At 31.7% G+C, this 72,089-nt stretch overlaps 2 protein-coding genes and 2 pseudogenes across 9 annotated transcripts; 3 read left to right on the forward strand and 1 right to left on the reverse strand.

The window, feature by feature from the left end:
• Positions 1-7,913: 7,913 nt before the first annotated feature.
• On the forward strand, positions 7,914-19,810 carry LOC149883709 (uncharacterized). Of its 6 annotated transcripts, none has more exons than XR_016455599.1 (4): positions 14,419-14,687; positions 15,473-15,513; positions 17,285-17,379; positions 18,526-19,810. XR_016455599.1 is itself a non-coding variant. In XM_090097658.1 (4 exons), the coding sequence occupies exon 4, from the start codon at positions 18,070-18,072 to the stop codon at positions 18,382-18,384; it is 315 nt and encodes a 104-aa protein (XP_089953784.1). In that variant the 5' UTR covers positions 14,419-14,687; positions 15,473-15,513; positions 17,285-17,379; positions 17,712-18,069; the 3' UTR covers positions 18,385-18,513. The 6 variants fall into 6 exon arrangements, 2 of the variants coding, with proteins under 2 accessions (XP_089953784.1, XP_089953785.1); XM_090097658.1 differs by lacking the exon at positions 18,526-19,810 and adding an exon at positions 17,712-18,513; XR_016455602.1 differs by lacking the exons at positions 14,419-14,687; positions 15,473-15,513 and adding an exon at positions 7,914-8,372.
• Positions 8,905-11,916, forward strand: LOC149883710 (52 kDa repressor of the inhibitor of the protein kinase-like; annotated as a pseudogene).
• A 13,292-nt stretch (positions 19,811-33,102) lies between the features above and the next one.
• LOC149883711 (uncharacterized) lies at positions 33,103-38,511 on the reverse strand. Of its 3 annotated transcripts, none has more exons than XR_016456062.1 (4): positions 38,243-38,511; positions 37,417-37,457; positions 35,534-35,628; positions 33,103-34,387 (listed from the first exon to the last, which is right to left on the reverse strand). XR_016456062.1 is itself a non-coding variant. In XM_090099213.1 (4 exons), exon 4 carries the CDS (start codon positions 34,841-34,843, stop codon positions 34,529-34,531), a length of 315 nt encoding a protein of 104 aa, XP_089955339.1. In that variant the 5' UTR covers positions 34,844-35,201; positions 35,534-35,628; positions 37,417-37,457; positions 38,243-38,511; the 3' UTR covers positions 34,400-34,528. The 3 variants fall into 3 exon arrangements, 2 of the variants coding, with proteins under 2 accessions (XP_089955339.1, XP_089955340.1); XM_090099213.1 differs by lacking the exon at positions 33,103-34,387 and adding an exon at positions 34,400-35,201; XM_090099214.1 differs by lacking the exons at positions 33,103-34,387; positions 37,417-37,457 and adding an exon at positions 34,400-35,201.
• A 16,081-nt stretch (positions 38,512-54,592) lies between these two features.
• On the forward strand, positions 54,593-54,715 carry LOC149883712 (U2 spliceosomal RNA; annotated as a pseudogene).
• Positions 54,716-72,089: the final 17,374 nt, after the last annotated feature.

Here is a 72,089-nt window from a genome sequence, read left to right on the forward strand (position 1 = left end):
ATTTTCTCAGTTGTCAAACTCCAGTCATCTACAAACAGTTGTGCAATCTTGCAAGCCAACAAGAGACTCCTTTGACAGTCAACCATCTTTCGTATGATCAAATTGCTCAATTCATGAAAGAACAATACAATCCAACCAAATTTCTTGTTCGTGAAAGATTCAAATTTTGGTCAAGCATTGGTCAAAATCAAGGTGAATCTATTCCACAACTGGTTGCTCGAATTCGACAATTGGCTGCAACATGCGACTTTGCTAACATCACAAATCCACTGGATGAAGCTCTTCGAACACATTTTATCTGCTCTATTAAAAATGAAGCAGTGCTCAAAGCTCTTTTCAAGTGCAAAAATGAAGATCTAACTTTCGCCAAGGCGGTAGAAATAGCAACGGAAACCGAGGAGGCCGCCAAGGTAGCCAAGGAAACTGCCGTTGGTCCCTCAAAGTCTCCGATGTCTCTCCCAATCAATAAGTTGGGGCAACATAAATCGAAATCCAAATCCTCAGCTCCTCGACAAAACAAATCTCAGACTGAGTCAACCGCTTGTAGAAGTTGTGGCAAATCGACCCATGAACGCAAAAATTGCCGTTTCAAGGACGCCGAATGTAATTTTTGTGGTAAAAATGGTCACATTGAAGCAGTTTGTTTCAAGAAAAAAGCTGAATCCCGAAAGACGGTCAAGCCTTTATTCATTTATGGACAGACTAAAGCACTTCACCAAGTCAACCAAATCAATGTTGATGATGAAATTACACAAAATCTCCAAATCAATGGGCATTCGATAAGATTCGAACTCGATACTGGAGCTCCCGCCAATTTCATCACCCATACTTTATGACAAAGTTTGGGTAAACCACATCTTCAATCGTCGGATTTACAATTCGAGTCAGCAAGCAAGCATCAACTTCCGATACTAGGGAAAGTTGAATTATCAGTTAAAGCTCCAACAACCTGTTGCAAGATCTGGTTCCAAGTAACTTCTGTTCCTGGACTAAATCTTATTGGCCGATCGGGTATTCGACTACTTGATCTTTCAGTTGATGAAAAGATTAAGAAATCATCCAAGAGTACTGTTGCTAAGGTCTTTGAGCATCTCAAACCTGACACAGATCTCCAACAAAGGTGCAGAATTCTATGTTCTGAGTTTCCAGACCTGTTTAAACCAGAATTGGGTTGTTTGAAAGACTTTGAACTTGAAATAAAATTCAAGCCTGACTACAAGCCTATCTTCTGCCGTCCAAGACCTGTACCTTTCGCTATTCAAGAAGATCTGGTTGACGCTTACGAAGCTGGTATCAAGCATGGTGTTTGGAAACGTACTCAATTCAACGACGAAGGTACACCTGTGGTTCCTATTCAAAAGACCGCGCTTCCGGGACAAACAAAACGAAAGATTCGAATTTGTGGCGACTATTCAGTCTCCATTAATACTCAGCTAGAACCTCATCGCTACCCAATGCCGTTGCCAGAAGACCTGTTGCGTAAACTGCGTGGCGGTTATGGATACACAAAAATTGACCTGGCTGAAGCTTATAATCAAATTCGTTTGGGTCCAATTTCTCAGAGACGACTGGCTCTCAGTACACATACTGGTGTACTTCTTCAGCTACGTTTTCCATTTGGAATCACTTCAGCACCGGGGTACTTTCAAGAGACAATGGATAAATTAACAAGTGATCAACCTGGTGTAGCTGTCTATCTCGATGATATTCTCGTCAGTGGCAACAACGCAGCCGATCACATTTCCAACTTCCGTGGTCTTCTACAACGACTAAGCAAAAACGGACTACGCTGTCGTCTAGAAAAATGTATTTTCGCTAGTCCTTCGATCGAATATCTTGGTCATATAATATCTTCGGAAGGTATTGCTAAAGGTAACAAAGTTGATGCTGTTTTGGCTATGCCAGTTCCTAAGGACGTTAATACGCTGCGATCTTTTCTTGGTCAAGTACAGTTTTACGGCAAATTTCTTCCTCCAAATTTGTCTATGACATTAGACCCACTCTATCGTCTAATTAAGAAAGATGTGCCATGGCAGTGGACATCCGAACAACAGTCAGCTTTTGAAGCTGTGAAACAGTTGTTATCATCTGATTCAGTTCTTACTCACTTCGATCCTTCGAAACCGTTAGGAATGGCAACAGACGCTTCAGAAGTTGGTATTGGTGCCATATTGTTTCATCGATTAGCAGATGGCTCTGAACGTCCAATTGCAAATGTATCGAAGATTTTGACTGATTGTCAACGTCGCTACAGTCAAATTCACAAAGAAGCATTGGCAATAATTTTTGGCTTAAAAAAGTTTCATCAATTTCTTTTTGGTCGTCGTTTTACCATCGTCACTGATCATAAACCACTACTGCCTCTATTTGGTCCAACAAAGGCTACTCCAGCTATGGCAGCAAATAGACTGGCTCGATGGGCTTTAATTCTTAGCCAATACAATTATGAAATCGAGTTTCGTAAGACAGCTGAACACGGCAACGCTGACGCGCTCAGTCGATTACCGGTTGACCATGATCGCATTTTCGATGGGGAGGAAAGTAGTGAAGAAAATTTTATGATTTGTGCGGTGAAAACCGTTAGTCGTCAAATCAATATGCATGATCCGAATATCTTGGTCCGCGAGTTGAGCAAAGATCCTGTCATCGCTGCAGTTATTCGCAATGTTCAAGATGGTTGGGTCGAATCCGACAATAATGACGAGATACGGGAATTCCAAAAACTTTCCGAAGCTCTCTCAGTTTCAGGCAAATGCTTGTTCTATGGTCCACGTGTTGTCGTCCCCAAAACTCTTCAAGATCAAGTCTTGAAGATACTGCACCTAGGTCATTTCGGCATTCAACGAATGAAACAACTCGCACGATCTGCCGTATATTGGCCAGGCATTGATTCAGCTATCACTAATCTAGCACACCAGTGTACTAGCTGTGCGGAAAATCAGAACCTTCCATCAAAACCAGCAGTCCATCCATGGATGCTACCAGAACGCCCTTGGAGTCGTCTACATCTTGATCATGCAATCAATTTCATGGGTACTAATTGGCTTATCATGATTGATGCTCTATCTAAATATCCATGTATTCATCCTACGTCTTCTATTAGTGCCAAATCTACCATTGATTTACTGGAAGAAGATTTTGCACACTTCGGTTATCCACATGCTCTAGTTACCGATAACTATTCCTCATTCACTTCTCAGGAATTTCTAGAATGGTGTAATAGTCGAGGTATTGTCCTGCTCAAAGGTGCTCCATATCACCCCGCCACAAATGGTGCTGCCGAACGACTAGTTCAAACTTTCAAAAAAGCCATGAAGAAATCAAACCTACCTCCTAAGAATGCTCTTCAGGAATTTCTCATGGTCTACCGCCGAACTCCTTTAGCAAATGGATCGTCCCCTAGCGAATTACTCAATGGCAGACAAATTCGGGCGAAAATCGATCTGCTTTTGCCATCCCCTGTTCATTTACAACAATCAAAGCAATCTATGAACTCTTCCAAAGTTGTAAAATATTCAGTGGGAGACTTGGTTTATGCCAGATATTTTAGCTCAAGTAATGATTACAACTCAAAATGGATTACGGCTATTGTCACTGAAGTATGCGGTCCTCGATCTGTCATAGTGAAGACAGAGCCTGATGGTCTAGTCTGGCATCGTCATATTGAACAACTCAGGCATCGCTACAACTCCGGGGAGGTGGAGGAGTCAATAATAGTGCAGCCCGATTTGTTGTCGTGTGAGCCGACTGGTCAAGATAAAAAACAAGTCAAAACAAGACGATCTAGTAGATGCCTATCAAAGAATAATCAAAACGCTTGCTCTCCGTAAAACCAAGCTGGCGAGGAGATGTTACGGTCCATTCTAGAACTTTCAAGATACAACAGAACATTCGAGAATCTTCCATAGAACCCTCTAGATATATAATAACGTTCCAGAATGTTCTGTATCTTTCTAGGAACTTTCTATTTTACTATAAATATTAAGTTTGTGATATTATTGTATTGTATTGGTATTACTGAATCAAAAATAAAAGCTTTACTGAAATCGAACTTTTCTTTGGATCTGTTAAGAAACATAACAAGCCGAAAACAAGAGAAACGTGAAAAAGTCAAAATATCGTGTAATTATCTCAGAGTAATTTTACAAACTTGTTTTTACAACAATTTTACAAACTTGTTACAAATGTAATATATTGTATTTAATGTATATAAATGTGAGTTTAATGTTCTCTTTTATGAAAAGGCATTCCTAAAATGTATTATAACTTCAAGCTTGGTGTTACTTTTATTGTTAATGGTCTATAAAAACGTTGAAGCAAGGGTGTTATATATATAAATACCTATGTAAACTAAAAAGACCTAACCAGAGCTAGCGCAAACAGATAGTAAATTAGGGTGTGGGGTAGTGACTAAAAATATTAAATTCTTTTAAATATTTGAAAAAAACACATCAATAGCTAAAAACTTTAAATTGATTTCCCAAAATGATTATAGCTCCAAATTGAATAATTTTTCCGGATTTATGTTTATATTTAAGGCTTACATAAATCCCAAAGTGAGCCAATATGATTTGGAAAAAAAAGTATGTTTAGACAGTGGCTTAATGGCCACATAGTTTGAAGTCCAACTGATTTATAAGAAAATGTATCTAACATTTACTAAAGATCTTTTAGAATTTTTGGGATTAAATATGGAAATACTAAGTTATTGAAAGGAATTTGAAACATTTTGTAAGACTCGCGTAACAATTTTTTGTCTAGCGACTTATTGAAGTTCGTTGGCCCAAGGACGTATTAATAGATGGAAGTTCAACGCATTGTTATAGATCAAAGGTGCCGCCAATTAGCCAAAAACTATGGGTGTTACCGTCAACTTTCTAAATTCATGATACAGATACTCCGACTTCTACCCGTCAAATTTCCGTCAAAAAACATCCCTCAGTAAACCCATTATAATTATGCATTTACTGAAGCTTATGGTTATAAAAGATAAAAAAATTAATCAAGAATAGTTCACAAATCTGAAAAAGGTTGATTTGAGCTATGAATTTTGCTTAATAAAAATTTAGCTATGTTTAAACTTTGACGTCTAAAACTAGGCTTTTGCAAAAAGGCTATGTTTGGTTTACTAGAAAGGATAGAGTAAAGTGAAACAAATTTTCCTTATTAAATTGAAGCTGCTATGATATAGTTTAAAGGTCGAAAAAGATATTATTAGTGTTCTTTTCACCCCACTCTCAGATTATGCTTCCCACTTTAAGGTTCAAATCAGAGAGTATTTCTTATTTTTGTCGGAAATGTCAAACTTATTTGCCTCGCTTTTTTTTTTCTCTTGAATTTGTGATTTATTTTTTTCGTGAACGACCTAGTTAAAAAATTTCTTACTTTCGATACCTAAACTGCATTTTGTCTAAACTATAAGCATTTTGACTAAAGTTCATAAAATACTATTCGTTTCAGGAGTTGGAAAGATATATAAAGTATGCATTTTTAAACTGTCATGCTACTTTAAGTTATAATGATCTTATTTTTTTAAATTATTGCTGTTGTTACTAATAGTAACAACAGAAATAATAAAAATGATAAGACCATACTTTTAGTTGCATATTCTTGAGCCTTCTACAAGTGATGTATAGCCTTATTTTTAACCTTTCCTAAATATTATACCAAAAGAAGTAATCTTATATTCATATTTATTATCTCATTACAGGATAAATAATGAGTCTTCATGAGGAATATTTAAAACACTTATGTAGAAAGTGTGGCTGCATAATAAAGCAGGATAGTCACTATCAAATAAAACCTATTGTTATCTATAAACAAGCAATTCTTAGCTTTTACAAGCTGGATACAACCTCAGACTTGTTAAAGTTTTGTATTCACTCATGATGAAGGAAATAAAAGACGATATTAATGTTTACAAATATTATTAAAGTATACATAAGACATAGCCTCGCGGAAGAAGGCTGAAAAGAACATTAACAATATACGGCACATAAAATACGGTGCCAATATAATTTCATATAAGATGGTGTCATAAAAACTCAACAAGACTATCAAAAAGTTCATCCTGAATATTTATGCAAATCATGTTATATGGTCTTATACAGGTTAGATTTAAAATCAAAAAAAGGCTTTGAAGTTGAGTGGAACTATAAATTCTTCACTTTTTCTGAACACACAAAAACCTGTTATGTATGTAACACACTCACAAGAGTTGGAAGAAATAAAAAAGTACATGCGATAAGTATTCATCAACAGTTAAAAACATTTGCATTAAAACATGGTTTTGACTGTTACAATGAAAATAACCAAAATTATTTTATAATAGTTAAAATCAATAGTTATCGCCAATCAAATGGCATGTGGAGACTAATTGTTTTAAATCGTGAAGTGCCATTATCCATTAATATTAACAAATCTCTTCCAGATCAACTAAATCTTCAATCTGCTAATATTATATTCTCCAACATTTCATGCAATAAACATCTGTAAATGTGATAATGACTTCCACTATTTTTTTTTGTAATCAGAAATAAATTTTCTGATTTTAAAAATTTCCGAAGCACATCAAATGAGGATGTTGGATTAATTAAAACGAGAGAAGGCAATAAAGTTGAAAACGTTAAAGTTATTAGACATAAAGGTTGTTCATTAATATGTTTAGAAGTTTGTTGTGATTTTAGTACCATCTACCATACTAACTTGGGTGTAATGGAACCCAGGTTAAAGAGAAATGTCAATCATCTATTACCTTTAACTAGCCATTTTTTAACTGTGTACATTTCCTTACACCAGTATATGTAAAAAAAATGTAATAAAGACAACTTGCATTCTTCTATATGGAAGTTCAATAGTACATAACAACAATTTACAGTTTTGAATAATTTCTAAAATCAAAATTAAGAGTTATTACAATATTTTCATAATCTGGGAGTATTTGCAAATATAAATTAGCACCCGTTTAGGCATTAACAATGTAACATTTCTTTTCATGCTTTTTAAAATTCGATTCTCTAAGATATTTATTGTAACATTTCAGACAGGTAAGTTATTAAGCGTTCTTCTGTTTTTTTCAGCATTTAGGTTTCTTCTGCAATCAGCTTCTCTGAAGGAATTGCTGGTCGTATGAGCTCCAATTCAAAATCCTCTGATAACAAATCCGCTAACTCTTCAAGATCTCAATAAAATCATCCACAACTAATTCAATTTGGTTATCAATACTTTCAAGCAAAAAAGAATAATCTTGATTAATAGCAAAGTTTTCTGTCATACTCATTTTATGTTCGATGCTCAGTAAAATACTTTTAAAAATATTTTTATTGGATAGTCGAGACCATCTTTTTCTGACGTCGAAAAAAATAAAAATACTCCCCGGTTTCGCAATTATCACCTATTGTTTCGCTTTTGTTATTTAAACAATGGCGTAACACGCATATCTTTTTTATGAAACAATGCGTTGAACGTCTATCTATTAATACGTCCTTGGTTGGCCAAATAGCTTAAATTTAACGGCAGCCAAGTTAGTTTTGGGTTTTTGCGCTTAAGGAATATCTCTAAAAATTTTAATTTGTCTGCCATAATTTACGGATTTTGGCTAGAGAGATTCGTGCACTAGCCCACTGATCTCTATAATGACTGGATAGCGCAACTCCGAGCAAAACTTCTTATTTTTTGACGCCAAAATCGCCATATTAGAAAGCCCCAAAAATTTTAATCCCGTAAACTTTAAGTTCTGTTTTTCGGCTTATCGCTTTATCGCTTTATCGCACATATCAGATTTCATTGTTCTGGGGCTTTCCAATATGGCGATTTTGGCGTCAATTTTGATATTAGAGATGCGCTATCCAGTTATTATAGAGATCAGTGGCCATAGTCACAACAGATCTTATTATACGTAACCGACATTTTATTTAATCAATAAATGCTGTGAAACAGTGTTAAAATATTGATCTTTTATCGAAATTTCAACCGTGAAAATAAAACTTGGCCACATAGTTGGTTTTAACGTGTCCGATTTTAAAAAATATGCTGTTAAATTGGAGCTAACAAAATCAGGGTATTATTCGCTACCGTGAAATTAACATTAATTTTTCTTTCTTAATTTCTTCTTCAGAAACAAACTTGGCTTTTGTCATTTGATTTTTTATATATAATAAAATATGAATCCATATATAACCGAAGAATTAGTTGCTTGTGTGCTAGAATCAAAACATTGGTCTAATGTATTAAATTACAAAACTCGACTCATTAAAGAGCTCTCTGAGATAAATTTAATGTTTCCAAAAAAAACCTGATACTTACCAATTCCATACAGAGATGATGGATTTTGTACCCTTAGTTAAAAGAAATCTTGGTTATACAGCATTAAGGTAATTTTTTTTTCTTTAGAACTTTTTATTATTATTTTTAATTCAAATAGTATCACAAAATAGACCCAAAATTCCGGATGTTGGAAATATGAACAGTTTAGACCCTCATTGCATTATTTTCTTCCATTTCTTTTCTTTGAGAATTCAATCCATTTTTAATAGACTTTTATTTATTTTTAGCTATTTAACCAGTTATTGGAACATCTTATTGTTAAACAAACAAGTCACTAAAATTATTTATGTGACTAGTTTGTTTAGTAATAACCAAATCACTTGCATAATATGTAAATGATTTGGTTGTTTAATAAAAAGTTATGGTGTATACTAAAATTACACTAATTTTTTTATTATTAATATTACTTTTCAGTAAATATTGTTTTTTTGTGTCAGAACTGCTGAAGATGAAAATTGTCTTTACAGCTCAGTCTCTTTGATTTTAAATGACAGTAAGCATACTTCAAAAATTCTAAGATTGCTAACGTCAATTGAGATATTTGAAAACATAAACTTTTAGACAAGGTATAATTATTTTTTGAGTTATTTTAATCAACATAGATCAGAATCTTCTCATCTTGCTAATTTGTTTTTTATAGCTGTTTCATTTAAATGGTCTGATAGTTTTTCAACACTTAATGATAGTATGATTTCAGAACTTCTTTTAAAAGAAGCATATTTAAATTGCTTTGATAAAACATTTTCATTGTTTATTTGCCTAATAGCATTATCTAGTGTTATAAAGCAACCTATTGAATCTGTCTATCCTGAAATTGGTTTTAAAAAGTATCATCGCTTTTTTAACATTGTTATAAAGCCTCGTATCCAAAAATTAAATAGTCCAATAAAAATTTTGTGGTGCAATTTAGATAAAACAAAAAATAAAAGTGTTTTATGTTTTAACCCAAACCCATTTTGTAACACTGATTAAAGATCTTCCAAACAAACAACCAGCTTTTTTAATCAGTGATACAACTTACCTGTCAAAAGAAAACAAATTTCAGAGACAAGTTTTTCAGCAACAGAGAATAAAATACAAAAAACAATTCAGTGTAAATTATCTTTTCCTACTGTTTCCAGGAACACTTCAGATTTAGATAAATTGGCTAATTGTAATAAAACAGTTAAAACTGCAGTAATTGTTTCAAAAGACAACAACAACAGTGATAAAAACACTATTGACAAATATGCATTACGTAAGTTGTTCAAAGAACCATTCAATACCTGGCGTAATGCTGTAAAAGTTTTCAATGATCATGAGAAAACTGTTGACGGATTACACATCAAGTCCATGCATTGTTATAATATGCTTTTATCCAGAGCTAAAAATAACACTTTGCCTATTGAAATTTCTCTGAACTTGCATCAATTGTTAAAACAATAATGTTTTTGGGTCGAAATGATATGTCTTTACGAGGTCATAGAGATGATAGAAAATATCAAGGTGAAATTGGAGAACCTTCAAAAATTACAGGGTTGGGTTCTTTTATTGAGCATTTAAATTTTAGAGTTGATGCAGGTGATTTAATTCTAAAGGAGCATCTTCTCTCTGCCCCAAAAAACTCCACATATATTTCAAAGACCACTCAAAATGAGTTGATTGAGTGTTGTGGAAATGCAATTGAAGAGATTCTAATAAATGATATTAAAAAAGTAAGTACTTCTCTATTATAGCAGATGAGGCGTCAGACTTTGCATTGTTAGAACAACTTTCTATTGTCATATGTTATGTTGACTTGAACAATAGTATTAAGGAAGTTTTTTTACGCTTTTTAGAATGCAAAACAGGAACAACTGGTTTAAATATAGCTACCAACATTCTTGAAACTTTGAAAGAAATCGGTTTAGATATAAAAAAATTGCAGAGGCCAGTCTTATGATGGAGCTGCTTCAATATCAGGTGAATACAAAGGTGTTTCATCTCTTATAAAAAAAATCAATCCAATGGCATTATTTGTCCACTGTGCCTCACATAAACTTAGCTTAATTGTTGGCAAGAGTTGCCAAATCCAACAAGTAAAAAATTTGCTTGAGCAAGTTAAAGACATGTCTTATTTTTTTAACTTGTCTCCTAAAAGAAGTAATTGTTTAAAAAAGTACCTTCTTCCTGGTCAGGCAAAACTTATTGACACATGTCGAACTCGGTGGGTACAAAAGTTTTGTGGACTTGATGTGCTTTTTTGATAATTATTCAGCAGTTTTTTCTGCTTTTGAAGAAATGGAAGACAATGATTTAAAAGAATTTAATAAAGAAACATCTTCAAAAGCATCTTCTTTTATGAAGTTGTTGACAAATTTTTCTTTTATTGTTTCTTTGGTTTTAACTAAACAGCTTCTGGATTACTTTTTCGGAATTTCCATCACCCTTAAAACTAAATCTTTTGATATTTCCCAGCAAGTAGATGAAATTCAAAATTTGACTAAACATTTTAAAGAAATACAGAGAAATGTTGATGCTTACCATGACAAATGGTATAAAATTGCTCTTGCATTAGCAAAAACATTTGATGCTGATGAAAAAAAACCTAGAACATGTGGTGTTCAGAAACATAGAGATAATCAAATATGTGATACTATATCTGGTTATTTTAAAGTTTTTATTACATTGCCTCTTGAGAATCATCTTCTCAATGAACTTGAAAACAGGTTTGATGTTGAGAGCATGATTGTTTATAATGGTCTATGTGCTATTCCTGCTTATTTAGTAAAGCTATATTTTAGATCTTGCCCATGGAAAGAAAAGTTCTTAATGTTTTTGAATTTTTATAAATCAGATCCTCCTCACTTCTCATCAATTCATGCTGAATTAGAGTTATGGGAGGAATTTTGGAAAGAAAAGACAGAATTACCATCTACTATTTTTGATGCATTAAAGTTCATGGATATCAGAGGCTTTCGAAACATTTTAGAGGCTTTTCATATACTTACTACAATATCAATCACAACTTGTGAGTGTGAAAGGTCAATATCTACTCTTAGGAGAATAAAAACTTACACCAGGAGTACTATGTCAGATAATAGATTGAATGGACTTGCATTAATGTCTATTCATCAGGAAATAGTTCCAGATATTAGCAGAGTGATTGAAATTTTTGCATCCAAAGGAGACAAAAAATTAGAGTTAATATTCAAATGATGAGTAAATTTAGAATTGATGAGTAAATAGTAGTTTTAAGTGTCTTACATAAACTTCTATTCAATGTTTTAAACTTGTAAACTGTGAAAATCATTTTTCATAAGCAAATTAGTTCTATTCATTCTTGATGTTGAAAGTGTTTTCACGTTATATCAGTTTTAACTTTTTTAGTTATTACTTTACTTGTTGTATTATATTTTGTCTTTATATATTTATATATTAAAAATAAAAAAAAAAAGAAAAAAGAAATTATAAAAAGATATTAAAAAAATTAGGCATAGCTGCCTATCAAGAAAAAGAAAAAATCCAAAAACAGCCTTAGGAAACATTACTAATACTTTACTTAAACTGCCTATCAAGAAAAGGAAAGAATCCAGAAATGGAGAGCTTACCTTAGGCAACACGACAGTTTACAGATGGAGTGCAAAGTCCTATGGCTTACCTTCTCGTTGGTGCACTTCGTTAAATAAGTTAGACAAGTATTACATGTCTAATTTATGAACTCATGGCCTACTATAAATACACGGCCGGGATTGTTGGTTTTTACTAAGGGTCTGCGTCTCGGAATCGTTTTCTCTGAAATGAACCGGAACAAGCATAACGAGACGAGTAATGTCCCGGAAAAAATTGACGAATAAACTGTCCCGGAATAAAGTTAAAAACCGGGACAATAAATTTTCTTTCGGATTTTAAAAATTGTATCCCGGATATCATTGTCTCGTCTCGTCTCGAATAAAAAAAATAACGAGACGCAGATGCTTAGTTTTTACGGAAAAAATTAGGAGGCCAGTTTTTTTTTTTTTTGTAATTATTGAGTTTTCATAGAAAATGCTTGAATAATAAAAATATAAATTATTAAAACAAATAAACAACTGTTTAAAATTCTTTTTTATTTAAAGTAATATAAACATTCATAAAATCACAATAAAGTTTAAAATACTGTGAAATTAACAACAAGAAATAGATTAATCATTATGCTTTCTTTTTGTTCTCTTTGATTTAAAAGCAACAATCTCGTCTTTTCTTTTTCCACCATTGATACTTATTTGCTTGTTGTTAAAGTATATGTTTATAATTATATTATTAATAAATATTATAGCATTATTAAAATGCTGAGGACACATGAAGATCCCTCCTCTTCCAAGATTCAGGAGCTTTCTTGCAGCATATCTGATATTATCAGCATTTAAAAATAAATTTTCTTGAGCTAAATCTAGTTTAGCAAAGCAATGGGATATATATGATGCAAGATGTTTCCCAGGTAATTGAAGCCCCCCTCTAGAGAGCAAATTTGTATACTCAACACAAATGGTGACCTTCTCATGATTTAATAACGCTTCACATTCAGAACGAACAAATTTTTTAGAGATTTTTTTCATAATAAATTCTGCAATGTAGGTTGCCACCTCCTTGCTGTCATCGTCTAAATCAATCTCTTCAAAATCATTTTCAAAATCGATTTCACATGAAAGATCTGGACTTGTCTCTGGTTTAAGATTTAAATCCCAGTATTTTATATCTTCTTTCATTAGAGATTTAATTTGAAGTATTTTCTCAGAAGATTCAACTTCATGTAAACCAACAAGAAAATGACCTCCACTCATTTGTCTATATTTTGAAAATCGACGTTCTAGAGGGTCACTTTGGAAACAACTTGTTAAAATGTAAGCATAACCTTCATTGAGTAAATCATCACACAAATCAGCAGAACTTTTTAATGTTTTTATCATAGCATTTGCTGTTTGCTTGCTAAGAGTAAACTTTCCATACTCCTTTAACTGTTTTATTTGCCATTCATTAATCCACTTCGAAAAACAACTTAAGAATTCAGGTTTTTTATCTTCCCTCACAACCGCATAACCAATATAGTTATTTGAATATTTTGACTTTGAATTCGATATTAACCACCAACTATTAATAAGGCGTAAAAATTCAGCTGCAAATAAATCTTGTGGAAAATAACTTTTAATGGCAGCTGACGTTGTTTCATGAAAAACATTCAAAGCAAGAGGAACACTTTGCTTTTCATTTCCTGGATGTAAAGTTTGAAATGTGAGTTTATGTGCCTTACGTAAATTAGCACTAAGTTTTTCATCTTTTTCGTAAGTTTTATGGAGAAGATGCCAAGATATTTCACCAGCAGTAACTGAAATAGGATCATAAAGTCCATTGAAATGAAAAACAGGGAATATAAATTGCTTAGAATTAAGTAGATTATTTCGAATATTTTTTAAGAGATGAACACTATCATACATAAGGTAAATTTTTTTTTCTTCATACACAATAAAATGATCTTCTTCAGAATTACCAGTTCCGAAGCATTTAATCAACTGTCCTAATCCTGATACATTTGTCGAATGATTGTCTGCAACTATTGAACGTACATTAAATCCTGCTAATTTCAAAACAGACAAACTTTCTATAATTTCAAGGAAAACTGTATCTCCATTTATTTTTGTTTGTGGACAAGACTTTATGACATAAGGGATAGATTTTTTTAAACTCACAACCATAAAAACAAGGATAGTTTTGAAAAAGTTACCATTTTTATCCAAACCAACATATTTACCGCTACTATACTCACTACATTTCTGTAAATACATTTCATCCAACATTAAAATACAGTCTGGGTCTACTTTTCCTTCCTCCAAAAGTAACTTAATAGCTTTTAAGGGTTCAATTCCTCCAAAAAAAAAATATTAAAATATCTATTTTTTAACGTATCTTCAACCGTGAAAATAAAATTTGGCCACACAGTTACAAATTCTTGGATCCGCGCCTGATATATATATATATATATATATATATATATATATATATATATATATATATATATATATATATATATATATATATATATATATATATATATATATATATATATATATGCGTACGTTCCGTTTCAGTTACGTTTGCAAACGCATTTATACGCGTAAGTTGAGTTTGAGTTACGTTTTTAAACGCATTTTATATGTGTAAGTTGCGTATTAAATGCGTGCGTAACGTAATTATTTGCGTAAATTGCGTTTACGTTTACGTCAGTAAACGCAATAAATTGCTTCAAATGCGTTTGAGTTTGCGTGTGAGTTTTTATTTCGGAACGCAAACGCAGAATTTAATTTGGTCGATACTTGGATTGTGCTGGGAAAACAATGTATTCATGATCATTTTGTATAGTGGTAAAGGTAAACCAGAAGCAGTAATTTTATTTTGGCTAATTTTATTAAAGAAGCGAAAGAACTTTTGGCTGGTTTTTGATGTTTTTTCGATTAATGTTAAAAATCATACTTTTAGTATATCATCACTTATATGTGATGCACCAGGATGTTCTTTTATAAATGTGTTGTTGATCACACTTTAAAATATGGCTGTGAGAGATGCACAATTGTTGGGACATTATTCTTAGCAGATTGTGTTTGAAAGCAAAGAGCCACATGTCTTGCGTGATGAAAGTACTTTTAGGAACATTGGATACCCTAAAATCAAAAGAAACCCCCTTCCTTGTGTGAATTGGATATTCCGATTGTTTCAACGTTCATTCTAGACTATATGCATGTAATCTGCCTTGGTGTTACAAAAAAATTTTCATTTTTTCTAACTTCAGGTCCATTGGAGTGTAGATTTTCTTATCCCTTAAGGGAGGAGCTATCTAATACAATAGCCTCATATTATGGAACATTGCCATCTGAATTTGCATGCCAACCTCATTCACTAAAAGAACAAAAATGCTGGAAAGCAACAGAATTCTATATGTTTCTTTTATAGATTGGTCCAATTGTACTAAAAAGAGTATTGTTTCATCAGTCATGTTTGTGCATTTTTTATGTCTTCATGTTGCTATGTCTATTTTATTACAAACAGATAATCAAATTAGGAACACATATCTTGACTTTGCTTCTAAATTGTTTTTTTTCCTAAAAAGTTTTTTTTGCAAAACAATCATCTAATTTTTATGCACCCTTATTTTTAGTGTACAATATTCACAGTTTAACTCATTTACATGAAGATGCAGTAAGTATGCAGTGTTCTTTAAAAAGCATATCAACTTTCCCATTTGAAAAATATTTGCAACCACAGTCAATAAAAAATTTAAGAAACCCAGTTGCTCAAGCTGCACATAGAAAACAATAGTTTGAGTTATCTCATCCAAAAAATATTTAAAAACATAAGAAGTATAAGTATTCAACACAACCATTAGCTAGTTGCTTTTTGATGAAAAACAAAAAAATTTGTTTTTTAAAAGAAATGGTTGATGAGAAAACATGTAAGTGTACAATACTTAAAATTACAAAAATGCAAAGTTTGTAATACAAACCAATAGATTCAAAGGGTTTGAGCATTACGTTTATCCCTGATATGGTAATAAATTAAAAAACTGAGAAGATTGTGTCAACAGCAGATTTGATTTGTAAAGTTTTGATTTTGCCGCATAAAACTGTTTATGCCCTCTTTTCCTTATTACATGAACTTGACAGGCATCTGTAATTTTATTTATTTATATAATATATATATATATATATATATATATATATATATATATATATATATATATATATATATATATATATATATATATATATTTATTTATATAAATTTATATATATATATATATATATATATATATATATATATATATATATATATATATATATATATATATATAAGTATATGTACGCATTTTGTGTACATTTTTGCAAGTAAATATTAAAAGACCTAAAGACTTGTACAATAAAAGAATCTGCAAGTAACATATTCAAATAAAATGAAGTTCTCATGAAAAAAGATGATAATTATTTAAATGATTGTAATAATAATAATAATAATAATAATAATAATAATAATAATAATAATAATAATAATAATAATAATAATAATAATAATAATAATATTAATAATATTAATAATAATAATAATAATAATAATAATAATAATAATAATAATAATAATAATAATAATAATAATAATAATAATAATAATAATAAAAGTAATAATAATAATGATAATAATAATAATAATAATGATAATAATAATAATCATAATAATAATAATAATGATAATGATAGTAACAATAATAATAATAATGATAATGGTAATAATAATAACAATATTAATAGTAGCAGTAATAGTAATAATAACAATAATAGTAGTATAATAATAATAATAGTAATGATAATAACAATAGTAAAAACAATAGTAGTAATTATGATTTAAAAAAATAATTTTGATTGGTAATAGGAAAAAGATTTCTTGTTATCAATATTCATTTGTTTTATTGTAGCACTCTAATGATTGTGAAAACCTGAATTTAATTTTTGGTCGATATAAACAGAGCATTCATCTAAATGAACTATTTCTCTAAGAAAAGTTTTACACTCTAAGTATTTTAATACTTTTGTTATTGTAACAGAAAGTCAATGTGTCTGACCTCCACTCCCTATGAATAAGTCCAATGCTAAAAGTATAACACAAAACCTAGGTAATTGTAATATGATTTTGTTTGAATGGATTATTCACTGAAAAAGGTGTTCATGCTTTGAGTTCTTGTTTACTTTATAGCTCTCTTTATATCTTAATAAAATGCTTTTTTTATTGGGGTCTTATACTTTATTTTATATTGTTAAATTGGGTTCATATAAAATTGAAAATTTTCTTAAATTGATATTATTGACAAAATTTTATCCTGTTGAATATACCTGTGATTAATCAATTTGTTATTAAAAGCAAAATTGAATGTGTGATTCTTTGTCTTACTTCACTAATAATAATTATCTCTTTTCAATAGAAATATTAACAGATTCAGAGACAGAAGAGGCAGTTTCTCCATTTTATTTTATTGTTGAGCATAATAAATCAAAACGATGATCTTCAAGATTCATTGTGAGTAGTTTTAGCATTTGACCAGGTTTAAGTATTTCATAAATAGTTAAACAAATCTCTTTGATATCCAAACTTTTTAAAAGAGGAAAGATCAAGGAGTGCTCTTGAGCCAAGCCCTAAAAAAAGAAGAGGAACTAATCAGTAATGGTTTATCATGAAGCAGAATAATATATGACTTTTTAGTAGTTTATCTGACAATGTTAGCTTTTCTATAGCACCTGAATGTTTATTTTCGTTCTAGCGTGTTTAACTGATAATTTGCATGTATTGAGTTTTTTTGTAAATAGAATATTGCAAAGTAGTTTATTTACAGTCAAGACTATTTTTCTTAGGATTCCAGTCTGCCTCTTTCGCTGGTGTCTGATTCCACCCAAGAGATTATTGCTTATATAAAAAGTAAACTTTCAAAAATATTAAGGCAACTACTGGGAAAAAAAAAGCAAATTATTATTTTTTTTAGGGATTGTATATTGAATGCATTTTAGATATCTTTTTGCAGACTAAGTTAAAAAGTCTTTAAAAAGTTGCACAAGTAAAGAAACAAGCTTTTCTGTTTTTTCCTATTTATTAACCTCTTCATCTTCAAATATCTGAAGAAGATATAATATATAATAAAAGTAATAATAATAGTATTATAATAGTATAAGAGTAATAATAGTAAAAATAATAGTTATAGTAATAAAAATAACAATGATGGTAATGATAATAATAATAATAATGATAGTTATTGGTAATAATAAAAATCATAACAATAATAACAATAGTAATAATAATCATAATGATAATAGTAATAATAAAAATTATAACAATAATAATGATGATGAGGAGGAGGAAGATGATGATGATGATGATGATGATGATGATGATGATGATGATGATGATGATGATGATGATGATGATGATGATGATGATGATGATGATGATGATGATGATGATGATGATGATGATGATGATGAGGGACCTAAGAAATTACTAAAACATGGTCAGATTTCAATGGTTGTGTAAAGTGAAGTTTCAATAGTTAAAATTTATTACCTGGGTCATTTGTATTTTGGTTACTTGTTTTCTAAAGGTATTGGTTATCTTACTAATGCGTTATTTATATGGTTTTTTAATAGAATCTTTGCTCATTTTTTATCACTTTAGAAGTACTCAGTAGCTTCATTAGTTGCAATCACAAGTGGAAGAGACAGGAAAATAACCTAAAAATAAAAAAAGTTTTGCAGAAATACTATCTGAGAACAGTTATTTAGCAAATGTCGCGCACCAACAATGAGGCTAGACAGGAGAAGTACTCTGCTCAACTATCATAAAAAATAAAACATATCTGTGAAGTTCTCATAAATATTTATTGGAATGAATAAATATTAATTTTTTTAAAAAAAAAAAAGCACTTTATTAAAAATTCAGTTAGTGCTAAATTGGTAAATAGAAAGTCAATAGGAAGCACTCTAGATTAGTTCCTAAAGAAATATTTTATGTATCCCATTTATTTGAAAATACGTGGTTTAACTTCCAGTACGTCTAAGTATATCTTTGAATAAATGATTGAATCCGTATGGTAGGCATATCAACTTCATTTCTAATCAGAGATAGCTCGGCATTGCTAGCTAAGAGGAGGCTAACCCCAGAAGAGGAATTTCTCCTGCCTTGCCCTGCTTGCTGAGCATGGTGTAGGTGTAGGGGTTATTGGCAGAAGACTCTCGCGTTCAGGACGCGAGGGTGATGGAGAGTCTGCCACTTCGGTTTGCAGTGCCATAAGATAGAGCTGACAAAGCTTAAAGAAGCTACCAATAGTTAGTAAATCTTAACTCAATGCTAACTCTATCTCAGGCACTCGGTATGTAATGGTGGTTGGTTATGCCATTTCAAACTCTCAACAAAGATACTTGTGGCGCAAGTTAAGAACGTTGCATTTCAACAAAAAATGTAATCGAAATGTTGTGTATTGGTTTCGCGCGCTTACGTAAGAATTCAACTTTTTAAGAAGCAGGTAATGCCTGGAAATCAATGATACGATAATGAGAAAAGACGAATAAGTTGGACGAGAAAAAAGAATTAATCCCATGAATATAGTCAACAAGGCAGAAAGCTGGAATTTTATTAACTAAAGTAGATTATAATCTAGCGTTTTGCCTAGAAAGCTTATGGTAATTATAATAGTTAACTATTTAAGCAACTATCATAAGTTACTGCGAGGAAACTTATAATAATTATACTTAGCTTCCTAACATTATCTCCGTAATTAATGATTTGTATTTTGTAGCTTCCTTATTTATAAGTATTATAAAATTGTAAATGGGCTATAAATTTGTAAGTGGAAGATTTTTTGTCATATGTTTACATAGTAGCCGAGAGAAATTTAGGGCCCTGGGGAATTTTTCTTAAGGGGCCCTTATTATGATCAATTATATACCCAGGACCAAAAGAAGGATGCTCTGGTCATTGAAAATTAAAAATAAAAGTTAATAAAATTTTTTAAAAGTCAAAACTGTTTAAATCTTTTAAAAATTACTTTGAAAAATTGTTTGTAAACACACGGAGCCCCGGGAATCTTCCCCGTCCAACCCCCCTCCCCCCCCCACCTTCTCTCTCGGCGGCCATGTATGTTTACATATATATAAACAAGTATGTATTGAAAATTATTTAAAAACTTATCATGGAATAAGCAAACAAGGGTAAAGACCTATAAAAAAATTGAAAGTTATCATGATCACGATGATACATCAATAAAAGATCACTCACCTACATACAGCCTCATTGATATAACTGATTTAAGTTAAGAGTTTAATTCTGATACTGACAAAGATAGAATTATAGAAACTGAGCTTGATTTTTTAAACAATATTGATCTCCTTAAAAGCAACAAAAGCCTGCAGAGTGAGTTTGCTAGTTGATGTGTACATACTAGCATTTATCTGTGATGTACTAGCTTGGTTTAAAATGTATAAAGAGCTATACTGGCTGCATTTCTTGTGAGAGATGTCAAGCAGTATGTAGAGGCAGCTTTTTAGTCGACTAAATTTAGTTATACTAAGAAGTTAGTCGATTAAATTTAGTTAGACTAAGAAGTTGGTCGACTAATTTTAGTTACGGTTTTTTTAGTTAAGTTAATAACAACTTTTAGTTTTGGTCACAACACTAGTTTCAGTATTCTACCAAACCTGGATTGTTAAAGACCTCATTGTAGGCATTGCACCATTTCAGGACTTACTAGCCATTGATGATATAATTCAGTACATAGAATCTCTTATTCTGTTAGGGCATGCTTTAATTCAATGCAGAATCGTTTCTGGCATCTGACTGAGGGATTTGTGGTTGTATGTCTCATTAGTGATGACTTATTGGAAGATGTTCGACTTGGAGTTGTATTTCAGTTATACAAAACTCCTAGGTCAGAGATACCATATCCATACAAACTAGGTAAAGCAATATTGCTGTATTCATACAAAATAGGTAATGCGACATAAGGTGGTAGGTGGCGATACTGATCCTCTTTCTGACCTTCTAGGACCAGAGAGTTGTTTTTTTATTTGATAAACTGAAACTTTTTATACTTGAAATGATTCAATGTAAATCCTTTAAAATGGGAGCTCTTTCCTAGGTTTCTTAAATGTAAATTATTTGTACTATCATTAAAAAGGGAATTAATTTTGCCTAAGGATTTTTAAAAGACCTTTGGGCCTGAAAGTAATAAGCACACAAATCTTGCCGTTGTTGCAAGCTAACGACAAAAACTCTAAAATCAAGTTTTAAGGATCTTATATTATTCCATGTTTTTTTATTTCAAAAGATATATTTGACGAGTTGCGATATTTTAAACCCAATAAAATACTTTATGATTTTTATTACTTTCAGAATAGAGGAATAATAAAATTGCTTATAATGTTTTAATATTACACGGCCTATAGTTTTTTGTAAGTTGTAAGAAATTTCTGTTAAGTAACATTAAATAATTAGTAAAAATTTATTGAAAAACCGTCTTGAGGAAAATTCTTTTTTTTTTACATGGGATTGGTTTAAGTCGAAAGCCGAAAGTGGAGGGTTAAAAAAACTTCCTATGAGTTTTGAAGCTGTCGTCAAAGAAATCCTTTAATGGAATTTAAAAATAAATTTAAGTGTTCATAAGCAAAAGAAGTTTTTATTTTCTTAAGGCGCCAAAAAAAATGTCACTGAAATATGGTTTTTTACTCGCTTTTTGTAAAATCTTTATGCAACCATATTTTTAAATGCTCACCTTTTTATAAATACGTCGCTCTGAAAATGACAAACTACCAATATTATGATTTCAACAAATGGTGTGAACTTATTAATAGCATATTGATTAATAAAGATTAATTACCAAGAAAAATTTAAAATAGTTCTTAAGATATGATATGTATAACTAAACTGTATATTAATCGTCTATCGTTATCGAAATATCTATCAACTAACCGATATTTGGTTTCGATAAAGAGTTTCGATATGGTTCGAAACATTTCGATTTAAAATCAATAAGATGTCGTTTGGGTTTCGATATTAGAGATATCATTGCTGTATTTTATCGTTATTAATTTAAAACGATATATTATTTTTCACTTTAAAAGTACATGACGATATTTGTCGAGACTTTTCAATTTTTTACAACATTTTGCGTTAGATATAACTAAGGGTTAAGATAAATCATTATTTTTACTTATTTTGCAAATTATTTTCTAGTTCTATTGACTAAAATGTTGATAAAAGTTAAAAACCCCCTATTTTTCAATGCCATTTTTAAGATTAAATTGTAAAAAGCAGTTTTGCTGATTAGTTGGACAATTCAACTGTTTGTTTACTTTTTAAAATAGAAACAAATATTATTCATTTTTTAAAAAACGTTTTTTTTTTTTAAATAAATTTAACAACTATGGTTAATTCAATTAAAATTAAGGTAAGACCAGTTTTTAATTTGCAATAAATACTTGTTATGTAGTTAAAATACCGTCTATTTAAATACCACCGCTAATTTTATTAAAAACGTTTTTATAAACTTTCTGGAAAATGAGAAAATTTTTTTTTTTGAAAAAACATATCAAAATTTTGTTTTAAATTAGTATTAAAATTTAAGTTAAACAAGATTTTGAAGGATACCAAGGCCAAGGACCGAAATTTCGAATCACTCTGAGGAAGAAGTTAGTACTGCACCTGATGGAGAGCGAGTTGTTAATACAAAATGCAAGTATTGTTCTGCAATTTGCATGTTGGCAGACAGCAACACCTCAGGCATGAAATTACATTTGACCAGAAAGCATCCTGTTCAGAGAGCCCTGGAGAAAGAGCACCATGAAAGAAAGAGCTGATGTTGCTTTTGATGAGTTAGAACAGGTACAATAATGTTTTGAAACGTTTTTACTTTTTTAATATTAACTATTAACTGTTATTTGCGTAAGTGTTATTTTTACTATTATAGACTTTAAATAACGATAAGTTTGAGAGAACAGCAAATATGTTGCTGCAGAACAAACTGCGTTGACTCTGAAGTTAATGACTCCGCTAAAATAGGAGTGAGACTCATTTAGAACTACAACTCATTGCTGACAAAAAATCATGAACGCAAACATAACTTACTTAAAGTTGTTCGGGAACATCGCCAAAACTTTTCAAATTCAAAGAACTTTGCTGTCAAAATATTCCTAGGCCAATCGAGTTCATAATTTTACACACTTTAACAAATACGTAACAAAACATCTACTAATGAGCGGACTTTCTATTGTACTAATTTTATAAGTGCTATCGTACAGCTACATATGTCCACTTATGCTTATATTAGCCATATGCGGGTTAGGTTAGTTTAATCTATTGATTTTTCCATATGCAATAAAATCACAAAAATTGAATAATATTTTCGAATCCTAAACATGTCTTCAAATTACTTCTACGTCCCTCTCAATCAAATTTTTTTTTTAAGCTAATGGATAAAAATAGGAGATTCCTGAAGGCAATTTAAAAAAAAAAAAAAAATTGTTTAGAGCATGTAAATGTATTTATACATTAGAGTCCGTTAAAGAAAAAAAGAAACGAAAATCATGTTTGAACATGCTATGATTTCTTTTATTGTAAATTTAGGCGTTAGAATGATCCCTGGAAACTTTTAGATAACTGAGCCCTGTACTTTTGGCTTGTAAGTCGCTTTTTTAGATAAAATATTGTTCCGTGATAATTAAGGGATTAAAAAATAAGCCCATAGTTACCACGGAATAATTTTGGTGCAAGCAAGACAAATGGAAAATTTCAGACTCAAAAGTATACTGTTAAACCTCCGCTTTGGTCTTAAAGAAAACCCATAAATAAGCTGCTAATTTTCCTCAGAACTGTTTTTTGTATTTGTAAGAGCTGAAGTGTTGTGCTAAATAGGGTATGTGTTTAGTATGGTTATCATTTTTAGAATTTGTTAATTTTAAAAATGTCTAGAAGCAAAATGTGAATACTAGTTCTCTCGGCAACAGATTCAACAGTTCCCTCGGCAACAGATTTAGAAGGGAACCATTTAGGTTTATAAGATTATTTGTTTAAAACAATTAGAGTGGCTTTAGAAGCTGAAAAAAAAAATTTGAAAAGATCTAAGCGTCACATTCATAATAAAACATTTACAAAGAAGAATGAGTTCATAAAGAAGCTAGTTTATTTATTTAATACTGTTCGTAAGACTGAGATGAATTCGTCAGACTGTGAGAAGAAAAATTTGAAAGATAGTAGCAAGAACCTGAAAGGACAAAAAGAAGATCGAGGCTTTCTGCAAGATCGAAAAAGTCCAAGAGTGCAAACATTTTCTTGTAAATCACTATGTTTAAAGCAAGAAATAAGCTTCAAAAGAGAAAGGAAATAGAAGAAGGAAAGAGGAATGACGAAGCCAGAAAAAAGAGAGAATGGAGAAAATAAGCTGCTTTAATGCTAATATCGGTTTTGAACATGTTGACCTAAATGAGAAAACAGATCTTTTTTTTTTAAATCACTTTCACTGGATGGTGCTCTAAATTTTTATGCTTCGAAGACAGACGATCAGAGAAAATACAAACTTTATTTGCTTGTTTCCACAGGATGACAAAAATGTAGATCATATTTATAGAGATCATGTTTCTAGCGATATGAAAAAAGAAGAGTTTAAAAAGTTTTTGAGTTTAATTTTTCATTACATTATAAAAAGATGAGCAGCGAGCCACAGCGTGTGAAAAAAAAAGATTCATTTTGATAGATCATGTGGATCCAAAGGATCTAGTAAATGGAATGAATCGATCTTTTTTTTTTTAATAAAAATTTAGAGCACCATCCAGTGAAAGTGAATTGCAGATACGAAATATTCGCACAAAGCGACATTAAACTAATCGCCTAGCTCATCAGATAATAACTTTTATGTTTGGAATTAACCTTGAAAGTGGATTAGCATCGGTAAATTTGAGGGAAAGTATAAAATCCAAACTGGATTGTTTCAATCACAACCTGGTGATTTCAGAGTCAGTTAATAATGTCATCATGGAAATTCACAATAACAGCAAGTCAGACGTGATTATTAAAAAAGGAGAAAGTTTATGCTTTATGAATTTCATTATTTTCCAACAATTATTCCCCGTATACTTTTTGGCAATAACTTGTTATTATTCTTTTTGCTCTTACCAAAATTCCATGACAAATCAATATCGTCCATTTTTTTATTATCTTGAACAAAATGTACTGCGTCAAACTCAAAAAAAGAAACAGACGCGACTGGAGCAAACCCGTTGACAAGGTGGATAACGCCGCTTACCATCACGACCTTGCCTACAAATATTATACTTTTCAGCTAATAACACTAAAAAAACATTGACGTTTTAGATGAAATGGTAAACAACTACAACAACACAAAACATTCTTCCATGAAAATGACTCCAGTTGAAGCTAGCGATAAAAAGAATAAGAATATGGCCTGGCTAAACCTGAATGGAAAGTTGCAAGCAGAAAGACCTGAACCAAAATTTTCCATGGGTGATAAAATTAGGATTACTAAAAAAAATCTAATTTTGAAAAAGGATACACGCCGAGATGGACTGAAGATATTTTCACTGTATCCAGATTCATTCAACTCATGGGTTGATAATAAAGAACTGATTAGTTTGCGGTAATGCTTAGGTCTTTCAAACCCATATGAAATCAGCGCACAAACGCATGATAACGAACTTGCGATTAGTTTTATTCAATTTTTTTTCATACAATCGCACGATGATGATCATGCGATTGTATGAAAAAAAATTGAATAAAACTAAAAAAAAAAATCACATGAAAAAAAATTAAAATGACTTAAACAAATTTTCTTTTCTTATAAAAACGATGGAATTAACATCAGATGATTTTTATGACATTTTAATGGAAAGCGTTATCGAAGTTATGGATATATTTAAATTGAATGAAGATGCAATAAATTTTAGAAATAAAGAAATTCTTGAAATATTAGATGTGAAGTTTTTTGTAAATTGAGTAATTTAAATAAGGATTGTTAAAATAGACGCTTTTGTTATTTGTACCCACAGAAAATCCTGCACGACATGAAAAAAATTGAATCAAACTGAAAAAAAATCAAACTGAAAACGACGACGCGAAAAATTAAAAATATAAATTTTTTTAATTTCAGCCGCGTGCGAAACGGGGAAACAAAAAAATACTGCACGATGTGAAAATAAAATCATACACGGGGAAAAAAAAATTTATGGCTGGCTTACGGTTCATAAACGGAATAAATAATTTGTGGTTCGTTTCTGGTCGATGAGCCAGAATCGGCGATCCCAAGTAGTCGCCAATAGTTGAAACAATAATAGACAGGAAATCACATCTCTCGTCTCCAAGTTGTTAAAATTTAAACTAATATACCTCCAGTTTTGTTGAAGTAATTACTCTTGTCGCGAATAATGAACTTTATCTACTCTTGGTGCTCGGCATGGTCAAGGTCGCTACCCCCTGAGGAGAGATACTCCCGCCTACCCATTTCAGCCAAAATTCAATCCCGATAAGACACACTCATGCGCAGAATAAGTGAGTCGATAGGTGACGCAAGATCACCCGCCAGGGGCCGACCAAGATTGATTCTCAGCTAGGAAACCTTTAGTCTGATCAGGACTTTCAGTTTCGCTTAACTTATACATGTTACGAACATAATCACTTTAAATTAATAAAATAGATATTGTGGGTCAAGTTAAAAATATTGCAATTTGGCAAAAAATATTTCAATTTGGCAAAAAACATCAGCATCAAGCTAAGAATTGGTTTCTCACCTTATATTAGAATCAAATTTTTTATAAACGAGGTGTTTGCAAGAAAATGAATGATATGATGTGGAAAAAAGACAAATAAATTGTATGAAAAAAACATTTACTCCATGACGTTAGTCAACAATTCAGAAAACCTTTATTTTTTTTAATTTTATGTAGTTTTACTTTTCCTCAGCTAAAATGCCTGAGCGAAGGGTGGGATGTTCGACGCCTGCCTAAATCACCCCGTTTAACGTCTTGTTGACAGATGAAATCGTCAGTTCCGACAGATCTGCCGTAAGAAATTCTAGGATATCGAAAAAAACGAGCTAATGAAGGCAGAAAAAACGACAACAAATAAAAATCCAGATCCTCTTCCATACTTTAGCAGCTAAATGATGAGTTTCACGATACTACACTTGATCTGGGCCATTAGGACGAAAAGCGAAAACTTGGAATTTTAATATTTATTAATTCCTCCTCTATTCCAATACCAAGTCAATGAGCGGAATTAATAGGAATTTTATTAAACTAGATCTTAAGCTAATCTTTACCTCGCAAGCTTATGTTATAGCTATATGTTTATTATAGTTATATATAGCTTATGGCATACTTATACAAGATATGACATTACTTACATAATAATCATAGGGAAGTGCTTAGAAACCTATGATAATTACACTATAAATACAATTAGCTTCCAAGCATATCTCCATATAATTAACGCTTTGTATTTTTTAGTGTATTTACTTATAAGTATTATAAAATTCTAAATGGGCAAAAAAAGTTCAATTGTCAATACTCCTTTATTTTTTTAAACATAATTGATAAGCATTATAGCCAGTACGGAACTTAATACTTTTTAAATAAGATGGAGCCAGTGCATCTCAAATAAATGCTAGCAAGGATACAGAAAATATCTTAACAATTTAGCAAGTGTTATCTGACTTTAACTTTGTGATTTAGAAATAAAACCTTCTAAAAACTCATTAAAAAAATAAGGTTTGCCTCTTCCATAAAGCAAACTTACCACAGTAGGGTTATACTTTTTAATACAGCTAAAATTGACTAGAGTTTGTCAGGTAATGATTGTTTTTTAATGATAATACATCAATTTTAAAGTATATCAACATATTGAGCTATCTGCATGTTCTCTGTTACATTGGCTGTATATACACCAACTTACTAACTCAGTCTGCAGTCTTTTATTGTTTTAAAGCTTAATTTTTCGTAATAAATAAAGGTCTGTATGTGTAAATATCTGAATTAACCTCAAAACCTAAATCAGTTATATCAATAAGGCTCAATGCAGGTGAGTGATCTTAAACAGCGTTGATGGTTCGTCGCTAAAAAACAAAGCTGTAAATTCATTTTTGAACATTTTTAGATTTTACCGATGCAACCAATATAAAACATTTTTGCAAAGTTTCTAATGACACTTGTACAACGTTTTAAAAAGATCATTTTGCCGCCTGAGCTTTTTCATGATGAGGGTAAACTTATAAAGTTATGTTTGTATCGATAAATTTAAAAATCCTTTTTCAATAGTATATATCAAAACGTTTTTTCCCCTAGGATCATTTTATGTTTTAACATTAATAAACTAGTAAAAACTTCGTCATTTTGTAAATTTATGCAGTTCCAATGTGATACATCTATAGAACTTGAAGTATAAAGCATAATCGGATTAACTTGCTAAGCTTTCATATAAAAATGGAAAACTGATGAAAAGGTTTCCCGATGACTCAGTGGAATAAACAATATAGATGATAAATACAAAAAAGGTAATAACATACATAAGTAGGCTTATAAGTTATTTTTAAATTCCATTGACGGGATTCTTAGATAAAATTTTCAGGACTTTTTGGTACCCTGCTTAACCCTCTTTAGGTCTTTATGTAATCCCATTTAAAAAAAAAAACCAACTTTCCTCAAAACGGTTTTTTAACTCGAACTTTCAAATTGCAAAATGTCAGTTAGCAGAAATTTCTTAAAACTTACAGCAAACTAAAAAAGCCTTCTTATATCTCTATTTTGATAACAATAAAAATCTTTAAGTATTTTATTGGGATCAAAATGTCGCGATTAACAAAATGACTTCCATATGCCTCCTTTTTTCTACTGGAATTACTAGAAGTTTTAAATCACAACACCCTTTTTTCTAGAATAAACTAAATTTTCATCTGCTTTCTCATTTAAGTCAACATATTCAAAGTTGTTATTATTATTAATGCAGCTTATTTTCTCCATTCTCTCTTTTTACTGGCTTCCTCTTTCCTCTTTTCTTCTTCTATTTCCTTTCTCTTTTGAAGCTTTTTCTAGAAAGTTCAAAATAAATCAAAGAAATTTCTTGCTTTAAACATAGTGATTTACAAGAAAACGTTTGCACTCTTGGACTTTTTTAATCTTGCAGAAACCCTAGATCTTCTTTCCGTCCTTTCAGGTTCTTGCTGCTATCTTCAGATTTTTCTTCTCACAGTCTTACGAATTCATCTCAGCCTTACGAACAGTATTAAACAACTAAACTAGCTTCTTTATAAACTCATCCTTCTTTGTAAATGTTTTATTATGAATGTGACGCTTAGATCTTTCCAAATTCTTTTTTTCAGCGTCTAAAGCAACTAAAATTGTTTTAAACAAATAATCTTTTAAGTCTAAATAGTTCCGTTCAAGCTAAAATTAACAAATGATAACCATATTAAACACATGCCTTATGGGCTTATTTTTTAATCCCTTAATTATCACGGAACAATATTTTATCTAAAAAAGCGACTTACAAGCCAAAAGTACAGGGCTCAGTTATCTAAAAGTTTCCAGGGATCATTCTAACGCCTAAATTTACAATAAAAGAAATCATAGCATGTTCAAACATGATTTTCGTTTCTTTTTTTCTTTAACGGACTCTAATGTATAAATACATTTACATGCTCTAAACAATTTTTTTTTTTTTTTTAAATTGCCTTCAGGAATCTCCTATTTTTATCCATTAGCTTAAAAAAAAAATTTGATTGAGAGGGACGTAGAAGTAATTTGAAGACATGTTTAGGATTCGAAAATATTATTCAATTTTTGTGATTTTATTGCATATGGAAAAATCAATAGATTAAACTAACCTAACCCGCATATGGCTAATATAAGCATAAGTGGACATATGTAGCTGTACGATAGCACTTATAAAATTAGTACAATAGAAAGTCCGCTCATTAGTAGATGTTTTGTTACGTATTTGTTAAAGTGTGTAAAATTATGAACTCGATTGGCCTAGGAATATTTTGACAGCAAAGTTCTTTGAATTTGAAAAGTTTTGGCGATGTTCCCGAACAACTTTAAGTAAGTTATGTTTGCGTTCATGATTTTTTGTCAGCAATGAGTTGTAGTTCTAAATGAGTCTCACTCCTATTTTAGCGGAGTCATTAACTTCAGAGTCAACGCAGTTTGTTCTGCAGCAACATATTTGCTGTTCTCTCAAACTTATCGTTATTTAAAGTCTATAATAGTAAAAATAACACTTACGCAAATAACAGTTAATAGTTAATATTAAAAAAGTAAAAACGTTTCAAAACATTATTGTACCTGTTCTAACTCATCAAAAGCAACATCAGCTCTTTCTTTCATGGTGCTCTTTCTCCAGGGCTCTCTGAACAGGATGCTTTCTGGTCAAATGTAATTTCATGCCTGAGGTGTTGCTGTCTGCCAACATGCAAATTGCAGAACAATACTTGCATTTTGTATTAACAACTCGCTCTCCATCAGGTGCAGTACTAACTTCTTCCTCAGAGTGATTCGAAATTTCGGTCCTTGGCCTTGGTATCCTTCAAAATCTTGTTTAACTTAAATTTTAATACTAATTTAAAACAAAATTTTGATATGTTTTTTCAAAAAAAAAAATTTTCTCATTTTCCAGAAAGTTTATAAAAACGTTTTTAATAAAATTAGCGGTGGTATTTAAATAGACGGTATTTTAACTACATAACAAGTATTTATTGCAAATTAAAAACTGGTCTTACCTTAATTTTAATTGAATTAACCATAGTTGTTAAATTTATTTAAAAAAAAAAAACGTTTTTTAAAAAATGAATAATATTTGTTTCTATTTTAAAAAGTAAACAAACAGTTGAATTGTCCAACTAATCAGCAAAACTGCTTTTTACAATTTAATCTTAAAAATGGCATTGAAAAATAGGGGGTTTTTAACTTTTATCAACATTTTAGTCAATAGAACTAGAAAATAATTTGCAAAATAAGTAAAAATAATGATTTATCTTAACCCTTAGTTATATCTAACGCAAAATGTTGTAAAAAATTGAAAAGTCTCGACAAATATCGTCATGTACTTTTAAAGTGAAAAATAATATATCGTTTTAAATTAATAACGATAAAATACAGCAATGATATCTCTAATATCGAAACCCAAACGACATCTTATTGATTTTAAATCGAAATGTTTCGAACCATATCGAAACTCTTTATCGAAACCAAATATCGGTTAGTTGATAGATATTTCGATAACGATAGACGATTAATATACAGTTTAGTTATACATATCATATCTTAAGAACTATTTTAAATTTTTCTTGGTAATTAATCTTTATTAATCAATATGCTATTAATAAGTTCACACCATTTGTTGAAATCATAATATTGGTAGTTTGTCATTTTCAGAGCGACGTATTTATAAAAAGGTGAGCATTTAAAAATATGGTTGCATAAAGATTTTACAAAAAGCGAGTAAAAAACCATATTTCAGTGACATTTTTTTTGGCGCCTTAAGAAAATAAAAACTTCTTTTGCTTATGAACACTTAAATTTATTTTTAAATTCCATTAAAGGATTTCTTTGACGACAGCTTCAAAACTCATAGGAAGTTTTTTTAACCCTCCACTTTCGGCTTTCGACTTAAACCAATCCCATGTAAAAAAAAAAGAATTTTCCTCAAGACGGTTTTTCAATAAATTTTTACTAATTATTTAATGTTACTTAACAGAAATTTCTTACAACTTACAAAAAACTATAGGCCGTGTAATATTAAAACATTATAAGCAATTTTATTATTCCTCTATTCTGAAAGTAATAAAAATCATAAAGTATTTTATTGGGTTTAAAATATCGCAACTCGTCAAATATATCTTTTGAAATAAAAAAACATGGAATAATATAAGATCCTTAAAACTTGATTTTAGAGTTTTTGTCGTTAGCTTGCAACAACGGCAAGATTTGTGTGCTTATTACTTTCAGGCCCAAAGGTCTTTTAAAAATCCTTAGGCAAAATTAATTCCCTTTTTAATGATAGTACAAATAATTTACATTTAAGAAACCTAGGAAAGAGCTCCCATTTTAAAGGATTTACATTGAATCATTTCAAGTATAAAAAGTTTCAGTTTATCAAATAAAAAAACAACTCTCTGGTCCTAGAAGGTCAGAAAGAGGATCAGTATCGCCACCTACCACCTTATGTCGCATTACCTATTTTGTATGAATACAGCAATATTGCTTTACCTAGTTTGTATGGATATGGTATCTCTGACCTAGGAGTTTTGTATAACTGAAATACAACTCCAAGTCGAACATCTTCCAATAAGTCATCACTAATGAGACATACAACCACAAATCCCTCAGTCAGATGCCAGAAACGATTCTGCATTGAATTAAAGCATGCCCTAACAGAATAAGAGATTCTATGTACTGAATTATATCATCAATGGCTAGTAAGTCCTGAAATGGTGCAATGCCTACAATGAGGTCTTTAACAATCCAGGTTTGGTAGAATACTGAAACTAGTGTTGTGACCAAAACTAAAAGTTGTTATTAACTTAACTAAAAAAACCGTAACTAAAATTAGTCGACCAACTTCTTAGTCTAACTAAATTTAATCGACTAACTTCTTAGTATAACTAAATTTAGTCGACTAAAAAGCTGCCTCTACATACTGCTTGACATCTCTCACAAGAAATGCAGCCAGTATAGCTCTTTATACATTTTAAACCAAGCTAGTACATCACAGATAAATGCTAGTATGTACACATCAACTAGCAAACTCACTCTGCAGGCTTTTGTTGCTTTTAAGGAGATCAATATTGTTTAAAAAATCAAGCTCAGTTTCTATAATTCTATCTTTGTCAGTATCAGAATTAAACTCTTAACTTAAATCAGTTATATCAATGAGGCTGTATGTAGGTGAGTGATCTTTTATTGATGTATCATCGTGATCATGATAACTTTCAATTTTTTTATAGGTCTTTACCCTTGTTTGCTTATTCCATGATAAGTTTTTAAATAATTTTCAATACATACTTGTTTATATATATGTAAACATACATGGCCGCCGAGAGAGAAGGTGGGGGGGGAGGGGGGTTGGACGGGGAAGATTCCCGGGGCTCCGTGTGTTTACAAACAATTTTTCAAAGTAATTTTTAAAAGATTTAAACAGTTTTGACTTTTAAAAAATTTTATTAACTTTTATTTTTAATTTTCAATGACCAGAGCATCCTTCTTTTGGTCCTGGGTATATAATTGATCATAATAAGGGCCCCTTAAGAAAAATTCCCCAGGGCCCTAAATTTCTCTCGGCTACTATGTAAACATATGACAAAAAATCTTCCACTTACAAATTTATAGCCCATTTACAATTTTATAATACTTATAAATAAGGAAGCTACAAAATACAAATCATTAATTACGGAGATAATGTTAGGAAGCTAAGTATAATTATTATAAGTTTCCTCGCAGTAACTTATGATAGTTGCTTAAATAGTTAACTATTATAATTACCATAAGCTTTCTAGGCAAAACGCTAGATTATAATCTACTTTAGTTAATAAAATTCCAGCTTTCTGCCTTGTTGACTATATTCATGGGATTAATTCTTTTTTCTCGTCCAACTTATTCGTCTTTTCTCATTATCGTATCATTGATTTCCAGGCATTACCTGCTTCTTAAAAAGTTGAATTCTTACGTAAGCGCGCGAAACCAATACACAACATTTCGATTACATTTTTTGTTGAAATGCAACGTTCTTAACTTGCGCCACAAGTATCTTTGTTGAGAGTTTGAAATGGCATAACCAACCACCATTACATACCGAGTGCCTGAGATAGAGTTAGCATTGAGTTAAGATTTACTAACTATTGGTAGCTTCTTTAAGCTTTGTCAGCTCTATCTTATGGCACTGCAAACCGAAGTGGCAGACTCTCCATCACCCTCGCGTCCTGAACGCGAGAGTCTTCTGCCAATAACCCCTACACCTACACCATGCTCAGCAAGCAGGGCAAGGCAGGAGAAATTCCTCTTCTGGGGTTAGCCTCCTCTTAGCTAGCAATGCCGAGCTATCTCTGATTAGAAATGAAGTTGATATGCCTACCATACGGATTCAATCATTTATTCAAAGATATACTTAGACGTACTGGAAGTTAAACCACGTATTTTCAAATAAATGGGATACATAAAATATTTCTTTAGGAACTAATCTAGAGTGCTTCCTATTGACTTTCTATTTACCAATTTAGCACTAACTGAATTTTTAATAAAGTGCTTTTTTTTTTTTAAAAAAATTAATATTTATTCATTCCAATAAATATTTATGAGAACTTCACAGATATGTTTTATTTTTTATGATAGTTGAGCAGAGTACTTCTCCTGTCTAGCCTCATTGTTGGTGCGCGACATTTGCTAAATAACTGTTCTCAGATAGTATTTCTGCAAAACTTTTTTTATTTTTAGGTTATTTTCCTGTCTCTTCCACTTGTGATTGCAACTAATGAAGCTACTGAGTACTTCTAAAGTGATAAAAAATGAGCAAAGATTCTATTAAAAAACCATATAAATAACGCATTAGTAAGATAACCAATACCTTTAGAAAACAAGTAACCAAAATACAAATGACCCAGGTAATAAATTTTAACTATTGAAACTTCACTTTACACAACCATTGAAATCTGACCATGTTTTAGTAATTTCTTAGGTCCCTCATCATCATCATCATCATCATCATCATCATCATCATCATCATCATCATCATCATCATCATCATCATCATCATCATCATCATCATCATCATCATCATCATCATCATCATCATCATCATCATCTTCCTCCTCCTCATCATCATTATTATTGTTATAATTTTTATTATTACTATTATCATTATGATTATTATTACTATTGTTATTATTGTTATGATTTTTATTATTACCAATAACTATCATTATTATTATTATTATCATTACCATCATTGTTATTTTTATTACTATAACTATTATTTTTACTATTATTACTCTTATACTATTATAATACTATTATTATTACTTTTATTATATATTATATCTTCTTCAGATATTTGAAGATGAAGAGGTTAATAAATAGGAAAAAACAGAAAAGCTTGTTTCTTTACTTGTGCAACTTTTTAAAGACTTTTTAACTTAGTCTGCAAAAAGATATCTAAAATGCATTCAATATACAATCCCTAAAAAAAATAATAATTTGCTTTTTTTTTCCCAGTAGTTGCCTTAATATTTTTGAAAGTTTACTTTTTATATAAGCAATAATCTCTTGGGTGGAATCAGACACCAGCGAAAGAGGCAGACTGGAATCCTAAGAAAAATAGTCTTGACTGTAAATAAACTACTTTGCAATATTCTATTTACAAAAAAACTCAATACATGCAAATTATCAGTTAAACACGCTAGAACGAAAATAAACATTCAGGTGCTATAGAAAAGCTAACATTGTCAGATAAACTACTAAAAAGTCATATATTATTCTGCTTCATGATAAACCATTACTGATTAGTTCCTCTTCTTTTTTTAGGGCTTGGCTCAAGAGCACTCCTTGATCTTTCCTCTTTTAAAAAGTTTGGATATCAAAGAGATTTGTTTAACTATTTATGAAATACTTAAACCTGGTCAAATGCTAAAACTACTCACAATGAATCTTGAAGATCATCGTTTTGATTTATTATGCTCAACAATAAAATAAAATGGAGAAACTGCCTCTTCTGTCTCTGAATCTGTTAATATTTCTATTGAAAAGAGATAATTATTATTAGTGAAGTAAGACAAAGAATCACACATTCAATTTTGCTTTTAATAACAAATTGATTAATCACAGGTATATTCAACAGGATAAAATTTTGTCAATAATATCAATTTAAGAAAATTTTCAATTTTATATGAACCCAATTTAACAATATAAAATAAAGTATAAGACCCCAATAAAAAAAGCATTTTATTAAGATATAAAGAGAGCTATAAAGTAAACAAGAACTCAAAGCATGAACACCTTTTTCAGTGAATAATCCATTCAAACAAAATCATATTACAATTACCTAGGTTTTGTGTTATACTTTTAGCATTGGACTTATTCATAGGGAGTGGAGGTCAGACACATTGACTTTCTGTTACAATAACAAAAGTATTAAAATACTTAGAGTGTAAAACTTTTCTTAGAGAAATAGTTCATTTAGATGAATGCTCTGTTTATATCGACCAAAAATTAAATTCAGGTTTTCACAATCATTAGAGTGCTACAATAAAACAAATGAATATTGATAACAAGAAATCTTTTTCCTATTACCAATCAAAATTATTTTTTTAAATCATAATTACTACTATTGTTTTTACTATTGTTATTATCATTACTATTATTATTATTATACTACTATTATTGTTATTATTACTATTACTGCTACTATTAATATTGTTATTATTATTACCATTATCATTATTATTATTATTGTTACTATCATTATCATTATTATTATTATTATGATTATTATTATTATCATTATTATTATTATTATTATCATTATTATTATTACTTTTATTATTATTATTATTATTATTATTATTATTATTATTATTATTATTATTATTATTATTATTATTATTATTATTATTATTATTATTAATATTATTAATATTATTATTATTATTATTATTATTATTATTATTATTATTATTATTATTATTATTATTATTATTATTATTATTATTATTATTATTATTATTATTATTACAATCATTTAAATAATTATCATCTTTTTTCATGAGAACTTCATTTTATTTGAATATGTTACTTGCAGATTCTTTTATTGTACAAGTCTTTAGGTCTTTTAATATTTACTTGCAAAAATGTACACAAAATGCGTACATATACTTATATATATATATATATATATATATATATATATATATATATATATATATATATATATATATATATAAATTTATATAAATAATATATATATATATATATATATATATATATATATATATATATATATATATATATATATATATATATATATATATATATATTATATAAATAAATAAAATTACAGATGCCTGTCAAGTTCATGTAATAAGGAAAAGAGGGCATAAACAGTTTTATGCGGCAAAATCAAAACTTTACAAATCAAATCTGCTGTTGACACAATCTTCTCAGTTTTTTAATTTATTACCATATCAGGGATAAACGTAATGCTCAAACCCTTTGAATCTATTGGTTTGTATTACAAACTTTGCATTTTTGTAATTTTAAGTATTGTACACTTACATGTTTTCTCATCAACCATTTCTTTTAAAAAACAAATTTTTTTGTTTTTCATCAAAAAGCAACTAGCTAATGGTTGTGTTGAATACTTATACTTCTTATGTTTTTAAATATTTTTTGGATGAGATAACTCAAACTATTGTTTTCTATGTGCAGCTTGAGCAACTGGGTTTCTTAAATTTTTTATTGACTGTGGTTGCAAATATTTTTCAAATGGGAAAGTTGATATGCTTTTTAAAGAACACTGCATACTTACTGCATCTTCATGTAAATGAGTTAAACTGTGAATATTGTACACTAAAAATAAGGGTGCATAAAAATTAGATGATTGTTTTGCAAAAAAAACTTTTTAGGAAAAAAAACAATTTAGAAGCAAAGTCAAGATATGTGTTCCTAATTTGATTATCTGTTTGTAATAAAATAGACATAGCAACATGAAGACATAAAAAATGCACAAACATGACTGATGAAACAATACTCTTTTTAGTACAATTGGACCAATCTATAAAAGAAACATATAGAATTCTGTTGCTTTCCAGCATTTTTGTTCTTTTAGTGAATGAGGTTGGCATGCAAATTCAGATGGCAATGTTCCATAATATGAGGCTATTGTATTAGATAGCTCCTCCCTTAAGGGATAAGAAAATCTACACTCCAATGGACCTGAAGTTAGAAAAAATGAAAATTTTTTTGTAACACCAAGGCAGATTACATGCATATAGTCTAGAATGAACGTTGAAACAATCGGAATATCCAATTCACACAAGGAAGGGGGTTTCTTTTGATTTTAGGGTATCCAATGTTCCTAAAAGTACTTTCATCACGCAAGACATGTGGCTCTTTGCTTTCAAACACAATCTGCTAAGAATAATGTCCCAACAATTGTGCATCTCTCACAGCCATATTTTAAAGTGTGATCAACAACACATTTATAAAAGAACATCCTGGTGCATCACATATAAGTGATGATATACTAAAAGTATGATTTTTAACATTAATCGAAAAAACATCAAAAACCAGCCAAAAGTTCTTTCGCTTCTTTAATAAAATTAGCCAAAATAAAATTACTGCTTCTGGTTTACCTTTACCACTATACAAAATGATCATGAATACATTGTTTTCCCAGCACAATCCAAGTATCGACCAAATTAAATTCTGCGTTTGCGTTCCGAAATAAAAACTCACACGCAAACTCAAACGCATTTGAAGCAATTTATTGCGTTTACTGACGTAAACGTAAACGCAATTTACGCAAATAATTACGTTACGCACGCATTTAATACGCAACTTACACATATAAAATGCGTTTAAAAACGTAACTCAAACTCAACTTACGCGTATAAATGCGTTTGCAAACGTAACTGAAACGGAACGTACGCATATATATATATATATATATATATATATATATATATATATATATATATATATATATATATATATATATATATATATATATATATATATATATCAGGCGCGGATCCAAGAATTTGTAACTGTGTGGCCAAATTTTATTTTCACGGTTGAAGATACGTTAAAAAATAGATATTTTAATATTTTTTTCACGGCATTTATTGATTGAATAAAACGTCGGTAACGTATAATAAGAACCGTTGTGGCTATGGCAGGAATCTCTATGGCCAAAATCCGTAAATTACGGCAAACAAATTTAAATTTTTAGGAATATTCCTTAAGCGAAAAAACCCAAAACTAACATGGCTGCCGTTAAATTTAAACTATGTGGCCATTGCCACAATGGCCACCCCTTAGATCTGCGCCTGTATATATATATATATATATATATATATATATATATATATATATATATATATATATATATATATATATATATATATATATATATATATATATATATATATATATATATATATATATATATATATATGCGTACATTTTGAAACTAATATTCGCCATTTTGAAACTAATAAGTTAATGATCTTTTTGCTGACAAAAGCAATACATTAATAGCATGGTTTTTACGTTAAAAAAGTTGTTAAAGTATGTTTATCTTGCGCAAGTTTTTGTGGCAATGAAAATAGCCGTTTTTTGATTTATTAGAGAATAAACTATATTGCAAGTAATGTACTTTTGTAATAAATTTTAAAAAAGAAATCAACAGTTTTTTTTTCCTAAAAGAAGAACTTTTGAAACTTAGTTCATTGTTGTTTTATCACATGTAAAATTTAGAAATAGTAACCTTTAAACCATTTTTTTTAATAAAATAACCAGCGTACGATACAATGATAATTATTCATCAGTTTGTCTGCATTCTCAAATTCTACGTTCAACCTTTATTTGAAATCTTCCATTAATTTCATTTCGTTATAACAATTTCGTTATAATACTTTAAAACAGTAATGTAAAGGCTGATGGAAACCAGGTCTGTTTATTGCGCAATGTAACGGTAATTAGTTTTCGTTAAAAATGAAAGCGTTTTGAAAAAAAATGGCGAATATTAGGGTTTTTAGTGGGATTTTTTACAACTTTGACTTCGAATTAGAGCACTTTCCGTTAATTTTCAGGCCTATGTTTTTATATTTTTCTGAATCAGCATAAAATTCTCTATCATAATCAATCATAAAAAAAAAAATGGGGGGGGGGAGAAACTGCAGTAGCGCCTATATATATATATATATATATATATATATATATATATATATATATATATATATATATATATATATATATATATATATATATATATATATATATATATATATATATATTCCATTTCCTATTCCGTATCATAAACTTACAGTAAGAAAGATCGTGTATATATAGCATATATATGTACGATATGTACTAAAGTTACTTACTTTGACTCAACCTTCTCCTCCTTCGTTCGTTGCACCTTACAGTTTAATTTTTTCATTTCATTTTTATTTTTAGCAATTGTTTTTATTCTCTTCTTTTGCTTTCTTATTTTTTCAAGTTTATGATAGGGTGGGGCAAGATGTCCATAAAGTGAACATTATTAATTTACCTAGGTCTAACAAATGCACAAGGGACTTGACTTTAGGAACATCTTGCTCCACTAAAAGTTACAGAAAATTAGTTGTATTATTTGTGTGATTATAATAAAGAAATATTTGTTTTGTGGGTAATTTATTCCACAATAATCCAAGTACAAAAATTTTAAAACTCAATCAATGAAACTAGTTTATTTGCAATTAGCTAGTTTTGGATGAAGAAAAATGCCCTTTTATGTGGAGGGCAAAACGTCCTGTGATTATTTAGTGTTAAAAACTTTTAGGTAAGTTTATTTCTTTTGAAACAAAATGTAATTATTAAAACTAAATATATACAGGGCGTTTTACCTGACACATAAAAGGCCATTTTCCTCTTTTTACTAAACACTATGTTATTCTATTTGTAAATTTTTTTTTTTTTTTTTATAATTTTCTTTTGTTTTGTAGATCTTTTCCAAGCATTGGGCAATTAATTCCTTTGAATAATTGTCCTATTGTATGTTTTTTCATTTTATATATAAAAAAGATTGCTTAAAACGGGCAATTAACCACAAAAACACTATGTTATTGGTCAGCGCACGAGCACACTTTAAAGATTGCTTAAAACAATGGAAAACTCATTTTCCGCTCACAAATTGAACACAATAATACTCAGTTGCATGCGGTACTATTATTTTAGCCAAAACTGTTTTTAGAAAAAAGTATAGCTTAATACCTTTAACTAGTAAGCTCATTTCAATTATTATAAAAATCTGGCTATATTCACTCAATTTAAAAACATAAAACACTCATTTTAAAAGGAGCCATTATAATGAGAAATTAAATATCATTTTTAACAAACTTAGTTAATAATTATTTTTTTAAATTCGTTAAAGAATGACCTAAAAACATGTTAAACACGTAATAATTTGTTTTAAGGGATATGTCTAATGACATTTCCTTATAGCATAAGGAAGTTCCTATAGGCATTTTCTTATGGTATGCAGCTTATATAAAAGTATAAAAAAAATTAGTTTAGGAAACAAAACCAAGTTTTACTTAATCGTTTCATAAATATCTAGTTTAATATGACACATCAATCTCGCAAGAGCAAGATCTATCATGAGGATATCATAAAGTCTAGTTCAAAAAAGCGACATGAAGAAGATATATTGCAATAACAACAGTTGCAATTGCAACCTTATTAATCTCAAAGTTCGTCTGCATCTAAATCTGGAGAAGCAATTTCAAAAAGAACAAGATCTGTAAATCCTACAAAAACGACGAAATCTACTATGCAGACAACAAGTGCTGCGTTGACATCATTATCGGGAGAGTCTTCGAATAATACATCAGTTTCCGATATTTCTATTCCTCCTATTCAGCAAGACCCGAGATAAAGGTTTCAGGGTGATAGTCTTTTGGCAAAATTATCTGAAGACTCGTGTAATTTGATAAAGAAAATGCAAGATTTTGGTCAAAGAAACATTTTTCCCAAAAAGAAGTTTATTGTAAATTTAACTGAACGGGTATTTAAATTACTTTTTCTTAGATTTAAAATGTTATTAAGAACAATGTAGCGTATGATTTTTATATATTTTAGGAGTATACTTCATATCTTCATTTCACTACATCTGATACTCAAATAAATAAATCACAAAATGATGTTGGGTTTTTCTGCATATTGTGTAATCAAAAGTTTACAGCTCGTATTGGTTGAACATCCAACATTAAGAAGCATTTACGAAGAAAACATCACGACATTTTGGGTAAGTGGTTTAACTCATACGATACACTAAACAAATCAAATAAAAAGCGAAACATGCTAGATGCCGATACATTGAACGCTATCAAGTTGTTTATTTCATCAAACTGCTCGATTAATGCATTTAATAATCCCTTTTTGAGGAAAATTGTCAAAGTTCCACTTCCTTGTGCAAAAAGTTTTAGAGAAAACTTGATACCAGAAACGATGGCAAAATTATCAAACATAATTAACGAAAAATTAGACGATGCCCTGGTTGTCACTTCATTTAGTGATATATGGACATCTCCTGAAATGTTGGACTTTATTGCAGTTGGTGCGACATTAACGAACAGTGATTTAAAAAAAGAAATCATCATTATTGGTATGGAACAGATGACGGGACGTCACAATGCAGAAAATATTAAATTTGGGATTGAAAAGATTATAAATACCTTTACCTTCAATAAATCAAAAATAAATGGTAATTTTTTTAAAACTTTATAGCTTTAATTACTGTAAACACAATGAATTTATTGACTTCTTAAGTTATATTTATTCATTAGCTATTGCAGGTGAGGAAGGGAGCTCATTTTTCAGACTGTTTAAGCAATTATTTGAAAAGTCTCAAGAAGATAGAGTTGAAGAGACGAAAGGAGGCGATACTGCATTTGAAAAAGATCCATTGCTGAACCAAGAGGTTGTCCTTTATATTGAAGAAGCAAATAATGAGCAGCTAAAAATATGTGAAGATGAAGTCTTAAATATTGAAATTCAAACCTCTGATGGACTTCTTGAAGTGCTATTAACAGAATCAAGGAAGCTTACTTTTACATAGGCACCGCCGATTCGATTCGTAAAATCCGCAAAAAGCCAATCCGACTTGTTTTGCGGATTAAAACAGTCAGTTCGTAAAAATTTTTCGGATTAACAATCCGAAAACTAATTTACGAACCACTAGCGAATTTTTTTTTGCGGATTCACTTTGCTGTTCGGATTATTAATCCAAAAAAATTTTTACGAATCAATGTAACTTTAATTCGCTTAGCGAATTATACGAATCACCATTAAATGGTTTGGTTCAAAAAAATTACATTTTTATTATATGTGCGTCCTATAAATAGTGGATTTCTTTTTTATTTTCAATCAGTCCTATTTGGAAATCTTAACCTACAACAATTCGTTCAACAGATCAAGTCTACTATTCTTTACTTACATTTATTACGGTAAGCCATTATTATCTTATTTTGATTTAAAAGTTAAGAATATTTCAAGCTAAATTTTTGCGGTTTTTTTTTTTTTTTTTTTTTGTGAATCAAATTCCTTTGCGAATTATTTCGCTTTGCGCATTGCTTCAATTAGTGGATTGGTCCTATAAAATTTATATTGTTATGTTTCTTCTACTTAAATGTTAATAGAAATAAAAATAGAGATAAAAACTAGTTTGAAAAGTTGTTACGTTCATTTCAACAATTAAGGCAAATAACCTTTAAATAATTAGTTCTTTTATTGAAAGCTTTATGCATGCCTCAAAAATATCATTTTTTGTTAAGACAAATATAAAGGAAAAACTCAAATAATCTGATTTATTCCATTTTTATGTTATTTCATTTTTTTCTTCTTTTCAGATGCCTAAGCTATCTAATATTTGAGAATTCTTCAACAAGGTGGAGGAAAACAAGGCAAAATGTAAGGCCTGTGTCAAGCCAAAAACCGAGGTGTCATTAGAGCTTGCTCACTAATTCAATGAAGATCTAAACAAAAGATTCGAAGGGGAGCTGATGAATATTGAATTCTCTATTGCTCATTTTTTAAATCCTAACAGAAAGAGCATGTGCTTTGTGGATGAGGGGGGAAAATTTGAAGTAGTCAAAACTGCAGGAAAGAAAGCTATGGAAGAACTGTCAAGAAAAGAAATTTTGGCCAGCCAAAGCACTCCTTCCCCTTCAATGTTGGATGATGAAGATGATGACAACTTTGATTTCACTGAACAACTGAGGAAGAAAGTATTTGGCGCAGGTTACATTAATCCTGGAGGTGAAACAAGCACCGAGAAAGCCATTTCTGCTGAAATTGAGGGGTATTTGAATTCAAAACCAGTTCCAGCAAATACAAATGTACTGGAATTCTGGAAACAAAACCAGTATATTTACCCAATAATGTCAAGGCTGGCCAGAAGAAACCTCTGTATACCTGCTGCATCATCAACATCTGAAAGAGTTATCTCAACAGCAGAGAATATATACAGCTCTAGAAGAACCAATCTTTCAATCTCAAAGGTTGAGATGTTGGTATATATGAAAGAAAACACTAAGCAACTCAGTAAAATTCAAGATATTGTGTGGCCAGAAAATGAATTTGGAAAATGATTAACTTTCAGTGTGATTTTTACTTATTTTATTTCTTAACAAGGAACTCATTCCGTTTCATTGTATATTTGAATATTATAAATAAATAAAAATGAATCTTATTTCAAAAGGATTTTTTATTCTGAATCCGTATAAATCCGTAAAAATAATTTCGGTTCGGATTCCAATTCGAAAAAAGTTTTTCGAATTGCAATCCGATCCGAAAGTATCGAATCGGATTGCAATCCGAAAAAATAATCCGAAAAAATTTTAACGAATTTTTTTCCGATAAATAATTTCGGATCAAATCAATCCGTAAGTAATTTGAACCGTTTAGCATAGTTAATTCGGTGCACAATCCGCAAACCGATAAACAGTAACGAATCGGCGGTCTCTACTTTTACAAATGTTATTCAGTTAGCCAAAACAGCTGAGGAAGTAAACATCACTTATGACTTTAACGAAGATAACGAATACGATCTTCATAGTGTTGAACTAATTAAAGATCTTGAAATTGAATTGGGAACATCAAAACTACCGCGGTTTTCTTGCGCAGCTCATAAAACAAACATCGCTGTACGAATCGCTATTAAGAAACAAAAATATATGTGTCATTTACTTGCGACGCTTTCAAAGTACGCAAGAAGCATAAATCAATCTATAAATAGCGTTCAATACCACATACAAAATGAAGCTAAATTACAAACAAGCTGTGATGGAATTCGTTGGTCAGCTGCTTTCCTAATGTTACAGAGTTTTCAAAGTGCTTATAAAAGAAATGCATTCGATCCGGAAAATAAATGCCCGATCGAATTAGATAAGAATGAACTATACCTACAAATCCTTCTTCCCGCATACCAGTTCAACTTAATTGTACAAAAGAATCTTTCATCGATTGCTGATGTTTTGCCTGCATTGACTATTATGATTTCAAAATGGAGTAGAATGGAATTACAAGGAAATGGAAAAGAATTTGCTAACTTGTTAATTTCTTCTTTTAAACTAAAGTTTGAGTACGAACTTAACTCAGGAGTTTATCAAGTAGCATCACTGTTGAATATCTCAAAGCTTAAATTGTGGTTCTTTAGACCTGATTTTTAATTTGTTGTTAAAGGTATTTAGTTATTAGGTTTTGTTATTTAATTAAGACAAAGAAAAAGTTTTAAAACATAGTTTAAAAAATAGTTCGTAAAAACCTAGTTTAAAAATTTAACTACTTTTATATATTAATTTATTATATTAAAGTTTGTATCGCAACCCAAAATTATTTAGGAGCAGTAGAAAAGCTACACGAAGTTCTGAAATTCTTTACGCCACGTAAAAATTTATCAAAGTTCTTTAGAATCGCAACCAGGATGTGAGCTTACATAAGCGAAAGAACGATTGATTTCAAATGATCAGCAAACTGATTCGCTCAGCGCATTTATGTTTTTTAAGCTATATGCTTATATGTAGTTATATATAGCTTATGGCATACTTATACAAGTTATAATATTACTTACATAATAATCATCGAGAAGTGCTTAGAAACATATGATAATTACACTATAGTTACAATTAGGTATTGAGTATTTATTTCCTCCTCCGGCGAATGCCTTGCAGAGGTGTCCGAAAATATGTTACAATGGATATTATTTACAAATAATGGTCCATTGTTCCATGACCGGACACGAATAGGACTTCACAAGACTGAACAAGCGCAGGACTAAATCACGAAAAAAAACACACGGACGCCGAGGTACGATGCCATATGGCTTAGGACATAAAAAACATAAAATCGAAAAAACGAAAAAACGAAAAAACGAGATAGACGCTAGAAACACTGAAATGCGAAAAAACGAAAAAACGAAAAAAAAGAAAAAATTATTTTAATTCAATTAGTATCTGGGTATTTCTTTTAGCTCAGATATATGTTTAAATTCGTGTCTAGATTTAGTTTGAGATCTGCATCCCAGATACTTTGAGACTCGATGAGAAAGTCGTCCAGTGTGTTATTCTGTTTCGCGAATTCTTTTTCTTCAAAAACAATATTTTCTTAGCCTGCACTGAAACTCTATGAGTAATTTCAGTCTGGTGAAAGTCGAACGGTCATGGAACGACCTCATTCTATTACAATATATCGCATAAATTAGTTCGTTTAAAATTCTTTTTCCAAGGTTAAAGTTATTTACATTCTCTGCGTGTGAGAATAAGAAAAATTTAAAGATGTTTTCGAAGGCAGGCTGCGGAGTATAGATTTTGTTTAGAATGGATATGGCGTATTTTATGAGGGGTTGAGCTTTTTCGCATGAGTGTATCATGTGTGCTAATGTTTCCTTCGCTTTCATGCTCTGCGGACAGAGGTCGTCCAGGGCATGTCCTCTTTTCTTAAAGATGTAGTTAATAGGAATAGCGAAGTGTATTATTTTGTATTTTACCTCGTCAGCTTTGTTGTTGGTGGTGTTTTTGTGCACGTTTAAGAATAGGCGAGCCCATTCTGTTTGAGTCGTGCCTCTCATGCTGTCGGTAAAATAAAGGTTCCATTTGTGGTAGTGTGTTGGAACGCTGTGATGTTTCTTAGCGGAAATTATACGATACACGTTTTTAGGCGTGAATTCGCGGAAAGAGATGTCGGATAAGCCGTTGATCCTGAGATGCATTTTGGCTCTGCGGTGGTCGTAGTTTTGATGTTGGGTGTTTATCTCTCCACTGCTGAGGGATCGACATGATGACTTTGTTGAGATGTTTTTCGGTCAATCCAGTGAGCTCGCAGTTTAGAAAGCCTGGAACAAACACTTTTGCTACGTCCGCAATGAGATGGATGTTTTGCTGTTTGGAGAGCTGTGTTGTTTTAAGAACGTTGTCGTGATGGCGTATGTGGGGGTTATGGTATATGGGCTGGTTCAGAATTTCCTCGATGGTTAGGTTGGTGATGGCGCAGTTCTGATAGATGGTGGCCCAGTGCTTCGCCATTGCCGGTAGTAAGGTGGCAAAGTTTTGAGCGAAGTGTGCGAGTGGGCGGTGAGAAAGATGCTCTCACCCTGGGAGGCGTCTCTGTATCTGTCGAAGATGAAAGTGGCTGTGTCTTTCCAAGCTCCTTTGAGATCGTGGTTGAAGAACTTGGAGAGCCAGCTCACTTGGATAGTGACGAGTTTGTCGCGGATGTTTACGATGTTGAGTCCGCCTTTCTGAATGGGAAGTTTGGATACTAAGTTGTTAGTTTTTATGGAGGAGTTGTTCCATAGGAACTTCTCAATTTTGTTTTCGAGCAGCTTGATCTTACGCTTGCTTGGCAGCGGGATGGTGAACGCTAAGTGCCAAAGGTTGCTCAGTATGGTCTGGTTAAAGGCTATGGCTTTGCCTTTGAAAGGCAAATGGAGCTTCTTCCAGCGGAGTATTTTTTTGTCGAGTTGCACTCTCTCCACTGGGTGTTTCGAACGTGAGGCGAGTTGGTGAAGACCACTCCGAGGCTCTTAAGAGAGTGGCCGTCCCACGTGAAGTTTAGATAGTTAGGTTTGCTCTCGTTTCTATTGCGGCCGAGCCACAGACCATGGCACTTTGGGATGTTAAGTTTAGCGCTTGTCGCTTTTTTGTTGAGTTTGAGAGCTTCGCCAAGCACAGTGATATCTTAGCCTGTATGACGTAGAGGATCATTGATAAAGGACAGCCTTGCCTGACTCCTCTCAGTATCTGAAACTTTTCAGACGTGAAGCCGTTTATTTTGAGGCGCGCATTAATGTTGTAGTAGATGGTTTTGATGATGTTTATGAACTTAGCGCTAAAGCCGAATTTGTCTAAACAGTCGAACAGAAAGTTTCTGTCCACTCTGTCGAACGCTTTCATCTGATCTATTGAGATGATAGACGCGTTGAGATGGCATTCGTTTGCTATTTGAATGACATCTCTTGTGTAGGCTAGGTTGTGATAGATTGTCCTGTGCGGCACGCACGCGGTTTGGTCCTCGCTTTTTATTGTTGCCAGCACAGGTTTTAGCCTATTCGCAATTATTTTAGTTAGGATCTTATAATCTGTATTCAGGAGGGAGATTGGTCGCCAATTAGAAATGTTGCACTTGTCGCCTTTTTTATAGATACAGGATATTAGCGCTTCCTTTTGCGAGGTCGTCATTTCGTTTTTGCTAACAACCTCGTTTAACACGGAAACGATGGCATCTCCCAAGACGTTGAAATGGGTGTTGTAGAACTCGACGGTTAGGCCGTCGAGTCCAGGAGATTTGTTGTTAGTCATGCCTTGGAGGGCCGAATTGACTTCCTTCAGCGTGATGGCCTCGCTTAGCGCATGTTGTTGAAAGTCGCTTATCCTGTTCACCTCGACGCGATCTAAAAGACGCTTTTGGTGTACAGGGCTGTTTTTGCTCTCCTTGAACAAGTGTTTGTAAAACCTTTCAAATTCCTTAATAATTTCCTCGGTGGTTTTTTTTTCATTTCCGTTTTTATCCTTAATGCGCGTGACGACTTGCTTAGCAATTTTCGTCTTCTCAAGCTGAAAAAAGGTGTTGCATTTTTCGCCGAGAGTGCGCCATTTGATTTTAGCACGAACAGCTGCACCGTGCGCTCTATTCATTTCAAATTGCATTAATTTAATTTTCAGTTCTGCGCTTAATTTACGCATGTTGGTGTTGGAATGCGCTTTTTTGAGTGCGTTTCGCAGTTGCTTTTTTAGTTTAAATTCGGCAACGCGTTTGCTCTTCGCCTCAGATCTGCTAAAAGTTTTGGAAAGAGTTTATAAGGCGTTTTTCAGTTCGTCCCTCTCTTCTCGCTTGTTTGTAGAGTTTACCGTTTTTTCGTTAAAGTCGGTGATTAGTTTTGCGACTTGTTCGTTTGTATTGCGGGTTTTTGAGATGTTTTCTGTTCAGTATTCACACGCTCTTGCCGATGTTCAGTGAGTTTAAGCTTATCGTTACCTCGACTCCGTTCTGATGGTCAGAGAATGTCATCGGTTCGTGCTTAATGTCGGTGAACTGGCGTAGATGTTTGCTGGTGCAGTCTCGCATACGAAATGTTGTTGGTGGCTTTGTATGTAAACTCTTGTCCGTGGGGGTTAAAAACTCTCCAAAGGTCTTCTATATTTAAGAGGTTCAAGAGCTTTTTAATTTTTTCGCTTGAAGCGCATTTCTTATGCGTTAGTTGAGGGTGTCTGTCTAGTTCGTTTAAGACCATGTTAAAATCGCCCCCTAATATTATCGCGTAGTTTTCAGCGTTAAGATTTTTAAATTTCGCCACGAGACATTCCCAAAGGAGTTTTCGTGCGTTTTCTTGGTCGCGCGATTGTCCGGACGTAGCGTACACATTAATTATTAAAAATTTCTGCGACTTAACTTCGATGATAGTATAGTTAAAACGCCCGTGCGCATCCTCAAATTTTTCTATTAGCTGAAAGTTGAAACTATTTCCCTGATGTAAAATTAGAGTGCCTCCTGAATAATTGCGATCTGCGGAGAAAAATCCCGCGTGTTTCCATTTCGCTAGGAACTCCTTCGCCTGGTCATTATTTAAATGCGTCTCTTGCAGTAAAATGAAGTCATGACGCATTTTCTGGAGTTTGTGGATCATTATTTCCTGCTTTTTAACATCAATAAGACCACAAACATTTGCTGAAAAAATACGTACTGATTCCATTTTTACAGAGTATTTTAAACAAATTTTGCTTTTTGAATCCAAAGTTTTTGAGAAACTTCGAATTCGATTTTGGAATGTGCGCGTGGTGTGATTGCGACATAGCACAGACGGTTCGTAATGAATTATTGATGAGAAAGCTTGGTGAGAATTTACTAGAAGAAAAAGAACGAGCAGATAAAGCATTACAGAAATGAAAAAGATGAGGGAAAAGAAAAGAAGTGAAATAAACGGCCATTTAATGATATGTGATTTTGTGAATGTTATGATGCTTGATGAAATGAGTGTGTGTGCTTAAAGATTTATAATCACGCAATTTTATAACGAAAAAATTTCGAAGAAATAAACAAAGGTAAGTTTCCCAAAAATAAAAAATAAAAAGAGGAAGTTTACCTTTGAACTTTCTTAATGTCTCTTTTCTGAGGCGTCGGTGGGGGCGCCATTCGTTTGGTAGTGGCTTTTTCGGCACGGGATTCGTTATCGTCCGTGACCTTTTTAGTTGTTTTTAAGTCCACAGTTTTCCACCCCTCTTCTCGTGTGTCCTTCTCTTCTTTTCTTCTGTAGCTACCTGCCTGGTTAATTTCAGCATCGAGGTCCATTAGTTTTTGAACCATTTTCTTCGTCTCGATGCTGGTTGTTTCAAGAGCGGTGATGCTTTGACTCTCTTCATCAACGAGGACTCGGATTTCTTTCACGAACTACGCTAAAAAACCTTCTGCGAACAGTTGGTTTCGCAGAAGGTTTTTTTAGCGTTGCTAACTTTTGCAACGGTGATCGCTTCAGGTGTAGTATTAGAAGTTTGAGGAGTTTGTTGAACACATCTTTGTTGTGGAGGATGCGAAGCACCACATTTTTCACAGAGAAAAGATTTCCCTGCAAAGTAGAGTGCGATTTTGACCCCTTCAATCTCAATGTGGTGTGGTATTTTATTGAGTTTTACCGATGGTCGAATTCGCAAGAGTCGTCTCCCGTCTTTCAGGATAGGGTTAAATCGGTAGCTGGTGTGTGTGATGGAGTACACTTCAGCTGCGAAGGGTTTAATTTGTTTTAGTATTTCATCATCTTCTACTAGAGGGTTACACTTGATGGTAATAAGAAAGCCGATTTCGCTTCGGACTTTCGATGTGACTTTTCGGTTGCAGCCGGAGATGGTAAGTTCCGAGTCTGCAAGCAACTGGGCATCGGTTTTGGTTCGGAGTTCAGCGATCCAGTTACCTCGGTTGGCGTAGGTGAGGCTGATCAGCTTATTCGGTCCGACAACTTTCGCAATTTTCTGTTCGAGTTCTTTCGCTCGCGTTTCTTGATAACTTCGGTTGAAGTGTTCCTTCGGGTCCATGTGGATGTTCAGGTCAATGATTTGTTCCTGTCTTTCAGTCTTGCTTCCGACGGTTTTAGCGTAGGATACCATGTTGCAGGAGAAGAAATTCAAAAAAGAAAAAAAAAATTTAAAAAAATGTAAAAAAGTTCAAGGCAAATAAACGATAATAGACTTGGTGTTGCACTTCAACTATAAAAAATTCCTAGGTCAGAGATGCTAATCTATACAAACTAGGTAAAGCAATATTGCCGTATTCATACAAACTAGGTAATGGTATATAGTATGATAGATGGCGATATTAATCCTCTTTCTGACCTTCTAAGACCAGAGAGTTGTTTTTTTATTTGACAAGTTGAAAAGTTTTACACTTGAAATGATTCAATATAAATCCTTTAAAATGGGAGCTCTTTCCTAGGTTTCTGAAATGCAAAGTATTTGTACTATCATTAAAAAGGGAATTAATCTTGCCTAAGGATTTTTAAAAGACCTTTGGGCCTGAAAGTGATAAGCACACAAATCTTGCCGTTGTTGCAAGCTAACGGCAAAAACTCTAAAATTTAGTTTTAAGGATCTTATATTATTCCAGGTTTTTTTTATTTCAAAAGATATATTTGACGAATTGCGATATTTTAAACCCAATCCAACCCAATCAAACCCAGTCATAAAGTATTTTATTGGGTTTTTTTTTAAACCCAATAAAATACTTTATGACTTTTATTACTTTCAGAATAGAGAAATAATAAAATTGCTTATAATATTTTTAATATTACACAGCCTATAGCTCACAGTAAGTTGTAAGAAATTTCTGTTAAGTAACATCAAATAATTAGTAAAAATTAATTAAAAAACCGTCTCGAGGAAAACTCTTTTTTTATATATGAGATTGGTTTAAGAAAACTGACAGTGGAGGATTAAAAAAACTTCCTATGAGTTTTGAAGCTGTCGCCAAAGAAATCCTTCAATGGAATTTAAAGATAAATTTAAGTGTTCATAAGCAAAAGATGTTTTTATTTTTTTATGATGACAAAAAAAATGTCATTAAAATATGGTTTTTTTACTCGCTTTTTGTAAAACCTTTACGCAGCCATATTTTTAAATGCTCACCTTTTTATAAATACGTCGCTCTGAAAATGAAAAACTATTAATATTATGTTTTCAACAAATGGTGTGAACTTATTAATAGTATATTGATTAATAAAGATTAATTACCAAGAAACCTTTTAAACAATCTATAAACTAACCGATATTTGGTTTCGATAAAAAGTTTCACTATGGTTCGAAACATTTCGATTTAAAATCAATAAGATGTCGTTTGGGTTTCGATATTAGAGATATCATTGCTGTATTTTATCGTTATTAATTTAAAACGATATATTATTTTTTTTCACTTTAAAAGTACATGACGATATTTGTCGAGACATTTCAATATTTTACAACATTTTGCGTTAGATATAACTAAGTGTTAAGATAAATCATTATTTTTACTTATTTTGCAAAGTATTTTCTTATTCTATTGATTAAAATATTGATAAAAATTAATTATCCCCCATTTTTCAATGCCATTTTAAAGATTAAATTGTTAAAACCGGTTTTGCTGATCAGTTGGACAATTCAACTGTTTGTTTACTTTTTAAAATAGAAACAAATATTATTCATTTTTAAAAAAATGTTGTTTTTTTTTAAATAGTTTTAACAACTGTGGTTAGTTCAATTAAAATTAAGGTAAGACCATTTTTTTAATTTACAATAAATACTTGTTATGTAGTTAAAATATTGTCTATTTAAATATCACCGCTAATTTTATTAAAAACGTTTTTTAAAAATTTCTGGAAAAAAAGAAAATTTTTGGATCCTCTCAGAGTTACATAAAGAAGCTCTTGAAAAACTTTTCTTTTTTTTTTTTGAAGAAACATATTAAAATTTTTTTTAAAATCAAAATTTAAGTTAAACAACATTTTTAAGGAGGCCAAGGCCAAGGACCAAAATTTCGAATCACTCTGAGGAAGAAGTTAGCACTACACCTGATGGAGAACGAGTTATTAATGAAAAATGCAAGTATTGTTCTGCAATTTGCAAGTTAACAGACAGCAACACATCGGGCATGAAATTACATTTGACCAGAAAGCATCCTGTTCAGAGAGCCCTGGAGAAAGAGCACCATAAAAGAAAGAGCTGATGTTGCTTTTGATGAGTTAGAACAGGTACAGTAATGTTTTGAAATGTTTTTACTTTTTTAATATTAACTATTAACTTTTGTTTGCGTTAGTATCATTATTGCTATTATAGACTTTAAATACCAAGATTTAACGATATATAACAATAAGTTTGAGAGAGCAGCAAATATCTTGCAACGGAACAAATTGTGTTGACTCTAAAGTTAATGACTCCGCTAAAACAGGAGTGAGACTCATTTAGAACTACAACTCATTGCTGACAAAAAATCATGAACACAAACATAACTTATTTAAAGTTATTCGGGAGCATCGCCAAAACTTTTCAAATTCAAAGAACTTTGCTGTCAAAATATTCCAAGGCCGAATGAGTTCATAATTTTACACACTTTAACAAATACGTAACAAAACATCTACTAATGATAGAACTTTCTATTGCACTAATTTTATAATGTTATAATGTTATAATATTATTGTACTAATGTTATAATGTTATAATGTTATTGTACTAATGTTATAATGTTATAATGTTATAATGTTATAATATTATTGTACTAATGTTATAATTTTATAATGTTATAATGTTATTGTACTAATGTTATAATGTTATAATGTTATAATATTATTGTACTAATGTTATAATTTTATAATGTTATAATGTTATTGTACTAATGTTATAATGTTATTAGTACGATCGTACAGCTACTTATGTCCACTTATGCTCTTATTAGCCATATGCGGGTTAGGTTAGTTCAATCTATTGATTTTTCCATATGCAATAAAATTAGAAAAATTGAATGGTATTTTCGAATCCTAAACATGTCTTCAAAATTCTTCTACATCCAATCAAATTTTTTTTTAAGCTAATGGATAAAAATAGGAGATTCCTGAAGGCAATTAAAAAAAAAAAATTGTTTAGAGCATTTAAATGTACATTACTTAAACATAATTTATACATTAGAGTCCGTCAAAGAAAAAAAAGAAACGAAAATCATGCTTGAACATGCCATGCTTTTTTTTATTGTAAATTTAGGCGTTAGAATGATCCCTGGAATCTTTTAGATTCTTAACTAAGCCTTGTACTTTTGGCTTATAAGTCGCTTTTTTATATAAAATATTACTCCGTGATGTTTAAGGCCTTAAAAAATAAGCCCATAATTACCACGGAATAGTTTTGGTGCAAGTAAGACAAATGGAAAATCTTAGACGCAAAGATATACTGTAAAACCTCCGCTTTGGTCTCAAAGCGGAGATTTTACAGTATCTGATCGCTTCTCGGCCTAATGGCTAAGACCAAGTGTAGTATCTGTTCTTGATTTTTTGGGTCGAGCTAGCTTTTTTTAAGTGTTTTTCTTTTAATTATGGATGTCGAAGACGGAGTGAACACCTCGTGTACGATTACCAACACTGCTGAAGAACTTTTAAACCGTATGATGGACTGCGCGAAACACCCGGATAACTTCGAAGATTTGCCGATGCAATACAGCGAAGAAAGCGAAACTGACAATTCTGATGAAGACGAGAAGACGAAGAAGAGTACGACGAACGGGAAGTCAAAGAACCCAACGAGCTACGCACAAGCCGCCTACGCTCCGAACCAGCACGTGGAATACAAAGTTCCACTAAAAAACACGCTTATAAGCCCGCTGCAAATACGAGCGAGTTTAACAGATGTTCTTATAGCAATCGAGGAACGGGATTTAGACAAGGATCTTGATGGAGTGCAGTTGATCAGGGGAAACAGCACCCTTGAGGTCGTAATGAAGACAGAGAGTGCTAAAAACAAACTTATTGAAGAAGGACTTAATATTAAGGGACTCCACCATCGCTTTCAAAACTCGAAACCTAACAGGATGCCGAGTAGGAGAACAACAGTGTCAATCATCGGGCTTCCCCTAGAAGCAAAGAACTACCAGGTCGGAAAAACCCTGGAGGATATGGGTTTTGGCAGACATCTATACACACGACCTGTCATGAAAAAAACACCAACGAAGGGGACGCCCTACTACTCTGGCATCCTTGTGGCAGTCATGGAGGACTTGAGGCCGATGCCCCACTATATTTCTGTGAAGGGGTATAGGGTGAGGGCAATCCACACCGGGCAAGGCGACGGCAGGTCAAACATGACTGCGGTGGAGAACCAACCAACCCCTGTTCTCTCGGCCGAGAAGGAACACAAAACTGCAGCAAGAGTGCTAGCTGAGGAAGTCATCGAACAGGAGCTCGTTAAAATCGTAGAAGAAACGAAAGAAGAAATGACGAAAGGAGCAGTGCAGGAAACAGAAGATATACGAACAACTGAGGAGAAAGCGCCAGTCAAGAGCGACGAGAGAAAGAAAGACGAACAAACACAGGAAGTGATTGAAATCGAGATGGCGGAGGAGAAAGAAAAAGCGAAAAACAAACGAAAGAAAGCACGGAGGAAAAAGAGCCAAGAAGAAACTATCAGAGCTGTGAAAGAACAATACAAAGAAGAACGATTTAAAGAAAACCCACCTGGAGTTGAGTAAGTATTTTACAAAGTCCTTTTTTTCCTTTTTACTTTAAACTTTTTATTAGCATTTACGAACCATGTTGAGTCACCATCTTTTAAAAAGGAATACGAAAACATGCGCCTTTTGACGTAATAAATTCTATTTTGATTCTAAGGTATGATCACTAGGCTATAAAAAGTTTTTGATTAATTTGGTGTGGTTTTCCTCATGGCTGCAAAAATTCTCACGCTAAACGTAAACGGTCTAAATGACGCAACCAAAAGGCACAACATAATGAAATTCTGCGTTAGCGAAAACTGCGATGCTTTTCTCATACAAGAAACTCACGGTTGTGAAGAAAACACAAAAAAATGGGCATTAGAATGGCAAAATATGACGCGAGGAAAATCCTTATGGAATAATTTTACCCATAAGGAGCGCGGAGTCGCGATTCTGTTCAAAAAAGATATAGAAATAAACGAAGTGACAAACGATAAATGCGGGAGAATTCTTGCCGCTAACCTTAACTTTAATAAAACAATCTTTCGCATAATAAATATCTACGGACCTAACAACCCGCAGAAAAAAGAAAACTTTTTTAAATCCATAGAACAACATACGCGTAAGTGCGATACCTTAATTTTGTCTGGAGACTTCAACATGGTCGAAAACCCTGCCCTGGACCGACAAGGTGGTGACCTTTTTAATAAAAACAACACCCTAGGTCAAAATCAACTAAAAAACTTTACTGAAAAATATGAATTAGTAGACATTTATCGCAAATTAAATCCCTTAAAACAAGAATTTACCTTCGTAAAGCCTGATAAAAGTTTTAAGAGCAGAATAGACAGGATTTATGTCTCTGGAAACACTGCGGAGGAGTGCGATTGCGGCATGCTTGAAAACGGCTTAAGCGACCACAGCGCGTTTTACTGCAAACTTAAAATTCCAAACAAAAACGCAAAAGGAAAAGGTTATTGGCATTTAAACACCACAATTCTAAAAGATTCTAAATTTAAGCAAAATATCTCTCAAGACTTTTTAGAAAGCAAAAAAAACAAACATTTATACGAAACTAAAAACCAATGGTGGGATTTGATAAAAAAACAATATAAAAGAAAGAGCGATAGAGCGCGCTAAGGAAATAAAAGCCGAAAAGCGTAATTTAATTGAAACTCTAGAACGCGAAATTGAAAATGAAAAAATTAAGCCGAACAAAAACAGCGCAAAAATTAAGTCACTTAAAAAAGAAGCGTTTGAGTTAAAATATGACGGAGGAGTTTTTGTAAGAACGAAACACCAGATAGTGGAAGAGGGCGAAATTCCATCGAAAGCTCTCTTCCACATGGAAAAAAACAACCAAACCAAAAAAACAGTTCACGAAATAACAAGCGGGGACAGCGTTTTTAGCGATACTTCCAACATCCTTAAAACAATAAGAAGCTATTATAAAAACCTTTATAAAAACAAAAAACACTGCAAAGAACAACAGAATTTTTTTCTAAATAAAATTACAAAAACTCTTACTGACAACGAAAACGCTTTTTTAAATATAAAATTCAGCAGCGAAGAACTGCGCAACGCGGCGAACTCCCTCGCTAAAGGAAAAACACCAGGGATAGACGGTATCCCAGTTGAATTTTATCAAGAATACTGGGATGTTTACGGGGAGGAAATTAAAAACCTCGCCAACGAAAACCTCTTCGACAGCAAAAACCAGCTGTCATGGTCCCAGAGAACTGCCCTAATCAGTCTCCTCCCAAAGGACGGAGACCCAACAATGATACAAAACTGGCGACCGATATCTCTGCTGTGCGCCGATTATAAAATACTTACGAAAGCGCTCGCGCTAAGACTTGCGAAGATCCTCCACAAAATACTGGAACCGTCACAGACGTGTTCCGTCCCGGGGAGACAAATCTTCTCTAATCTATTTTTAACCAGAGAAACAATAGAATACACAAACAACAAAAACGTCGAAGGCCTTATCTTGACAGTAGACCAAGAGAAGGTGTTCGACAAAATAGATCGAAAGTTTCTTATAAAAGCGCTTGAAAGGTTTAACCTTGGTAAAAGCTTTGTAACAGCTATAAAACAAACTTTGAAAAACAACCAGTCACTAATCATTAACAACGGCTACATGGGTAAACCTTTCAACATAAAACGAGGTGTAAGGCAAGGAGACCCGATCTCCCTCATGCTTTACTGCATCGCAGTAGAATCCCTGTCACTTGAAATAAAACAAAACAAAAACATAGACGGAATCCCCATGCCTGGCACCAAAAACAAACTTAAGGTCATGCAATATGCAGACGACACTACAATATTCGTCAGGAATCCTGACTCAATTAATGAACTTTTTAAGGTATTAAAAAATTTTGAACAAGCCACGGGCTCCAATGTCAACAAAACAAAAACCAAAGGACTTGCGCTCGGCGGCTTTGATTACACCACCTATGAAAACACATTAAAAGAAAATAATCAAAACAACTACAATATAAACTGGTGCAATCAAAGCGGGATAAAAATACTAGGTACAAATTTCTTCACCGATCTAAATGTAACCGCTGCTGCAAATTGGCAAAAAGCCGTCGAAAAACTCAAAGCCAAACTAAAATCATTCAAATATAGAAACGTCTCGCTTAGGTGCAAGGCAATATACATAAACACGCTCGCCTTGTCAAAGGTATGGTTTATAGCCAACCTCTTCCCCCCAAGCAAAACAACGGAAAAAGAAATCAAAAAACAAATATCCGTTTACCTCTGGCAAAGCGACTACGCAGAACCAGTGAAACGAAAAATCTTAAACCTGCCCGCGTCGAAAGGAGGGCTGGGTATCCTCGATGTGGCTCAACAGTGCCTGGCACTCAGGACAAAACACCTCCTGCAAATACAAGAAATAGAGCCCCCACACGAGAGTATCTTTTTCCAAAAGTACCTTTTGGCTATGTCCTTATCCAGCTTAGCGAATAGCAAACACCCGCAATGGCGCTTTTTCACAAAAAACCACTTTCCGAAAACCTTAAGCAGTCCGCCTTTTTACTACAGAGACGTGATAGAAAGTCTAAAAAACAACCTCCCCATTTTCGAACTCAAACCTAAAAGCACAAAAAATATCTACCTAAACCTTACGAACGCGCAAACCAACCGCGATATTGAAAATACAGAACGAAAATGGAACGCGACCTTTCAGAAAGTACTGCCGTGGAAGCGAATATGGGAACGCAGCTTCAACTCCCACGCGCAAGGACCGAGCCAAAACACGTCGTGGAGACTGCTCCATGACAGTCTCCCGACCCTAGAAAAAGTTAAAAGTTGGAAAAAGAACCGCGGACGGGGTTCCACGTTATGTAAAACATGCAACCTCTCCGAAAATACCTTGCACCCTTTCTTGTTTTGCAAAAAAGCGAGAACAGTTTGGACGGCTTTTAGAAAATTCTACGAGGCGCTCCTACCCAAAAAAAAATTCAACATAGTCCACTCCATTTTTTATATAAACATTGAAAACCTCCCGCAAAACAATCCCTTAGCCAAACTTGTAACAACAATTACAAACGTAATAATAACTGAGCTGTGGAGATCGAGAAATCTAAGAGAAAAAGAAAACAAGACAGAGACTTCAGGGAAAGTAATAGAAAACATAAAAAGAGAAATAAAATATATCTGCAAAATGAAATGTAACAAATATGCAAGAGAAAACGAAATTGAAAAATTCCACAAAATCTTTTCGATTAACAACGCCTTAATTAATTCAAATAACCCAGGCTTAATATTTACTTTCTAACACCACCTCCCCACGGATATGTCCGAAGGATCCCCGTGGGACCGGAGGATGTATGTTTTTATTTTAAGGGCGTGGCTTAATAACCACGCTTGTATATTTTAAACCACGAAAAACTCACGAATATGTCCAAATGAGCCCGGAGGCTCTGGAGGATGTATGTATATATTTTAAGGGCGTGGTGTAATATCCACGTTTATATATTATAAACTAGGCAAAACTCTTCAACATCTTTAAATGTAACATAATAAAATTAAAGTATGTAACATAATTAAAAAAAAAAAAAAAAAAAACCCTGTATATATCAAATAGGCCACGGATATGTCCAAGGGATCCCAGTGGATCCTGAGGATGTATGTATTTTTTATAAGGGCGTGGGGTAATAGCCACGCTTATATATTTTAAATTTGGATAACAAATGTAAATTCTTTTTTGTAAATAAATACTACAAAAAAAAAAAAAAAAAAAAAAAAAGTATCACTTGGATTGATTGCGAGCTGGCTAGGCCGGTGTACTTGTATTAAACTGATACTTTTCTTTTTTTCCGCCCGTTCCTCAAAGGGGAGGCAAACTCAGGGTCGACGTGCTTCTGAGTCTTCCCTGGAGAGGTTCGGGTAAGTCTGCAAGGCATCGGCTGGAGGACTATAAACACAATTCTCTCTCTCAATGAAAACCCATTAATAAGCAACTAATATTCCTAAAAACCGTTTTTTGTATTTGTAAGAGCTGAAGTGTTGTGCTAAATAGGGTATGTGTTTAGTATGGTTATCATTTTTAGAATTTGTTAAACTTAGCTTGAAAAATGTCTTGAAGCAAAAAATATGACTACTAGTTCCCTCGGCAACAGAATCAACAGCTCCCTCAGCAACAGATTTAGAAGGGAATCATTTAGACTTATAAGATTATTTGTTTAAAACAATTATAATGGCTTTAGAAGCTGAAAAAAAGAATTTGGAAAGATCTAAGCGTCACATTCATAATAAAACATTTACAAAGAAGTATATAAAGAAGCTAGTTTAGTTGTTTAATACTGTTCGTAAGGCTGAGATGAATTCGCAAGACTGTGAGAAGAAAAATCTGAACGATAGCGGCAAGAACCTGAAAGGACGAAAAGAAGATCTAGGCTTTCTGCAAGATTGAAAAAGTCCAAGAGTGCAAACATTTTCTTGTAAATCACTATGTTTAAAGCAAGAAACTTCTTTGATTTATTTTGAACTTTCAAGAAAAAGCTTCAAAAGAGAAAGGAAACAGAAGAAGAAAAGAGGAAAGAGGAAGCCAGTAAAAAGAGAGAATGGAGGAAATAAGCTACTTTAATACTAATAACGATTTTGAAGAAGCTGACTTAAATGAGAAAACAGATGAAAACTTAGTTTATTCCAGGAAAAAAAAAGGGTGTTGTGATTTCAAACCTCTAGTTATTCCAAAACAAAAAAAAAAGCGTATGGAAGTTATTTTGCTAACCGCGACACTTTGATTTAATTAAAATACTTAAGGAATTTTATTGTTACCAAAATAGAGAAATAAGAAAGGTTTTTTGTTTTAAGAAATTTCTGTTAACTGACATTTTGTAATTTGAAAGTAAGAGTTAAAATACCGTATTGAGGAAAGTTAGTTTTTTTTATAAATGGGATAACATTAAGACCTAAAGAGGGTTAAGCAGGTTAGCAAAAAGTTCTGAAAATTTTATCTAAGGATTATTATAAACTTATATATAAATAACTTATAAGCCTACTTACGTATACGATTACCTTTTTGTATTTATTATCTATATTGTTTATTCCACTGAGTCATCGGGAAATCTTTTCAATAATTTTCCATTTTTATATGAAAGCCTAGCAGATTAATCCGATTATGCTTTATACTTCAAGTTCTATAGATGTATCACATTGGAACTGCATAAATTTACAAAATAACGAAGTTTTTACTTGTTTATTAATGTTAAAACATTAAATGATCCTAGGGGACAACACGTTTTGATATATATTATTGAAAAAGGAATTTTAAATTTATCGATACAAACATACGTTGCCCTCATTAGTTTACCCTCGTCATGAAAAAGCTCAGCCGGCAAAATAACCTTTTAAAACGTTTTAAAAGTGTTATTAGAAACGTTGCAAAAAAACCTTTTTAAAACATTGTAAAAGTGTCATTAGAAACGTTGCAAAAATGTTTTGTATTGGTTGCATCGGTAAAATCTAAAAACGTTCATAAATGAATTTACAACGTTGTTTTTTAGCGACGAACCATCAACACTGTTAAATATCACTCACCTACATTGAGCCTTATTGATATAACTGATTTAGCTTTAGGGTTTAATTCACATATTTACACAAACGGACCTTTATTTATTGCGGAAAAATAAGCTTTAAAACAATAAAAGCCTGCAGACTGAGTTAGTAAGTTGGTGTATATATAGCAAATGTTACAGAGAACATGCAGATAGCTCAATATGTTGATATACTTTAAAATTGGTGGATTATCATTAAAAAAGATCATTACCTGATAAATTCTAGCCAATTTGAGCTGTATTAAAAATTTTAACCTACTGTGGTATGTTTCTTATATGAAAGAGGTAAACCATATTCTTTTTATGAGTTTTTATAAGGTTTTATTTCTAAATAACAAAGTTAAAGTCAGATAATCCATACTAGCATTTATTTGAGATGCACTGGCTCTATCTTATTTAAATAGTGTAAAGTTCCATACTGGCTATAATGCTTGTCAATTATGTCAAATAAAATAAAGGAGTATTGACAATATACAATTTTATAATACTTATAAGTAAACTAAAAATTACAAAGCTTTAATTATATGGAGATATGCTTGGGAGCTAATTGTAATTTTAGTGTAATTATCATAAGTTTCTAAGCACTTCTCAATGATTATTATGTAAGTATTATCATAACTTGTATAAGTGTGCCATAAGCTATATATAACTATATATAAGCACAAAGCTATAGGAAAAACTTTCGAGGTAAAGATTAGCTTAAGATCTAGTTTAATAAAATTCCTAGTGATTCCGCTCTTCAACTTGGTATTGGAATAGAGGAGGAAAAAAAATAAAAATAAAAATTTCTACTTTTCGCTTTTCGTCCTAACGTTATTTTCTCAATCAACTTATCTATCTTTTTCCCACATCATATCATTCTTTTTTTTTTTGCAAAAACCTTGTTTATAAAGAGTTTATTCTAACATAAGGTGAGCAACTAATTCTGAACTTTCTGCTGATGTTTTTTGCCAAATTGTAATGTTTTTAACTTGACCCACAAGTATCTATTTCATTAATATACAATCTTTACGTTTTGAAACTGAACGAATTACAGTACTTGACGTTTTAGGCAGACTGATAGTAATGCCACAGGAATAAGATGAGATCGGGCATTAGCGGGGTGATTGGTAACTGGGTAGGCGGGGGAGGATCTCCTCTCAAGGCGTAGCGACCTTGACCCAATGATAAATTATATATTCTAGATGTCTAACTTGCGGGATTTTATTGGACAAAAAGTGAAGCCGCTTTATTTGGTTACAAATTGATTCCGCCATTTGTGATAAGGGCAAAAACTATATCCGCCATTTGTAATAAGGGCAAAAACTATATCCGACGTGCGAAATAAAAGTTAAAAATGCACGTTTTTGCCCGAATTAGAAATGGCTCCCACGGCTTCACATTTCGGATCGAAGTTAGACATCTAGTATATATTATATATCATGTATTAAGGTTTAATGTCCTCCGGCTAATTGCCTTGCAGACATGCCTACTCCGTCCGGAGGAGACGCTGTGAACGTCGTCACAGAGTTTGCTCCCCCTTCTGAAAGTAGACATAGACCTGATTACCGCTAATGGGTGGGCGAGACCCATGTTGATCAGGTTTACTTCCCCGTCAGGTAAGTATATTATATATCATTGATATTATATATCATTGCCTTGACCATGCCGAGCTTTTAGTATGAAATAAGATAAATTCATCTTTTAAACATAGCGAACTGCACAAAACTTGTGGTATCTTTTGATATTCTAAAATTCATTTACAACTTGAACTCGGGAGACGTGAATTCCCGTCCTTTATTTTTTAATTATTGGCGACGAATGACGGAAATTTATGTTAATTGGAATTTCATGAATATTTTGTAATAAATTAGAATTGCAAGTAAAGAGAATATGAAAACAATAAAGAACTGTATGTATTTAATAAATGTTACATTCTTATTCACTCATGCGTTACGAATTATTATCACTTTTAACGAATATTTGCAAACAAGATGCGAGAATTCAGGCTAAACACTTTTCACTGCATACCGTCTTTAATGTGCTAAGAACTGTTGCCAAAGTGGTTCCTAATGACTCAAAGGTATCTTGCTTACCAACTTAGTTTAAACTTTTCTCTTTAGGTTATAAAGCAACTCATACCCTTGAGAAAAGACTTGATGAAGGTCTGACATTGTCTCCAAAACGCTCAACTTGTGGCTAGAAGTCATCTGACGTCATCTCATCCAATCAAGTTTTGTTGCCGACGAAGGAAAATGTCGCTACTGAACAATAAACAAAAAATTGTCTTCAGTAGGAAAAGAATCATCAAACTTTGAGTGCTGTTTTTATCGGATCCAAGAAAAATGTATTACTCCCACTAGAAACTTTACTCCTATAAATCGCATGAAACCTTATGAAAAATCTCTTAATGCAAAAAAAGTTGTGCCTCTATCGCGTGCTATTACTCGTATTTCTGGGTTTTGAATGCAAGCTCTTCACCTTCTGTTATAAAGCAATTATGAAATCCCGTACAATCTACTCTGAAGTTTTTACTGGGGCGTTTCGAGAATAGTCAGCTGATTATAACATTCTCTAGATCTACAAGAGAATCTACTAGATCTTCGAGCCACATTTTTGTTCATAAGTTATGTTCCAAATCCTGACGTTTAACTTCTAAACGTTAAAAATCTTCGAACTGGAACAATTCCTTTTAAAATTTTGTAATATTTAATGGTTCTCTACTGTTTCCCTAATTTTACCCTCGAGGGCATCCATCTTGATATTTTCACCACCTTCAGCCATAAAAGAGGATACACCTGAGAAAATTTTGTATATATTTGTAGTGTTGAGTGCTATTTAGAGCACTAATCTTTTGCTCTAATACATTTTAGCAAAATGGTTTTAAATTTATCTTCAACATGCGGTACTAGATTAGACGCATCACAATCAGTCGTAGCTAGACAAGGCTTCAAGAGTGAGATCATGTAATTATCGTCTCTCACAACCCAAGCAGCATTGCTACACCATCTGGTCAAATACTCTTGATCGACTTCTCAACTCTAGAAAAGGATCGCGTTGTGGTGATAGTTAATGTGACGCTGTCAATTAAATGTTTCTTGAATCTACTTTTAGAAAGATTCCACCGCAAACAATAAAAGATCAGGATTGTTAGCATACTTTCGTCTGTGGGACAAGTTCGTGCTCGTGTAGTTTCTGAATCACTTAATTACACTAAAGTAGTAATCTGTTTTCAATTTGTTTAAAAGTTAAATTTGTTAAAAATGTTTTTAAAAAATTATAAACTCACTTAAACTATGCTTGTCTGTAAATTATGTAAAGAACATATTAACATATGTTTCATTCATTTAGATAACTATAGAAACGTTAACATTTCATCTGGTATAATTACATCCTATAAGTTAACATTTTACAGTTTAATTAGTTCAAGAAGTTGTTTAACTAATGGGACGTGAGGGTATATATGGAACATAGGTTTCGAAATACTATCGCTTTTACTTGTAGCATACATGTGAGATAAGAAATACACATACTTCAATATTACAAGAAACTGTGATGGCCAAGAGCAGGGCACAGTTTTCCAATATTAACCTTAAGCCTTAGATTTAGGATTTAAAAAACGACATATATTTCTGAATACCACAGATCCTCAAGGATCATGTAGTGAAATAATTAAATCTGGTCACACCATCCAAGAGAAAAAATGGCATTTTATGTCATGAGGGTCATTTTTATTAGTTAGACAAAGTTAAAACTGCATTGATTAGGGTGTGGTATAGAAATACATTCAAACATATAGCATACTCAACAAAGAAAATTGCGAGGCAATCGAAACATCCGGTGTACACACATGAACAGTTGCATGAAAAAATTTTATGAAAAAATCTAAAAGATAATTTTTTCAAGGAAGATTTTAAAAAGAGATTTTTGCAAAAAAAAGGGGAAGATTTCAAAGTAAAAATTGTTTTAATATAGAAAGACACTAAACCACGAGTCCACAGGTGGTAAGAGAAAATTTTTGAATGACTTTGATTGCATATAGGTATTAACATTATTTCATTTAAATACAAAAAAATATATATTTATTTGATAAATATTTGAGAACATTTGTTAAGCAACATAACTACTATCATCTTGCATACATTTAGATTCAGGCTTTGTTGTTATTATCATTAAATGGCTCTCAAAATAGCCAATACGGAGCAAGAATTGAGCTAAGGTTTTCGTAATTGCTGAAACTTTTTTAGCTATTGCAACAATAAGCTGCCGCTTAGCACAATTTCTATTCTCGTTAGTTGAAGAGTTTTTGTAATATAGTCAACTGGCTTATAGCCTGTCAAACAATAGGTCATTTACCAATCTTAAATCAGCTTACAGTTTGTGTTTTCTTTACACAAGTGCAGCCTTTTGTTACTCTTCTAAATTAATTAAAAACTCTTTTTAAATCTAATTATCAGTGGACTATAGGCTCGTCTGAAAGCATGATTTAAAAAGTAATGGACAGCTATTTTAAACTTATAAAGGCCAGCACACTTGTGTAAAATAAAGTGTAAAATGGTAAAGTTCGTATGATACGATATCCAAACTCCATTTGGCTTCATTTTTAGAAGAAATTTAAGGCTTTTAAAACATCCAAGCGAAACATTATTTGCATCATCACCACTTTATGAGTTTATGAGATGGAAAACCTATCCAAGCAAAGTTTTTTTTTTAATTGGGTTGTGATTTTTATAAACATTTTATAATTTATTTGATTTATTGTTTTTTATTTATTTGATAATTGTTTTCGTTCTTTTAGATATATTTTTGATGCTTTTTCCATCGCCTCACTTTAGATGTTTACACATTAATAAAATCAAAAAATTAAAAAGAAGTGAATTTTTCAAGTTCTCCTCACAAATACTTTGTGAAAAAACTTTTTTATTGCACCATTAAAATAATCATCAAGTTTTTCAAGTTCTCCTCACAAATACTTTGTGAAAAACTTTTTTATTGCACCATTAAAATAATCATCAAATTTTTCAAGTTCTCCTCACAAATACTTTGTGAAAAACTTTTTTATTGCACCATTAAAATAATCATCAAATTTCCGTTTCCTCAATGAAACTTTTCTCAAAAAAATCACAAAAAATAATTATACCAGACAAAAACCATGTGATCATTTTAAGGTTTTGTTGATCTGAGGGACTGGAAACACGAATATAGCAATCTGCTGTAACTCTTCGGTGATTACATATCGTCCGAAATGTTTTTTTGTTTCTATTTATTTAGGAAGAATCAGTTCTTAGAGTTGCTATTTAAAATTGTTTGAACTTTGCATTATCAAAAGTTGAAATAAAGGTATTTTCCTTGATAAAAAAATGAGTAGAGTTAAATATATATAGATATTTATTTACACATTTAAATAGCAAAACGTCTGGCATCGATGAAACTGCTTGAAGCCGTAAGGTGAATGACGTTACCAGTTGCCTGTAAAAATAGTTAAAAATTTCAATGTAGATAAAAACAGTTCATTGTCCTTTAGTACCACATTATTATAAGCGTATAAAAATGGTACATACTCTTTTAAACTCGTTTTTAGTTTGAATTTAAGTACGTGTGAACACAGTACGTGCCCTGAATTTAGGTTTGAAGAGTTGGCTTCATTTTTGAAGTGCAATTTGTTACTTAGAAGTCTGACTTAAGTTTTATGGAAAAATATATATAAATTAAAAATTAACGAGAAGTTGATTCAAAAATAAAAACGAAGCCACCAGCAATACGAAAAAGGTGATCTTTTTTTTTTTTTACAAAGAACTAAAAGACGAATATTATTAACGTAAAAACATTTTTCTATTGGTTCAAAAGTTAAAAGTTTTAACTCATTGCAAACTTACAAACGCTTGCAATGCGATTTTACGTACGCTCGCTATGAGTTAATTTATTTACTGGAGCGTTTTTTATTTGTTAATGCTTCATTGTTGTACTCCCCATCAAACCTGTGAATCTTGAAACAACCATCCCTGCTTTCTCTTATAGCAAGTTCAACAGCTTGTCCTTCATTTTCTACAAACTTTCTTCCAAATGTTTTTAAAAAAAGACATAACAAGTTTTAAAAACTTTATCTTAAAACGATAAAATACGAGTCAAAACAAGAAAAAACGACTCTTTATTGAGACTTACTCCCCTTTTTTAAAGAAGAGAGTGGTCGATAGTTACTTTCTCACAACTTTACAACAAAACTTTGCAGTAACTTTCTTCAGTTGTAAAAAGGAACCTAAATGATATTTTACCAATACTCTTTAAAATAAAAATACATCACCCACCGAATCTGAGGGAAATATTTTATTTACATTAAGGGAAATAAAATTTTAAACAAATATTAGTTTAAAAGTTTAAAAACTTTTTAAACAAATATTTGTAAAATCCGTTTAATGTATCTATTTTTTTAAACTTCAACCTTAAATATTCTGTTTTTTTTCCAAACTTTACCAATTTTTTTGAGGAAAATTTTTGTTAGGAAACAAAAATTGATTTTTTTTTTTAAAGTTAGAAATGTTTTCTTTTTTATTTTTATTTTAATCATTAAAACTCCTTATGCTGATATTTTGTATCAATATCTTGTTTGGTCTAGGAAATAATTCGTGCGGTTTTTAATTGAAAATTGAAGGTTTATTTCAAAAACTAAATGGATGAATACATTAATGAAAATAGTGTCCATCGCTAGTCACTACTTTTGCCCATCTTTCCGGCAATTTACGAATTCCGTGTCGAAAAAATGCTTCATCCTTAGAAGTGATCCAATCAGAGACCCATTTTTCGATATTTTCTGAAGAAGTGAAGCGCTGTCCAATCAAATCGTTATTCATGCAATCGAACAAGTAGTAGTCAGAAGGAGCAATGTCCGGAGAATACGGCGGGTGGGGTAACACTTCCCATCCGATATTTTCCAAATAGTTTTTGACAGGTTTTGCGACATGTGGTCGAGCGTTATCATGCTGAAAAATGAGTTTATCTTGTCTGTTACCCCAATCTGGTCGTTTTATGACCAGAGCTTGCTTCAAATGCATTAATTGTCGTCGATAACGTTCTCCATTAATAGTTTCACCAGGTGTCAGAAGCTCATGGTACACCACACCTTTCATATCCCACCATATACACAGCATAACCTTTGCTTAGTGAATATTCCATTTGGGTTGTGATGGACCTGGTTCACCTGGCTTTACCCAGGCCTTTTTTCGTTTAGGATTCTTGTAATAAATCCATTTCTCATCACCAGTAACAATTCGATGCAAAAATCCCTTTCTTTTCTGTCTTTCAAGCAGCAATTTACAAATGGTCTTTCTTCTTTCCACGTCTCTGTCTTTCAATTCATGTGGAACCCAATGAGACATTTTTTGAATCATACCCATGGCTTTGAGGCGTCTGGAAACTGTTGATTGTTCAACTCCTAACGATTTTGCAAGGTCCTCTTGCGTTTGACAAGAATCCTGATCGAGCAATGCTGCCAATTCTGCATCTTCAAATTTTTTCGGCTGTCCTGGTCGCTCTTGGTCTTTCAAACAAAAATCACCACTTTTAAACCGTGCAAACCACTTCTGACACGTTCTCTCAGCTAGAGCATGGTCACCATAAACTTCAACCAAAATACGACGACTTTCGGTAGCACTTTTCTTCATGTTAAAGTAATGAAGAAGAATCCCCCGCAAAAACACTTTATCAGGAACAAAAATCGACATTATAAGTTAAATTAAAAATAGTGTTGTTTACGCTTAAATCAAACGATTTATAATAAAAATGATGCGCAATAACAGTGATCTTCGCACGCATGCGTGGCTAAATGAAACGCTGAGACAAGCTAGTTTCGTAATCCCTTGTAAAACCGCACGAATTAATTCCTAGACCAAATATTAGGGTGAATATCTTATCTATTTTGACTGAAAACTCATCAAAAGTACGCTTTCTTTTTTCTAGTTTTAAAAAGTTATTTTCAATTAAGAAGAAGTTGCTAAAGCTCTCTTGTTAAATTTCTTTTTCTTAATTTCGTGAGCCTCTTTTTGACTTAACCCCTTCGATGATTTTCCAACTTTCTTCATTGCGAATCGAATTTTGTTAACTATCAAGTCTTGTTTTTCCTGTTTTATCGCCCTCTTAGCGGTGAATAAACTGATACTACGATTTTTCACTTGCTAAGTCGTCAGGTTAGAATTATTTTGTTCTACCTCCCATTTTAAACGTTAAAAGAAAGTTTTTGGATTTTTCTATAAGTAAAAATTACTTAAAATTTTATTATTACTTTTTTAAGAAATAATAACTTATTCTTCAAATAACTTATATCTAAAGAAACTTTTAGAAAAAATTTTTTAAAAAGAAAATGTATTTTAAAAGTAATCATTACTTAGTAAAATCAACAATTCATTTTCTCCCAACATTTAAAATTGGAGATAGAACAAAATAATTCTAACCTGACGAAGTGTAAATGTGGCTAGTTAACCATCCTTCTGCGATTAATATATATTTTGTGCAATTAGCATATATGTTGTGCGATTAACATATATGTTGTGCGATTACCATATATGTTGTGCAATTAACATATATGTTGTGCAATTAGCATATATGTTGTGCGATTAGCATATATGTTGTGCAATTAACATATATGTTGTGTAATTAGCATATATGTTGTGCGATTAGCATATATGTTGTGCAGTTAACAAATATGTTGTGCAATTAACATATATGTTGTGCAATTAGCATGCACAACATATATGTTAATCACACAATTTAATCGGTTTTTAAAAGTGGAAAACATTTTACAACTGTTTTGTTTTGAAAGTAATGAAAGTAAAAAATTTGACAAAAAAGAAGCCGTTGTGCAAAAAAACCCTCTTTAAATAACCGGAAGTGCTGTGTGAACTAAGGCTGATTGTTTGAAGGGCGAAGGAAGAAGGGGAACCCTATAAATAGATGGCAAAAAAAAAAAAAACAGTATGAGTATGAAAAGACTATTCGGCTAAAAGATGCAGTACTTTGAGAAATCATCTCAAGAGCAGCAGGCAAAAAACAATAATCCGAACAGATGACTTTTAACTGACAATTTTTAGGAATGTATTGTTAGTCAAAGAACATCTGATGATGCGTCATTATTTTTTTTGTTTCGGACACAATAATAGTTCAAGAACATTTTCGTCATTCTTGAGTCGATAGAAATTTCTGTTGAGAAAGACTTTGATCCTCATTGACACAAGACATTTCAGGACATAGTAAACTCTTACACGCAAAGTTTATGAAACAAAGATCACTTGACACAATTTTAGCCGAAAACCGATTAATTCTCCCGACTTCATCTCAATGATTGAGTTACAACTCGAAAATTGTAGGAATCAAATCTTTAAAATCTATATATCATTTATAAATTTTGTATCCTCCTCATATTAAAAAAATATTGAGACAGCATTAATGTAAGAACCAAAAATTCCTACGAGCAATTATAATTTTAAAAACTTGCAGTAGTTTTCAAAAATCATTGATGTGATTAAACAAAAGAAACTAAAGAGGATTAAATCTCAAAAGTAAATCTTTTTATTAAAACAGATTAAAAATATCCAATTGATCATTCTATAACTTTATAAAAAACGGATTTCATTAGTTTTGCAAATGGTCGTCGTTCATCGGTGGAAAAATAAAATTCGATGAAATGTTGTTTATATTCGATTATTTCTCATTCTTGTCATTTCTAAAAAATTTTATTGGAAATATTTTTGATATATTCCTTACATTTATTTATCTATGGACAGATAATGTTATTGGTTCAAACCATTTATATCAAATTATATTTGTCTTTGATTTTTTATAAAAAGTAGCACCATAACTTGAGTTTTATCTTTATTATATTAGGTGAATGAGTTGTTTTCGATGATCATGTGATAAGTATTGTGAATACTCCTTAACACACAAACTTTAGGGGTTCCTATTACAATTTGCAGACTGTAAGGAGAATGCAACATGTAGAATGTAATTAAATGCCTCTTTAAACTTTATTATTAGAAATGCTGATTTAAATAAAAGAATACTTGAGAAAAAATTAAGAGCTTTTGCTTCCTCTCTTTTGAAAAGGAAAAAAACCTCATAGATAGGTTTTTTCATTTTCAAAACTATAATTACGTTTGTAATATTTAATTATGCATGTAGTGGTAAACAGCCTCTCTATTGTTAGAGTAATATAAATTTTTGTTTTTATTTTTTTCAAAAGTATTTTGTTTTTATA

The sequence above is a fragment of the Hydra viridissima genome, unplaced genomic scaffold (assembly GCF_058129835.1).
Source record: "Hydra viridissima isolate aposymbiotic clone 2 unplaced genomic scaffold, HvirCarnegie_v1 scaffold_9, whole genome shotgun sequence".
Lineage (NCBI taxonomy): Eukaryota > Metazoa > Cnidaria > Hydrozoa > Anthoathecata > Hydridae > Hydra > Hydra viridissima.

What these genes read in the sequence shown, in the direction of transcription:
- LOC149883709 (XM_090097658.1), top strand. Translation starts at nt 18,070, where the DNA reads ATGATGGTAATGATAATAATAATAATAATGATAGTTATTGGTAATAAT.
- LOC149883711 (XM_090099214.1), bottom strand. Translation starts at nt 34,843, where the DNA reads ATGATGGTAATGATAATAATAATAATAATGATAGTTATTGGTAATAAT.